The 60948-nt window shown below is 45.9% G+C and overlaps 1 protein-coding gene across 1 annotated transcript; it reads right to left on the bottom strand.

Annotated features, from left to right (window-relative positions):
* Window positions 1–2497: 2497 nt before the first annotated feature.
* On the bottom strand, window positions 2498–30926 carry LOC137535515 (zinc finger protein 432-like). The gene is made up of 7 exons (XM_068257356.1): window positions 30898–30926; window positions 10601–10720; window positions 9922–10107; window positions 9633–9836; window positions 9373–9507; window positions 9164–9287; window positions 2498–6149 (listed from the first exon to the last, which is right to left on the bottom strand). Exons 2-7 carry the CDS (start codon window positions 10694–10696, stop codon window positions 4642–4644), a joined length of 2253 nt encoding a protein of 750 aa, XP_068113457.1. The 5' UTR covers window positions 10697–10720; window positions 30898–30926; the 3' UTR covers window positions 2498–4641.
* Window positions 30927–60948: the final 30022 nt, after the last annotated feature.

The raw sequence follows: 60948 nt of genomic DNA, 5'->3' as shown, positions 1-60948 counted from the left end.
GTGGGTTAATGCGGGTGAGTGCTGATCTGGTGGCAATATCATGGGGGGGGGGGGGTGTTTTTTAAGGATGTGTGTATGTGTTTGGAAAATGTATAATTAATAAAGTTTTTTACTTTTATAAATAATTCCTTTTTTTTTTTTCTGTGGTAATTCTCTGCACATGCCTTTCAAGCCCCTATTCCCTTGAATTTTACGCTATTAGTTTTTTTACCACATGCTTTTGCGTCTGGTATCCTTAAAGAAAGTAATTTCCATAATTAGGAGAATAAATATAATTGTTTATCTCAGTTTATTTTCATCTGGGGTTCACTTTAAGCCAGTTTATCTGCAGCTTCTAAGAAAACTACTGTATACACTCGCTTATAAGCCTAATCTTTCAGCATAAAAATTGTGCTAAAAAGTTACCTCCGTGGCTTATGTGCGAGTCAGCAGAGCTGAACAGATGGTGGAGCAGGCTTTGATAATGGCAGAGAAGTGTAAGGACCTTGCACTAGTGATCCTGTTCTTGCCAGCAGGCTCCCTGCTGTGTCCCCCCCATCCCTGCAACATGGTGTGCACAGTGCGCTGCTCAGGACTACTTGTGTCCCCTGGCTTGTGGAGCGGAGCGTGCAAGCAACATGTCACCGGTGCAATGATTGGGGATTCTTCCTGTGTGGAAATCACTGTGTCTCATATCTATGACGCCATCTAGTGGCATCTTGAGACACAGCTGTATGATCCTGGATCACATCTGGCTATGGAGAGGGGGCTGACTTGTATTGGGGGAACATCTGGCTACTGTGGAGTGGGCTATATTGGAGAGGGGGCTTGAATGCGAGTCAATCACTTTTTCCTGGTTTCTGATGGAAAAGTGGGTACCTCAGCTTATACATGGGTATATACGGGTAAATCTAAATCTAGTAGTCGACAACCTTTGCATCTGGTGTAGATACAGAGAGATCTTTCATCTTAGCTCTCCCAATCTTTTCATTATAGGCCAACTGGAGTAAAACCCCCCCCCCCACCCCGCGTTTTTGGACAATAGGCAATTTCAACAGTGGAAGTCTTAGGTTATTAACACCTCTAACCACTTTTGGATGGCAGAAAAAATGTATCCCTCATTCTCTTTTCCAATTGAATGGGCAGCTCCTGGCTTCAGAGAAGTGCCGATATTACCAACTCAAACCTTTATGAAACACTCTAGTCATGATGGCTTGTCTAACGTTCTATGAAAGCCTAGATCTGTCTTTCACCCCCATCACCGGCATGATTTTATTGCTCTATTCCCATATGACAGAAATAATGAATGAGGATAGGGACACAGATCTTCAGCTCTCAATTGATGGAACGGAACTGAATGGCAAAAAATGGGGCAGAATATGCTTCAAGTCACAAAAACCCCTCTGACTAGGGATACTGCCTTGAAAATTGAAACTGGGTGGTAAGGAAGCCCAGTTAGAGGACACAGAATATTACCGGAGATATCACCCTGTTGTTTCAGGGGCAGCACACAGAATGTCTCCTTATTTCAAGGGTCAGGAAACTTTTTGGCTGAGAGAGCCATAAACGCCACATATTTTAAAATGTAATTCTGTGAGAGCCATACAATATGTTTTAAACTGGGACAGTAGGGCTCACATCCCTGTTGCCATTGTGATGTGGATACAGTTGATCCGCCGGGCAGTGGAAATGTCAGACATGTCTTCAGCTTCTCTTGGGTTTCAGCAACATCAGCCATTTCCCCCGAGAGCCAGACAGGAGAAATACCGACTAATAGCTTGTACAATTAGCTAGCTGGCTTGGGGGTTGATTCACTTTGTAGGACGAGATCCCCACACTTTTGGCCCAATAGGCTGTCTGTCAAGTGACAGGCAGCCTATTGGGCCAATCAAAGTGCGGGGGTCTTGGCCTACAAAGTCACTGGACGTGACAGGGTCCAGAGTGGGATAATAGGAGCAGCTGTTCGTTTTGGGGTAGCGCAAGTTAGTAGTGCATGTTACAGCAGTAGTGTGCCTACTTTGATAATTGTATTTGCGCTGCCACACTAAGCTGCGCTGCTTGAGCCGTGTAACTTAGTGAATCAACCCCTACTGATTTGTCTGTGAGCCAGATGCAGCCATCAAAAGAGTCACATCTAGCTCCCGAGCCATAGGTTCCCTACCCCTGCCTTACTTGATATATTGGGACTGCCTAGACAAGGCTCAGAAAATATAAAACCAGATGAAAGCACTTTTATGTCGGCCATCTTCCTCAGCTTAAGACGCAACGGTATGGCACACCCTATTATTAGCACCCAATTCAACAACACCAAAGAACTGGAAAAGGGTATATTTTACATGTATCTGTTCCATCCTTTGGGTAATAGCAAAACATTGGAAGACACCTATTCTCCAGTTCAATCAAGACAAAAGAAGAAGTCAGGTTAATAGATAATTTGCATCATATTATGACTATGTCCCCAAATGTCAAGCAAACTGGGATGCTTGTTCCTAATCAAATGTAGCCAATACACCATGAATCATCAGAGCAATCGGTATCAGTATTTATTGTTGTTTTACGCATAGACCATAGGGTATGACTGCATTTCCATTACAAGTTATTTAGATTCAGGTTTATGTTGGATTATGTGAAGCAACGATCATATACATAAAGCGAGATCATATTTCTCTGTAATGTTGTTCCTTGTTGTTTGGCATTTGTTGATGCTTTTTGGACTAATCATAATTGTATTCCTAGTGTTTTTCTTCTTCTGATTTACCTCAATAAATGTAGTTAAAGGAACAGCAGGGCTCACAGTCTCTCTGTATATTAGCAGGGGTTACAGTCTCTCTATATAATAGCAAGCATTACAGTCTCTATGCATAATATAGCAGGGGTCACATTCTCTCTGTATAATAGCAGGGCTCACAGTCTCTCTATATAATAGCAAGGATTACAGTCTCTATGCATAATATAGCAGGGGTCACAGTCTCTCTATATAATAGCAAGCATTACAGTCTCTATGCATAATATAGCAGGGCTCACAGTCTCTCTATATAATAGCAGGGGTCACAGTCTCTCTGTATATTATCAGGGGTCACATTCTATCTGTATAATAGCAGGGGTCACAGTCTCTCTATATAATAGCAAGCATTACAGTCTCTATGCATAATATAGCAGGGGTCACATTCTCTCTGTATAATAGCAGGGGTCACATTCTCTCTGTATAATAGCAGGGCTCACAGTCTCTCTGTATAATAGCAAGGATTACAGTCTCTATGCATAATATAGCAGGGCTCACAGTCTCTCTATATAATAGCAAGCATTACAGTCTCTATGCATAATATAGCAGGGCTCACAGTCTCTCTATATAATAGCAAGCATTACAGTCTCTATGCATAATATAGCAGGGGTCACATTCTCTCTGTATAATAGCAGGGCTCACAGTCTCTCTGTATAATAGCAGGGGTCACAGTCTCTCTGTATAATAGCAGGGGTCACAGTCTCTATGCATAATATAGCAGGGGTCACAGTCTCTCTATATAATAGCAGGGCTCACAGTCTCTCTGTATATTATCAGGGGTCACAGTCTCTCTATATAATAGCAGGGGTCACAGTCTCTCTATATAATAGCAAGGATTACAGTCTCTATGCATAATATAGCAGGGGTCACAGTCTCTCTCTGTATATTAGCAGGGGTTACAGTCTCTCTGTATATTAGCAGGGGTCACAGTCTCTCTGTATAATAGCAGGGGTCACAGTCTCTCTGTATAATAGCAGGGGTTACAGTCTCTCTGTATATTAGCAGGGGTTACAGTCTCTCTGTATAATAGCAGGGGTCACAGTCTCTCTGTATATTAGCAGGGGTCACAGTCTCTCTGTATATTAGCAGGGGTCACAGTCTCTCTGTATATTAGCAGGGGTCACAGTCTCTCTGTATATTAGCAGGGGTCACAGTCTCTCTGTATATTAGCAGGGGTCACAGTCTCTCTGTATATTAGCAGGGGTCACAGTCTCTCTGTATATTAGCAGGGGTCACAGTCTCTCTGTATAATAGCAGGGGTCACAGTCTCTCTGTATATTATCAGGGGTCACAGTCTCTCTATATAATAGCAAGGATTACAGTCTCTATGCATAATATAGCAGGGCTCACAGTCTCTCTATATAATAGCAAGCATTACAGTCTCTATGCATAATATAGCAGGGGTCACAGTCTCTCTGTATATTAGCAGGGGTTACAGTCTCTCTGTATAATAGCAGGGGTCACAGTCTCTCTGTATATTATCAGGGGTCACAGTCTCTCTATATAATAGCAGGGGTCACAGTCTCTCTATATAATAGCAAGGATTACAGTCTCTATGTATAATATAGCAGGGGTTACAGTCTCTCTGTATAATAGCAGGGGTCACAGTCTCTCTGTATAATAGCAGGGGTCACAGTCTCTCTGTATAATAGCAAGGATTACAGTCTCCATGTATAATATAGCAGGGTTCACATTCTCGGTGTAATAGCCGGGGTTTAGTCTCTGTATTATAGCAGGGGTCACAGTCTCTCTGTATAATAGCAGGGGTCACAGTCTCTCTGTATATTAGCAGGGGTCACAGTCTCTCTGTATAATAGCAGGGGTACCCGGGGTTGCAGTCTCTGTATTATAGCAGGGGTCATGGTCTCAGCACCAGGAGATCAATGTTTGCTTTTCTGATGTCTCACAAGTTCTGATTTAGCTGTAAATAATTTCCCACACTCATGGCAGGAATATGGCTTCTCTCCGGTATGATATTTGCGACGATGTACAACCAGCTCTGGATGTTGACTAAAACATTTCCCACACTCAGCACAGGAATATGGCTTCTCGCCTGTATGAATTCTCTGATGTGTTGTAAGATAAGTTTTATTTGCAAATCGATTCCCGCACTCCAGACAAGCGTATGGCTTCTCGCCTGTGTGACACCTCTGATGTACCCGAAGGTGTGTTTTCTGTGAAAAACATTTCCCACACTCTGGACACGCATATGGCTTCTCACCGGTGTGAGATCTCAGATGCACAACGAGGTGTGGTTTCTGCTTAAAACATTTACCACATTCAGAACATGAAAATGGTCTTTCATCAGTGTGGTTTCTCATATGAGTGGTTAGATTTGCAGTATTTATAAAGCCTTTCCCACACTCAGGACAAGTATAGGACTTTTCCCCAGTGTGATACGTCAGATGTCTAGTAAGTTCTCCTGAGTACATAAAAGATTGCCCACACTCAGAACATGCATACGGTGTCTCTCCAGTGTGTGTTCTCTTATGCACAGTGAGTTGTGCTTTATATTTAAAATATTTCCCACACTCAGAGCACAGAAATGTCTTTTCTTCAGTATGAGATTTCTTATGTTGACACAACACTGATTTACAAGTGAAACTTTTCCCACACTCAGAACAAGAAAATCTCTTCTTTCCACTGTGAGATGCCTGATGTGAGGTGAGCTGTCCTTTTTCTACAAAATGTTTCCCACACTCAGAACAGGAAAAAGGACCATACGCCACGTGTGACTTCTGATGTAACACAAGATGTGATTTCTGTCCATAGCATTTCCCACACTCAGAACAGGCATAAGGCTTTTCTCTTGTATGAGACCTCAGATGCATGGCAAGGTGAGCTTTCTGCTCAAAAGATTTCCCACACTCGGAACAGGAATAGGGCTTCTTACTATTGTGACATCTTTGGTGTGAAGAGAGGTTACATTCATTCTCAAACCATTTCCCACACTCAGGACAAGTATAGGGCTTCTTGGCTGCTCGGGTTTTCTGATGTTCAACAAGCTGATCTTTATTTTGGAACTGTTTTCCACACTCAGGACAATAATGGTACTTATCGGCCTTGTAAGATATTTCACGCCTGTGTGGGGTAACAGTTGTCTCAGACTCAGCAGCTGAAAATGGCCTCTCTCCAGCGTGAGTTCTTGCGTGTCTCTGAAGAAAAGTTTTGTACATGTAGCATTTCCCACACTCAGAGCAGATAAATCCCTCCCCCCCTGGTTTTCCAGAATGGGCCCCTCCAGAGCCGGGGGGATGGGCAGATCTTGGGAAGGTATTTGGGGTGATGGGGTTCTCTTCTGGACAATCTGGTGTGACATCATCCGTTGTACAGTCTGTGGATACAGAGAGACGAGTCTCTGAGAGGTTCCTGATGCTGGGACTCCGTGCTGCAAATAGAGAAACATTATCACTTCCTGTTAGAGGACTATAAAGCTGCACATACATTTGTCAATTTTACCTGGCAGATCTGATCAATGCGATCGAATCTGCCGGAGATCAATGCTGCAATATGGCTGCAAGATCAAAACTACTGATCACTCCAGACAGGAAGCTCTCACTTGAGGGCAGTCAGGTGTGTGGCGGTTGAGTGACAGATCTCCCACTATCTATAGTGTGCTCTTCTGGGGCCTGTGCAGAGTGTTGGCAGCAGAGCACACACTCACTTGTCCTCCCCATCAGCGCCAGAGTACCAGCTCCCCGTTACCTGGTGGCACGTATATATTAATGTAATGTATATGCTGTGGGGTCACTGGGTACAGGTGCACTGTTGGGGACAGAGTAGGGAGATGTGAGGAGTGAGCAGGCGGACAGGGGAGTGCGCTGGGGTCCAGAGCGGACAGGGGAGTGTGCTGGGGTCCTGAGCGGACAGGGGAGTGCGCTGACAGGGAAGTGCTCTGGGGTCCGGAGCGGACAGGGGAGTGTGCTGGGGTCCTGAGCAGACAGGGGAGTGTGCCGGGGTCCTGAGCGGACAGGGGAGTGCGCTGACAGGGAAGTGCTCTGGGGTCCGGAGCGGACAGGGGAGTGTGCTGGGGTCCTGAGCAGACAGGGGAGTGCGCTGTGGTCCTGAGCAGACAGGGGAGTGGGCTGGGGTCCTGAGCAGACAGGGGAGTGGGCTGGGGTCCTGAGCGGACAGGGGAGTGCGCTGGGGTCCTGAGCGGACAGGGGAGTGCGCTGGGGTCCTGAGCGGACAGGGGAGTGCGCTGGCCACCGTTTGGCACCAGCAGTCTGATGACTGCACCTAGAAGCTTGACATTCTCCCAGCTGTAGCAGATATTGATGTGGATCACAGACATTCTCAAGCAGTTAGGGAAATGTATCGGCTTCAGTCAGAAATACAAGGGGCATAGCAGCATTCTTCATCACATCAGAAAAGCAAGAATATGGATATCATTGCAGAACATGGGCGTTACTTTGCAGTCATAAGTCAGCACTATGAAACTGACCCAGGTTCGGCCTCAGGAAACTTAGTCTAGGCTGTGTGAAGTAAGTTAAGTCAGGGTAGGAACACACAAGGCAGAATTGCATTTCCCACTATATGCTATGGAGAAAACTCATGCGATTCTGCCTAGTGTGTTCCTTCCCCTAAGATGGAAAGAAAGAGAACGCCCCAGGAAACAAGAAGTTTCTCTTATATACAGAAAAACCTCCTGTTTACCAAGGATTACATTGTGACATTCCCATGTGGGCGTGGCCAGCTGTCCCTCACATTAGGAGCTTTCTATTGGCTTCCATGAACAAGTGATGTACTGCAAACCCACTACACAGCTCAGGGTGCTCTGAGCCATAACTGGAACGTCCGGACTTCAGAGAAACTGTGTCTTGTTTCCAGAAATATAAAAAAAAGACACAACACTGTTTACCCCGCTAGTGCCTGGCAGTCTGGGACATCAGTGAGATACCACTAACTTACCTCGCTTCCCTGCCAAGCACAGATGTACCACTAAAAATCCTCAGAATTATGTTTATCTAGAATGTGTCTTATGGGAGAACTCTGAATATAGTCTTCTTGCTTAAACAGTGGTTCCTGGAAGTAAATGAGGAATATACATTGCAAGAACCTGGAAGCTTCTAACACCTCCCAGTTGCTCCACCTTCCCTTTCCTCTCAGCTGCTGGTCTCGCCTCTTGGCTGCTCCACCTCCCCTCCCAGCTGCTCCTCCTCCCCTCCAGGCTACTCAACCTCCCTTCTCCTCCAGGCCGCTCCACCTCCTCTCCAGGCTGCACCACCACTCCTCTCCTCTAGGCTGCTCCACCTTCCCTTTCCTCCCAGCTGCCGGTCTCTCCTCCTGGCTGCTCCACTTCCCCTCCCAGCTGCTCCGCCACTTCTCTCCTCCCAGCTGCTCCACCTCCCCTCCTAGCTGCTCTGCCTCCCCTCCAGGCTGCTCCACCTCCCTTTTCTTCCAGGCTTCTCCACCTTCCCTTTCCTCTCAGCTGCCGTTCTCTCCTCTTGGCTGCTCCACCTCCTCTCCAGGCTGCAGTACCACTCCTCTCTTCCAGGCTACTCAACCTCCCTTCTCCTCCAGGCCGCTCCACCTCCTCTCCAGGCTGCACCACCACTCCTCTCCTCTAGGCTGCTCCACCTTCTCTTTCCTCCCAGCTGCCGGTCTCTCCTCCTGGCTGCTCCACCTCCCCTCCCAGCTCCTCCGCCACTCCTCTCTTCCAGGCTGCTCCACCTTCCCTTTCCTCTCAGCTGCCGTTCTCTCCTCTTGGCTGCTCCACCTCCTCTCCAGGCTGCAGCACCACTCCTCTCCTCCAGGCTGCCGCACCTTCCCTTTCCTCTGCCCTTCTCTCCTCTTGGCTGCTCCACCTCCCATCCAGGCTGCTCCGCCACTCCTCTCCTCCAGGATGCTCCACCTCCCTTCTCCTCCAGGCTGCTTCACCTTCCCTTTCATCTCAGCTGCCAGTCTATCCTCTTGCCTGCTCCACCTCCCCTCCAGGCTGCACCACCTCCCCTCCCAGATGCTCCACCTCCCCTCCAGGCTGCAACAGCACTCCTCTCCACCAGGCTGCTACACCTTCCCTTTCCTCTTAGCTGCCGGTCTCTCCTCTTGGCTGCTCCACCTCCCCTCCAGGCTGCACCACCACTTCTCTCCTCTAGGCTGCTCCACCTTCCCTTTCCTCTCAACTGCCAGTCTCTCCTCTTGGCTGCTCCACCTACCCTCCCAGCTGCTCCACCTCCCCTCCAGGCTGCAACACCACTCCTCTCCTCCAGGCTGCTCTACCTTCCCTTTCCTCCAGGGTACTCGGTCTGCCTTTTTCTACCAGCTGCTCCGCCTCCCCTCTCGGCTGCTTGTTCTACCCTTTCCTCCCATTGTCTGTATGTGTTTATCAGATGATGAGAGGATGTAGGTGTACCCTCCATACTGCCCTCTCCTTTACAAGACCTGAAAGCCTCCTCTTACCCGGTGATGTGAGGGGTGGCTGATTCTCCATCATGGCGTCCTTGTAGAGGTCCTGATGTCCTTCTATACACTGCCACTCCTCCATGGAGAAATAGATGCTGACATCCTGACACCTTACAGGAACCTGAAACACACAATAATAGTGTCACCATCCAGACGCACCCCTTGCGGTTACTGGATAATGTCCCATAATTCCCAGCACCGCTCACCTCTCCTGTCAGCAGCTCCATCATCTTTCTGATGACTTCCAGAATCTTTTGCTTGTTGAGTGCCTCAGATACCGGGGAGTGAGGTGGGGGCACCGTGATGGTCACATGATCACCAGACTTTACTGGAGGAAAACTCTGTATAGAAAGATTAACAACAATGTCACATGACCATCCCAGAATCCCCCTTTCCTCTTCAGTCAGATGTGTATTTATTAATAGTAAAATAATAAGGTCATGTGACCTCCCAGAATCCTCCTCACCTCTCCGGTCAACAGGCTGATGATCTGCAGGGTGATGTCCAAAATTGTCTCATTCAAGTGATTTTTCTTCTCCTCCATTGTGACATTACTGAAGTTCTGGTGATTCTCCATCATGGCGTCCTTGTAGAGGTCCTGATGTTCTTCTATATACTGCCACTCCTCCATGGAGAAATAGACGGAGACACCCTGACACCTTATAGAAACCTGACACACAGAATAATAGTGTTACCACCCAGACACACCCCTTACTGTTACTGGATAATGTCCCATAATTCCCAGCACTGCTCACCTCTCCCATCAGCAGCTCTACCATCTTCCTGGTGACTTTCAGGATCTTCTTCTTCTTCCTTCTCTCTGGTCTCATGGAAAATGGCATCAGGCAGTAATGAGGGGACACCGGGATGAGTGTCGGTCTATGTAGAGAGCTGCTGGCTGGTAATGACTCACCAGATGCATTTCGAGACATTAAATATTCCTGGTAAAACGGGATTATCACCATACAGAATTCTACAGCAACAACATACAGTATTCAGGAACACAAAGAAGTAAGAAAATACCACTTTAATAGATAAATTTGACAACCTGTAATCCTCCTCACCTGTCTGGTCTGGTGTGTGTTTTATCAACAGAGATAAGAGTGATGTCATGTTCTCACCACTCCGGTCACCTGTGTGTTTTATTAATAGAGATAAGAGTGATGTCATGTGCCCTCCCAGAATCCTCCTCACCACTCCGGTCAGCTGTGTGTTTTATCAATACAGATAAGAGTGATGTCATGTGCCCTCCCAGAATCCTCCTCACCTCTCCTATCAGGGGTGTGTTTTAATTAATAGTTAATAGTTTTTATTAATAGAAATAAGCGTGACATCATGTGACCTCCCAGAATCCTCCTCAACTCTCCAGTCAGCTGTGTGTTTTATTAATAAAGATTAGAGTGATGTCATGTGACCTCCCAGAATCCCCCTCACCTCTCCAGTCAGCAGAGTATAGACCTCCAGGATGAGGTTCAGTAACCTCTTGGTCATGTGACTCCAGTCCTCCTCCATGCTTGCGGATGTGGTCATGTGATCTGTACAGGATGCGCCTCTCTAGAGATGGATAAAAGTGATCATTATCTGGGAGTGCGGAGTATGGCCAGGCTGGATGCTGCACACCTTGCCTCAGACTTTGTTATAGTCAAATACATTTGTGGATGGACAGGACACAGACTACACAGGGGTCCCCAATCACTTGTTTCTTGGGAGATAACATCAGCCAATCAGAACGCTCAGTATAGCCAGAGGTTACTAAATCAGGATTGGTCATACATTGTAAAGCAGCAATAAAACGTCTGTGAACCCTTTAGAATTATATGGATTTCTGCACAAATTGGTCATAAAATGTGATCTGATCTTCATCGAAGTCACAACAATAGACAATCACAGTCTGCTTATACTAATACCACACAAATAATTCAATGTTTCCATGTTTTATTGAACACACCATGTAAACATTCACAGTGCAGGTGAAAAATGTATGTGAACCCCTAGACTAATGACATCTCCAAGAGCTAATTGCAGTGAGGTGTCAGCCAGCTGGAGTCCAACCAATGAGATGAGGTGTTGGTTACAGCTGCCCTGCCCAGTATAATACACACATCAGTGTTGGGTTTGCGTTTCTCAAGAAGCATTGCCTGATGTGAATGATGCCTCGCACAAAAGAGCTCTCAGAAGACCTACGATTATGAATTGTTGAGTTGCATAAAGCTGGAAAGGGTTATAAAAGTATCTCCAAAAGCCTTGCTGTTCATCAGTCAACAGTAAAACAAATTGTCTATAAATGGAGAAAGTTCAGCACTGCTGCTACTCTCCCTAGAAGTGGCCATCTTGTAAAGATGACTGCAAGAGCACAGCGCAGAATGCTCAATGAGGTGAAGAAGAATCCTAGAGTGTCAGCCAAAGACTTACAAAAGTCTCTGGCATATGCTAACATCCCTGTTAGCAAATGTACGATACATAAAACACTAAACAAGAATGGAGTTCATGGGAGGATACCACAGAGGAAGCCACTGCTGTCCAAAAACAAACAAAAAACATTGCTGCACGTTTAAAGTTTGCAAAAGAGCACCTGGATGTTGCACAGCAGTATTGGCAAACTATTCTGTGGACAAATGAAACCAAAGTTGAGTTGTTCAGAAGAAACACAACCCTGTGTGGAGAAAACGAGGCATAGCACACCAACATCAAAACCTCATCCCAATTGTGAAGTATGGTGGTGGGGGCATCACGGGTTGGGGCTGCTTTTTTGTGTCAGGATCTGGATGGATTGCTATCATCGAAGGAAACATGAATTGCTAAGTTTATCAAGACATTTTGTAGGATAACTTAAGGCCATCTGTCCACCAGCTGAAGCTCAGCAGAAGATGGGTGTTGCAACAGGACAACAACCCAAAGCATAGAAGTAAATAAAGAACAGAATGGCTTAAACAAATGAAAATACACCTTCTGGAGTGGCCCAGTCAGAGTCCTGACCTCAACCCGATTGAGATGCAATGGCATGACCTCAAGAAAGCAATTTACACCAGACATCTCAAGAATAGTGCTGAACTGAAACAGTTCTGTAAAGAGGTATGGTCAAAATTTACTCCTGACGGTTGTGCACGTTTGATCTGCAACTACAGGAAATGTTTGGTTTAAGTTGTTGCAGTCAAAGAAGGTTCAACCAGTTATTAAATCCAAGGGTTCACATACCTTTTCCACCTGCATTGTGAATGTTTACATGGTGTGTTCAATAAAAACATGGAAACATTGAATTATTTGTGTGGTATTAGTATAAGCAGACTGTGATTGTCTATTGTTGTGACTTAGATGAAGAGCAGATCACATTTTATGACCAATTTATGCAAAAATCCATATAAATCCAAAGGGTTCACATCATACTTTTTATTGCTACTGTATATACTTACAGGCACATTGCCGGGAACTTTACTATAGCCAGAGGTTACTATATCAGGATTGGTCATTCATTGTATAGTCATACAGGCACATAGCTGGGAACTTTACTATAGCCAGAGGTTACTATATCAGGATTGGTCATACATTGTATAGTCCTACAGGCACATTGCTGGGACTGAGATTACTATAGCCAGAGGTTACTATATCAGGATTGGCCATACATTGTATAGTCATACAGGCATATTGCTGGGACTGAGATTACTATAGCCAGAGGTTACTATATCAGGATTGGTCATACATTGCATAGTCATACAGGCACATTGCTGGGACCTGAGATTACCATAGCCAGAGGTTACTATATCAGGATTGGACATACATTGTATAGTCATACAGGCACATGGCCGGGACTGAGGTTACTATAGCCAGAGGTTACTATATCAGGATTGGCCATACATTGTATAGTCATACAGGCACATTGCTGGGACCTGAGATTACTATAGCCAGAGGTTACTATATCAGGATTGGACATACATTGTATAGTCATACAGGCACATTGCTGGGACTGAGATTACTATAGCCAGAGGTTACTATATCAGGATTGGTCATACATTGTATAGTCATACAGGCACATTGCTGGGACCTGAGATTACTATAGCCAGAGGTTACAATATCAGGATTGGCCATACATTGTATAGTCATACAGGCACATTGCTGGGACCTGAGATTACTATAGCCAGAGGTTACTATATCAGGATTGGCCATACATCGTATAGTCATACAGGCACATTGCTGGGACTGAGATTACTATAGCCAGAGGTTACTATATCAGGAGTGGTCATACATTGTATAGTCATACAGGCACATTGCTGGGGACTGAGATTACTATAGCCAGATGTTACGATATCAGGATTGGCCATACATTGTATATTCATACAGGCACATTGCTGGGACCTGAGATTACTATAGCCAAAGGTTACTATATATGGATTGGCCATACATTGTATAGTCATACAGGCATATTGCTGGGACTGAGATTACTATAGCCAGAGGTTACAATATCAGGATTGGCCATACATTGTATAGTCATACAGGCATATTGCTGGGACCTGAGATTACTATAGCAAGAGGTTACTATATCAGGATTGGTCATACATTGTATAGTCATACAGGCACATTGCTGGGAGCTGAGATTACTATAGACAGAGGTTACTATATCAGGATTGGCCATACATTGTATAGTCATACAGGCACATGGCTGGGACTGAGGTTACTATAGCCAGAGGTTACTATATCAGGATTGACCATACATTGTATAGTCATACAGGCACATTGCTGGGGGCTGAGATTACTTTAGCCAGAGGTTACTATATCAGGATTGGCCATACATTGTATAGTCATACAGGCACATTGCTGGGACCTGAGATTACTATAGCCAGAGGTTACTATATCAGGATTGGCCATACAGTGTATAGGCATACAGGCACATTGCTGGGACCTGATATTACTATAGCCAGAGGTTACTATATCAGGATTGGACATACATTGTATAGTCATACAGGCACATTGCTGGGGACTGAGATTACTATAGCCAGAGGTTACTATATCAGGATTGGCCATACATTGTATAGTCATACAGGCACATTGCTGGGACCCGAGATTACTATAGCCAGAGGTTACTATATCAGGATTGGTCATACATTGTATAGTCATACAGGCACATTGCTGGGACCTGAGATTACTATAGCCAGAGGTTACTATATCAGGATTGGCCATACACTGTATAGTCATACAGGCACATTGCTGGGGGCTGCGATTACTATAGCCAGAGGTTACTATATCAGGATTGGCCATACATTGTATAGTCATACCGTCACATTGCTGGGACTGAGATTACTATAGCCAGAGGTTACTATATCAGGATTGGTCATACATTGTATAGTCATACAGGCACATTGCTGGGACTGAGATTACTATAGCCAGAGGTTACTATATCAGGATTGGACATACATTGTATAGTCATACAGGCACATTGCAGGGACCTGAGATTACGATAGCCAGAGGTTACTATATCAGGATTGGACATACATTGCATAGTCATACAGGCACATTGCTGGGACTGAGGTTACTATAGCCAGAGGTTACTATATCAGGATTGGCCATACATTGTATAGTCATACAGGCACATTGCAGGGACCTGAGATTACGATAGCCAGAGGTTACTATATCAGGATTGGCCATACATTGTATAGTCATACAGGCACATTGCTGGGACTGAGATTACTATAGCCAGAGGTTACTATATCAGGATTGGACATACATTGCATAGTCATACAGGCACATTGCTGGGACTGAGGTTACTATAGCCAGAGGTTACTATATCAGGATTGGCCATACATTGTATAATCATACAGGCACATTGCTGGGACTGAGGTTACTATAGCCAGAGGTTACTATATCAGGATTGACCATACATTGTATAGTCATACAGGCACATTGCTGGGGGCTGAGATTACTTTAGCCAGAGGTTACTATATCAGGATTGGCCATACATTGTATAGTCATACAGGCACATTGCTGGGACCTGAGATTACTATAGCCAGAGGTTACTATATCAGGATTGGCCATACATTGTATAGGCATACAGGCACATTGCTGGGACCTGATATTACTATAGCCAGAGGTTACTATATCAGGATTGGACATACATTGTATAGTCATACAGGCACATTGCTGGGGACTGAGATTACTATAGCCAGAGATTACTATATCAGGATTGGCCATACATCGTATAGTCATACAGGCACATTGCTGGGACTGAGATTACTATAGCCAGAGGTTACTATATCAGGAGTGGTCATACATTGTATAGTCATACAGGCACATTGCTGGGGACTGAGATTACTATAGCCAGATGTTACTATATCAGGATTGGCCATACATTGTATATTCATACAGGCACATTGCTGGGACCTGAGATTACTATAGCCAAAGGTTACTATATATGGATTGGCCATACATTGTATAGTCATACAGGCACATTGCTGGGACTGAGATTACCATAGCCAGAGGTTACTATATCAGGATTGGATATACATTGTATAGTCATACAGGCACATTGCTGGGGACTGAGATTACTATAGCCAGAGGTTACTATATCAGGATTGGATATACATTGTATAGTCATACAGGCATATTGCTGGGACTGAGATTACTATAGCCAGAGGTTACAATATCAGGATTGGCCATACATTGTATAGTCATACAGGCATATTGCTGGGACCTGAGATTACTATAGCAAGAGGTTACTATATCAGGATTGGTCATACATTGTATAGTCATACAGGCACATTGCTGGGAGCTGAGATTACTATAGACAGAGGTTACTATATCAGGATTGGCCATACATTGTATAGTCATACAGGCACATGGCTGGGACTGAGGTTACTATAGCCAGAGGTTACTATATCAGGATTGGTCATACATTGTATAGTCATACAGGCACATTGCTGGGGGCTGAGATTACTTTAGCCAGAGGTTACTATATCAGGATTGGCCATACATTGTATAGTCATACAGGCACATTGCTGGGACCTGAGATTACTATAGCCAGAGGTTACTATATCAGGATTGGCCATACATTGTATAGGCATACAGGCACATTGCTGGGACCTGATATTACTATAGCCAGAGGTTACTATATCAGGATTGGACATACATTGTATAGTCATACAGGCACATTGCTGGGGACTGAGATTACTATAGCCAGAGGTTACTATATCAGGATTGGCCATACATTGTATAGTCATACAGGCACATTGCTGGGACCCGAGATTACTATAGCCAGAGGTTACTATATCAGGATTGGTCATACATTGTATAGTCATACAGGCACATTGCTGGGACCTGAGATTACTATAGCCAGAGGTTACTATATCAGGATTGGCCATACACTGTATAGTCATACAGGCACATTGCTGGGGGCTGCGATTACTATAGCCAGAGGTTACTATATCAGGATTGGCCATACATTGTATAGTCATACCGTCACATTGCTGGGACTGAGATTACTATAGCCAGAGGTTACTATATCAGGATTGGTCATACATTGTATAGTCATACAGGCACATTGCTGGGACTGAGATTACTATAGCCAGAGGTTACTATATCAGGATTGGACATACATTGTATAGTCATACAGGCACATTGCAGGGACCTGAGATTACGATAGCCAGAGGTTACTATATCAGGATTGGACATACATTGTATAGTCATACAGGCACATTGCTAGGACCTGAGATTACTATAGCCAGAGGTTACTATATCAGGATTGGCCATACATTGTATAATCATACAGGCACATTGCTGGGACTGAGATTACTATAGCCAGAGGTTACTATATCAGGATTGGACATACATTGTATAGTCATACAGGCACATTGCTGGGGACTGGCATTACTATAGCCAGAGGTTACTATATCAGGATTGGCCATACATTGTATAGTCATACAGGCACATTGCAGGGACTGAGATTACTATAGCCAGAGGTTACTAAATCAGGATTGGTCATACATTGTATAGTCATACAGGCACATTACTGGGGACTGAGATTACTATAGCCAGAGGTTACTATATCAGGATTGGATATACATTGTATAGTCATACAGGTACATTGCTGGGAGGTTACTATATCAGGATTGGCCATACATTGTATAGTCATACAGGCACATTGCTGGGGACTGAGATTACTATAGCCAGAGGTTACTATATCAGGATTGGCCATACATTGTATAGTCATACAGGCACATTGCTGGGGACTGAGATTACTATAGCCAGAGGTTACTATATCAGGATTGGACATACATTGTATAGTCATACAGGCACATTGCTGGGACTGAGATTACTATAGCCAGAGGTTACTATATCAGGATTGGCCATACATTGTATAGTCATACAGGCACATTGCTGGGGACTGAGATTACTATAGCCAGAGGTTACTATATCAGGATTGGACATACATTGTATAGTCATACAGGCACATTGCTGGGACCTGAGATTACTATAGCCAGAGGTTACTATATCAGGATTGGCCATACATTGTATAGTCATACAGGCACATTGCTGGGGACTGCGATTACTATAGCCAGAGGTTACTATATCAGGATTGGACATACATTGTATAGTCATCCAGGCACATTGCTGGGGCTGAGATTACTATAGCCAGAGGTTACTATATCAGGATTGGACATACATTGTATAGTCATACAGGCACATTGCTGGGACCTGAGATTACTATAGCCAGAGGTTACTATATCAGGATTGGTCATACATTGTATAGTCATACAGGCACATTGCTGGGACTGAGATTACTATAGCCAGAGGTTACTATATCAGGATTGGCCATACATTGTATAGTCATACAGGCACATTGCTGGGACTGAGATTACTATAGCCAGAGGTTACTATATCAGGAGTGGTCATACATTGTATAGTCATACAGGCACATTGCTGGGGACTGAGATTACTATAGCCAGATGTTACTATATCAGGATTGGACATACATTGTATAGTCATACAGGCACATTGCTGGGACTGAGATTACTATAGCCAGAGGTTACTATATATGGATTGGCCATACATTGTATAGTCATACAGGCACATTGCTGGGGGCTGAGATGGCTATAGCCAGAGGTTACTATATTAGGATTGATCATACATTGTATAGTCATACAGGCACATTGCTGGGGGCTGAGATTACTATAGCCAGAGGTTACTAAATCAGGATTGCCCATACATTGTATAGTCATACAGGCACATTGCTGGGTTGAGATTACCATAGCCAGAGGTTACTATATCAGGATTGGACATACATTGTATAGTCATACAGGTACATTGCTGGGACTGAGATTACTATAGCAAGAGGTTACTATATCAGGATTGGTCATACATTGTATAGTCATACAGGCACATTGCTGGGACCTGAGATTACTATAGCCAGAGGTTACTATATCAGGATTGGCCATACACTGTATAGTCATACAGGCACATTGCTGGGGGCTGCGATTACTATAGCCAGAGGTTACTATATCAGGATTGGCCATACATTGTATAGTCATACCGTCACATTGCTGGGACTGAGATTACTATAGCCAGAGGTTACTATATCAGGATTGGTCATACATTGTATAGTCATACAGGCACATTGCTGGGACTGAGATTACTATAGCCAGAGGTTACTATATCAGGATTGGACATACATTGTATAGTCATACAGGCACATTGCAGGGACCTGAGATTACGATAGCCAGAGGTTACTATATCAGGATTGGACATACATTGTATAGTCATACAGGCACATTGCTAGGACCTGAGATTACTATAGCCAGAGGTTACTATATCAGGATTGGCCATACATTGTATAATCATACAGGCACATTGCTGGGACTGAGATTACTATAGCCAGAGGTTACTATATCAGGATTGGACATACATTGTATAGTCATACAGGCACATTGCTGGGGACTGGCATTACTATAGCCAGAGGTTACTATATCAGGATTGGCCATACATTGTATAGTCATACAGGCACATTGCAGGGACTGAGATTACTATAGCCAGAGGTTACTATATCAGGATAGGTCATACATTGTATAGTCATACAGGCACATTGCTGGGACTGAGATTACTATAGCCAGAGGTTACTATATCAGGATTGGACATACATTGTATAGTCATACAGGCACATTGCTGGGACCTGAGATTACTATAGCCAGAGGTTACTATATCAGGATTGGTCATACATTGTATAGTCATACAGGCACATTGCTGGGGGCTGAGATTACTATAGCCAGAGGTTACTATATCAGGATTGGCCATACATTGTATAGTCATACAGGCACATTGCTGGGACTGAGATTACTATAGCCAGAGGTTACTATATCAGGAGTGGTCATACATTGTATAGTCATACAGGCACATTGCTGGGGACTGAGATTACTATAGCCAGATGTTACTATATCAGGATTGGCCATACATTGTATATTCATACAGGCACATTGCTGGGACTGAGATTACTATAGCCAGAGGTTACTATATATGGATTGGCCATACATTGTATAGTCATACAGGCACATTGCTGGGGGCTGAGATTACTATAGCCAGAGGTTACTATATCAGGATTGATCATACATTGTATAGTCATACAGGCACATTGCTGGGACTGAGATTACTATAGCCAGAGGTTACTATATCAGGATTGGTCATACATTGTATAGTCATACAGGCACATTGCTGGGGGCTGAGATGGCTATAGCCAGAGGTTACTATATTAGGATTGATCATACATTGTATAGTCATACAGGCACATTGCTGGGGGCTGAGATTACTATAGCCAGAGGTTACTAAATCAGGATTGGCCATACATTGTATAGTCATACAGGCACATTGCTGGGTTGAGATTACCATAGCCAGAGGTTACTATATCAGGATTGGACATACATTGTATAGTCATACAGGTACATTGCTGGGACTGAGATTACTATAGCAAGAGGTTACTATATCAGGATTGGTCATACATTGTATAGTCATACAGGCACATTGCTGGGGGCTGAGATTACTTTAGCCAGAGGTTACTATATCAGGATTGGCCATACATTGTATAGTCATACAGGCACATTGCTGGGGACTGAGATTACTATAGCCAGAGGTTACTATATCAGGATTGACCATACATTGTATAGTCATACAGGCACATTGCTGGGGGCTGAGATTACTTTAGCCAGAGGTTACTATATCAGGATTAGACATACATTGTATAGCCATACAGGCACATTGCTGGGACTGAGATTACTATAGCCTGAGGTTACTATATCAGGATTGGCCATATATTGTATAGTCATACAGGCACATTGCTGGGACCCGGGGACTGAGATTACTATAGCCAGAGGTTACTATATCAGGATTGGCCACACATTGTATAGTCATACAGGCACATTGCTGGGACTGAGATTACTATAGCCAGAGGTTACTATATATGGATTGGCCATACATTGTATAGTCATACAGGCACATTGCTGGGGGGTGAGATTACTATAGCCAGAGGTTACTATATCAGGATTGGCCATACATTGTATAGTCATACAGGCACATTGCTGGGGGCTGAGGTTACTATAGCTAGAGGTTACTATATCAGGATTGGCCATACATTGTATAGTCATACAGGCACATTGCTGGGGACAGAGGTTACTATAGCCAGAGGTTACTATATCAGGATTGGCCATACATTGTATAGTCATACAGGCACATTGCTGGGGACTGAGATTACTATAGCCAGAGGTTACTATATCAGGATTGGTCATACATTGTATAGTCATACAGGCACATTGCTGGGACTGAGATTACTATAGCCAGAGGTTACTATATCAGGATTGGTCATACATTGTATAGTCATACAGGCACATTAGTGGGGACTGAGATTACTATAGCCAGAGGTTACTATATCAGGATTGGTCATACATTGTATAGTCATACAGGCACATGGCTGGGACTGAGGTTACTATAGCCAGAGGTTACTATATCAGGATTGGTCATACATTGTATAGTCATACAGCCACATGGCTGGGACTGAGGTTACTATAGCCAGAGGTTACTATATCAGGATTGGCCATACATTGTATAGTCATACAGGCACATTGCTGAGGGCTGAGATTACTATAGCCAGAGGTTACTATATCAGGATAGGCCATACATTGTATAGTCATACAGGCACATTGCTGGGGACTGAGATTACTATAGCCAGAGGTTACTATATCAGGATTGGCCATACATTGTACAGTCATACAGGCACATTGCTGGGACTCAGGTTACTATAGCCAGAGGTTACTATATCAGGATTGGTCATACATTGTATAGTCATACAGGCACATGGCTGGGACTGAGATTACTATAGCCAGAGGTTCCTATATCAGGACTGGCCATACATTGTATAGTCATACAGGCACATTGCTGGGGACTGAGGTTACTATAGCCAGAGGTTACTATATCAGGATTGGCCATACATTGTATAGTCATACAGGCACATTGCTGGGGACTGAGATTACTATAGCCAGAGGTTACTATATCAGGATTGGTCATACATTGTATAGTCATACAGGCACATTGCTGGGACTGAGATTACTATAGCCAGAGGTTACTATATCAGGATTGGTCATACATTGTATAGTCATACAGGCACATTAGTGGGGACTGAGATTACTATAGCCAGAGGTTACTATATCAGGATTGGTCATACATTGTATAGTCATACAGGCACATTGCTGGGACTGAGATTACTATAGCCAGAGGTTACTATATCAGGATTGGTCATACATTGTATAGTCATACAGGCACATTGCTGGGACCTGAGATTACGATAGCCAGAGGTTACTATATCAGGATTGGACATACATTGTATAGTCATACAGGCACATTGCTGGGACCTGAGATTACGATAGCCAGAGGTTACTATATCAGGATTGGACATACATTGTATAGTCATACAGGTACATTGCTGGGACCTGAGATTACTATAGCCAGGGGTTACTATATCAGGATTGGTCATACATTGTATAGTCATACAGGCACATTGCTGGGGGCTGAGATTACTATAGCCAGAGGTTACTATATCAGGATTGGCCATACATTGTATAGTCATACCGTCACATTGCTGGGACTGAGATTACTATAGCCAGAGGTTACTATATCAGGATTGGACATACATTGTATAGTCATACAGGCACATTGCAGGGACTGAGATTACTATAGCCAGAGGTTACTATATCAGGATTGGACATACATTGAATAGTCATACAGGCACATTGCTGGGACCTGAGATTACTATAGCCAGAGGTTACTATATCAGGATTGGTCATACATTGTATAGTCATACAGGCACATTGCTGGGACTGAGATTACTATAGCCAGAGGTTACTATATCAGGATTGGACATACATTGTATAGTCATATAGGCACATTGCTGGGACTGAGATTACTATAGCCAGAGGTTACTATATCAGGATTGGATATACATTGTATAGTCATACAGGCACATTGCTGGGGACTGATATTACTATAGCCAGAGGCTACTATATCAGGATTGGACATACATTGTATAATCATACAGGCACATTGCTGGGACTGAGATTACTATAGCCAGAGGTTACTATATCAGGATTGGACATACATTGTATAGTCATACAGGCACATTGCTGGGGCTGAGATTACTATAGCCAGAGGTTACTATGTCAGGATTGGCCATACATTGTATAGTCATACAGGCACATTGCTGGGATTGAGATTACTATAGCCAGAGGTTACTATATCAGGATTGGACATACATTGTATAGTCATACAGGCACATTGCTGGGGCTGAGATTACTATAGCCAGAGGTTACTATATCAGGATTGGTCATACATTGTATAGTCATACAGGTACATTGCTGGGGACTGAGATTACTATAGCCAGAGGTTACTATATCAGGATTGGCCATACATTGTATAGTCATACAGGCACATTGCTGGGACTGAGATTACTATAGCCAGAGGTTACTATATCAGGATTGGTCATACATTGTATAGTCATACAGGCACATTGCTGGGACCTGAGATTACTATAGCCAGAGGTTACTATATCAGGATTGGACATACATTGTATAGTCATACAGGCACATGGCTGGGACTGAGGTTACTATAGCCAGAGGTTACTATATCAGGATTGGTCATACATTGTATAGTCATACAGCCACATGGCTGGGACTGAGGTTACTATAGCCAGAGGTTACTATATCAGGATTGGCCATACATTGTATAGTCATACAGGCACATTGCTGAGGGCTGAGATTACTATAGCCAGAGGTTACTATATCAGGATAGGCCATACATTGTATAGTCATACAGGCACATTGCTGGGGACTGAGATTACTATAGCCAGAGGTTACTATATCAGGATTGGCCATACATTGTACAGTCATACAGGCACATTGCTGGGACTCAGGTTACTATAGCCAGAGGTTACTATATCAGGATTGGTCATACATTGTATAGTCATACAGGCACATGGCTGGGACTGAGATTACTATAGCCAGAGGTTCCTATATCAGGACTGGCCATACATTGTATAGTCATACAGGCACATTGCTGGGGACTGAGATTACTATAGCCAGAGGTTACTATATCAGGATTGGCCATACATTGTATAGTCATACAGGCACATTGCTGGGGGCTGAGGTTACTATAGACAGAGATTACTATATCAGGATTGGACATACATTGTATAGTCATACAGGCACATTGCTGGGGACTGAGATTACTATAGCCAGAGGTTACTATATCAGGATTGGCCATACATTGTATAGTCATACAGGCACATTGCTGGGACTGAGATTACTATAGCCAGAGGTTACTATATCAGGATTGGCCATACATTGTATAGTCATACAGGCACATTGCTGGGACTGAGATTACTATAGCCAGAGGTTACTATATCAGGATTGGTCATACATTGTATAGTCATACAGGCACATTGCTGGGACTGAGATTACTATAGCCAGAGGTTACTATATCAGGATTGGTCATACATTGTATAGTCATACACGCACATTGCAGGGACCTGAGATTACTATAGCCAAAGGTTACTATATCAGGATTGGCCATATATTGTATAGTCATACAGGCACATTGCTGGGAGCTGAGATTACTATAGCCAGAGGTTACTATATCAGGATTGGTCATACATTGTATAGTCATACAGGCACATTGCTGGGACTGAGATTACTATAGCCAGAGGTTACTATATCAGGATTGGTCATACATTGTATAGTCATACAGGCACATTGCAGGGACCTGAGATTACTATAGCCAAAGGTTACTATATCAGGATTGGCCATATATTGTATAGTCATACAGGCACATTGCTGGGGACTGAGATTACTATAGCCAGAGGTTACTATATCAGGATTGGTCATACATTGTATAGTCATACAGGCACATTGCTGGGACTGAGATTACTATAGCCAGAGGTTACTATATCAGGATTGGCCATACATTGTATAGTCATACAGGCACATTGCTGGGACTGAGATTACTATAGCCAGAGGTTACTATATCAGGATTGGCCATATATTGTATAGTCATACAGGCACATTGCTGGGACTGAGATTACTATAGCCAGAGGTTACTATATCAGGATTGGCCATACATTGTATAGTCATACAGGCACATTGCTGGGACCTGAGATTACTATAGCCAAAGGTTACTATATATGGATTGGCCATACATTGTATAGTCATACAGGCATATTGCTGGGACTGAGATTACTATAGCCAGAGGTTACAATATCAGGATTGGCCATACATTGTATAGTCATACAGGCATATTGCTGGGACCTGAGATTACTATAGCAAGAGGTTACTATATCAGGATTGGTCATACATTGTATAGTCATACAGGCACATTGCTGGGAGCTGAGATTACTATAGACAGAGGTTACTATATCAGGATTGGCCATACATTGTATAGTCATACAGGCACATGGCTGGGACTGAGGTTACTATAGCCAGAGGTTACTATATCAGGATTGACCATACATTGTATAGTCATACAGGCACATTGCTGGGGGCTGAGATTACTTTAGCCAGAGGTTACTATATCAGGATTGGCCATACATTGTATAGTCATACAGGCACATTGCTGGGACCTGAGATTACTATAGCCAGAGGTTACTATATCAGGATTGGCCATACATTGTATAGGCATACAGGCACATTGCTGGGACCTGATATTACTATAGCCAGAGGTTACTATATCAGGATTGGACATACATTGTATAGTCATACAGGCACATTGCTGGGGACTGAGATTACTATAGCCAGAGGTTACTATATCAGGATTGGCCATACATTGTATAGTCATACAGGCACATTGCTGGGACCCGAGATTACTATAGCCAGAGGTTACTATATCAGGATTGGTCATACATTGTATAGTCATACAGGCACATTGCTGGGACCTGAGATTACTATAGCCAGAGGTTACTATATCAGGATTGGCCATACACTGTATAGTCATACAGGCACATTGCTGGGGGCTGCGATTACTATAGCCAGAGGTTACTATATCAGGATTGGCCATACATTGTATAGTCATACCGTCACATTGCTGGGACTGAGATTACTATAGCCAGAGGTTACTATATCAGGATTGGTCATACATTGTATAGTCATACAGGCACATTGCTGGGACTGAGATTACTATAGCCAGAGGTTACTATATCAGGATTGGACATACATTGTATAGTCATACAGGCACATTGCAGGGACCTGAGATTACGATAGCCAGAGGTTACTATATCAGGATTGGACATACATTGTATAGTCATACAGGCACATTGCTAGGACCTGAGATTACTATAGCCAGAGGTTACTATATCAGGATTGGCCATACATTGTATAATCATACAGGCACATTGCTGGGACTGAGATTACTATAGCCAGAGGTTACTATATCAGGATTGGACATACATTGTATAGTCATACAGGCACATTGCTGGGGACTGGCATTACTATAGCCAGAGGTTACTATATCAGGATTGGCCATACATTGTATAGTCATACAGGCACATTGCAGGGACTGAGATTACTATAGCCAGAGGTTACTATATCAGGATTGGACATACATTGTATAGTCATACAGGCACATTGCTGGGACCTGAGATTACTATAGCCAGAGGTTACTATATCAGGATTGGTCATACATTGTATAGTCATACAGGCACATTGCTGGGACTGAGATTACTATAGCCAGAGGTTACTATATCAGGATTGGCCATACATTGTATAGTCATACAGGCACATTGCTGGGACTGAGATTACTATAGCCAGAGGTTACTATATCAGGAGTGGTCATACATTGTATAGTCATACAGGCACATTGCTGGGACTGAGATTACTATAGCCAGAGGTTACTATATATGGATTGGCCATACATTGTATAGTCATACAGGCACATTGCTGGGGGCTGAGATGGCTATAGCCAGAGGTTACTATATCAGGATTGATCATACATTGTATAGTCATACAGGCACATTGCTGGGGGCTGAGATTACTATAGCCAGAGGTTACTAAATCAGGATTGGCCATACATTGTATAGTCATACAGGCACATTGCTGGGGCTGAGATTACTATAGCCAGAGGTTTCTATATCAGGACTGGCCATACATTGTATAGTCATACAGGCACATTGCTGGGGCTGAGATTACTATAGCCAGAGGTTACTATATCAGGATTGGACATACATTGTATAGTCATACAGGTACATTGCTGGGGACTGAGATTACTATAGCCAGAGGTTACTATATCAGGATTGGACATACATTGTATAGTCATACAGGCACATTGCTGGGACTGAGATTACTATAGCCAGAGGTTACTATATCAGGATTGGTCATACATTGTATAGTCATACAGGCACATTGCTGGGACATGAGATTACTATAGCAAGAGGTTACTATATCAGGATTGGTCATACATTGTATAGTCATACAGGCACATTGCTGGGAGCTGAGATTACTATAGCCAGAGGTTACTATATCAGGATTGACCATACATTGTATAGTCATACAGGCACATTGCTGGGGACTGAGATTACTATAGCCAGAGGTTCCTATATCAGGATTGGTCATACATTGTATAGTCATACAGGCACATTGCTGGGGGCTGAGATTACTTTAGCCAGAGGTTACTATATCAGGATTGACCATACATTGTATAGTCATACAGGCACATTGCTGGGGACTGAGATTACTATAGCCAGAGGTTACTATATCAGGATTGGCCATACATTGTATAGTCATACAGGCACATTGCTGGGGACTGAGATTACTATAGCCAGAGGTTACTATATCAGGATTGGTCATACATTGTATAGTCATACAGGCACATTGCTGGGACTGAGATTACTATAGCCAGAGGTTACTATATCAGGATTGGTCATACATTGTATAGTCATACAGGCACATTGCTGGGGACTGAGATTACTATAGCCAGAGGTTACTATATCAGGATTGGTCATACATTGTATAGTCATACAGGCACATTGCTGGGACTGAGATTACTATAGCCAGAGGTTACTATATCAGGATTGGTCATACATTGTATAGTCATACAGGCACATTGCTGGGGACTGAGATTACTATAGCCAGAGGTTACTATATCAGGATTGGTCATACATTGTATAGTCATACAGGCACATTGCTGGGACTGAGATTACTATAGCCAGAGGTTACTATATCAGGATTGGTCATACATTGTATAGTCATACAGGCACATTGCTGGGACCTGAGATTACGATAGCCAGAGGTTACTATATCAGGATTGGACATACATTGTATAGTCATACAGGCACATTGCTGGGACCTGAGATTACGATAGCCAGAGGTTACTATATCAGGATTGGACATACATTGTATAGTCATACAGGTACATTGCTGGGACCTGAGATTACTATAGCCAGGGGTTACTATATCAGGATTGGTCATACATTGTATAGTCATACAGGCACATTGCTGGGGGCTGAGATTACTATAGCCAGAGGTTACTATATCAGGATTGGCCATACATTGTATAGTCATACCGTCACATTGCTGGGACTGAGATTACTATAGCCAGAGGTTACTATATCAGGATTGGACATACATTGTATAGTCATACAGGCACATTGCAGGGACTGAGATTACTATAGCCAGAGGTTACTATATCAGGATTGGACATACATTGTATAGTCATATAGGCACATTGCTGGGACTGAGATTACTATAGCCAGAGGTTACTATATCAGGATTGGATATACATTGTATAGTCATACAGGCACATTGCTGGGGACTGATATTACTATAGCCAGAGGCTACTATATCAGGATTGGACATACATTGTATAGTCATACAGGCACATTGCTGGGACTGAGATTACTATAGCCAGAGGTTACTATATCAGGATTGGTCATACATTGTATAGTCATACAGGCACATGGCTGGGACTGAGGTTACTATAGCCAGAGGTTACTATATCAGGATTGGTCATACATTATTATTATTATTATTTATTATTATTTAGTATTTATATAGCGCTGACATATTACGCAGCGCTGTACAGTGTGTATATATATATATATATTGTCTTGTCACTAACTGTCCCTCAAAGGAGCTCACAATCTAATCCCTACCATTGCCATATGTCTATATTATGTAGTGTAAGTACTGTAGTCTATGGCCAATTTTTTAGGGGGGAGCCAATTAACTTATCCGTATGTTTTTGGAATGTGGGAGGAAACCGGAGTGCCCGGAGGAAACCCACGCAGACACGGTGAGAACATACAAACTCTTTGCAGATAGTGCCCTGGCTGGGATTCGAACCAGGGACCCAGCGCTGCAAGGCGAGAGAGCTAACCACTACGCCACCGTGCTGCCCATTGCTATACATTGTATAGTCATACAGCCACATGGCTGGGACTGAGGTTACTATAGCCAGAGGTTACTATATCAGGATTGGCCATACATTGTATAGTCATACAGGCACATTGCTGAGGGCTGAGATTACTATAGCCAGAGGTTACTATATCAGGATAGGCCATACATTGTATAGTCATACAGGCACATTGCTGGGGACTGAGATTACTATAGCCAGAGGTTACTATATCAGGATTGGCCATACATTGTACAGTCATACAGGCACATTGCTGGGACTCAGGTTACTATAGCCAGAGGTTACTATATCAGGATTGGTCATACATTGTATAGTCATACAGGCACATGGCTGGGACTGAGATTACTATAGCCAGAGGTTACTATATCAGGACTGGCCATACATTGTATAGTCATACAGGCACATTGCTGGGGACTGAGATTACTATAGCCAGAGGTTACTATATCAGGATTGGCCATACATTGTATAGTCATACAGGCACATTGCTGGGGGCTGAGGTTACTATAGACAGAGATTACTATATCAGGATTGGACATACATTGTATAGTCATACAGGCACATTGCTGGGGACTGAGATTACTATAGCCAGAGGTTACTATATCAGGATTGGCCATACATTGTATAGTCATACAGGCACATTGCAGGGACCTGAGATTACGATAGCCAGAGGTTACTATATCAGGATTGGCCATACATTGTATAGTCATACAGGCACATTGCTGGGACTGAGATTACTATAGCCAGAGGTTACTATATCAGGATTGGCCATACATTGTATAGTCATACAGGCACATTGCTGGGACTGAGATTACTATAGCCAGAGGTTACTATATCAGGATTGGTCATACATTGTATAGTCATACAGGCACATTAATACTGACAAATAAAAAGAAGTAATGTGGTTCCACCCCTATTAGTTATGTTCAACAGTTCAATGTACACACGCAGGCGGGGTTTTTTATGAACCCAAAAGTTCTCTTTTATTCTTCAATTTTTCTCTTCAGAACGTAGGTGATACGTGCAGATACAACATCAGACCTTCACATACAATTGCCTGACACGTGTTTCGCAGCCATAAGCCGCTTCCTCAGAGGCACATTGCAAAGACACATCCAAAGTCTAGGATATCAAACACACCAGATCGATCTGAAGATGTGTGCAGAGAAGTATCCTCCAAAAACGTCTCCCCAAATGAGCAGGCCGTGGAGATTTGGGGAGACGTTTTTGGAGGATACTTCTCTGCACACATCTTCAGATCGATCTAGTGTGTTTGATATCCTAGACTTTGGATGTGTCTTTGCAATGTGCCTCTGAGGAAGCGGCTTATGGCTGCGAAACACGTGTCAGGCAATTGTATGTGAAGGTCTGATGTTGTATCTGCACGTATCACCTACGTTCTGAAGAGAAAAATTGAAGAATAAAAGAGAACTTTTGGGTTCATAAAAAACCCCGCCTGCGTGTGTACATTGAACTGTTGAACATACAGGCACATTGCTGGGGACTGAGATTACTATAGCCAGAGGTTACTATATCAGGATTGGTCATACATTGCATAGTCATACAGGCACATTGCTGGGGACTGAGATTACTATAGCCAGAGGTTACTATATCAGGATTGGTCATACATTGTATAGTCATACAGGCACATTGCTGGGACTGAGATTACTATATTAGGATTTACACTAATGAGATTCTGCTGTATTACTGCTCTTATACCCGCCTATACTCAATGTCTTTACTAATCTCCCCACCCTATCCTACAGACCTGTACATTGTCCAACGGGCATAGATGTCCTAATATACAACAAGAATCTCACAATTACCTCTTCCAACGTTGTATCTTCTCCACCTCCCTGCTGTTACATCATTTCCTGTCTTTGGCTTCATTTCCTCCCTTCTATGCGTTCCACCTGAGAGATGTGATGTCGACATCTTGTGGTGAATAGGCTAACTGCAGCCTCTTTCAGTGCAATTATCTGTACTCAGCCATCTATTATTATTATAATTACTACTGACCTAAGCCCGTTTTAAAACGGGCTGTAGGTCTGTCACCACCGTGCGCTCCGCATGCGTGCACACCTGCCTGCCGCATGCACACTTGCCCTCCCACTCGGCCGGCCGGCCCTATGTCCTGTCCCAACGGCTGTCAGTGACACACGGACAGGACGCAGGGACATTTGTGTATTATTAGGTAGGATTATTTTTTAGCATTTATATAACATTGACATCTTCCACAGCACTGTAGATAGTGTATTGTCTTGTCACTAACTGTCCCTCAGAGGGGCTCACAATATAATCCCTACCTGGAGTGTACAATCAAGTATGACACAAGGAGAGAGGGCCTTGCCAAAGGCCTACAATCTAGAGGAGGGAGTGGTGACACGAAAGGAGGGGGGCAGCATTGAGAAGTTCTCAGCAGCGAGAGTTAGGGCAGCGTTGAAGTGGGGTAGGCCTCTTTAAAGAGGTGACTTTTGAGGGCTTGTTGGAGATGTTGGAGGCGGGGGCACGACTTATCAGCAGTGGGAGAGAATTCCACATTATGGGGGCAGCTCTAGTGAAGTCTTGTATTCAAGCATGGGAGTTTGAGATGCGTGGAGTGGTTAGGAGGAGGTTGTTGGAGGTGAAAAGGGGATGGCCAGGTGTGTTTCTGCTGACCAGGTAAGAGATGTAGGTCAGGTAGGGCCAATTTAGGGGGAAGATGTGATATATGGTAAATGTTATGAGTGTAATGGGTTCACCTGGGGGTCCAGGAATGTATGGGGGGAAGAATGTGATATATGGTATATGTTATAATGTATTTTTACAAATTGTATTTTATTCCTGCATTGTTTGTTTGCTGTGATTAGGCTATAGGCCCATACACACGTCGGATTTTTCTGAACGATGGGTCGTTTGATTGTCCCGTCGTTCACACGCGGAATCCGACGTGTGTACAGACTATCGTTCGGGTGATAAGACTGGTTTCCAGCGATCCGCTGGGAAACCATCCACCACCTGATGAGTGCTAATGACTAAATAGAGTGCACCTGTGTGTAATCTAATGTCAGTACAAATACAGCTGCTCTGTGAGGGCCTCAGAGGTTGTCTAAGAGAATATTGGGAGCAACAACACCGTGAAGTCGAAAGAACACACAAGACAGGTCAGGGATCAAGTTATTGAGAAATTTAAAACAGGCTTAGGCTACAAAAAGATTTCCAAAGCCTTGAACATCCTACGGAGCACTGTTCAAGCGATCATTCAGAAATGGAAGGAGTATGGCACAACTGTACACCTACCAAGACAAGGCCATCCACCTAAACTCACAGGCCGAACAAGGAGAGCGCTGATCAGAAATGCAGTCAAGAGGCCCATGGTGACTCTGGAAGAGCTGCAGAGATCTACAGATCAGGTGGGAGACTCTGTCCATAGGACAACTATTAGTCATGCACTGTACAAAGTTGGCCTTTATGGAAGAGTGGCAAGAAGAAAGGCATTGTTAACAGAAAGCATAAGAAGTCCCATTTGCAGTTTGCCACAAGCCATGTGGGGGACACAGCAACCATGTGGAAGAAGGTGCTCTGGTCAGATGAGACCAAAATGGAACTTTTTGGCCAAAATGCAAAACGCTATGTGTGGCAGAAAACTAACACTGTACATCACTCAGAACACAACATCCCCACTGTCAAATATGGTGGTGGCAGCATCATGCTCGGGGGGTGCATCTCTTCAGCAGGGACAGGGAAGCTGGGCAGAGTTGATGGGAAGATGGGTGGAGCCAAATACAGGGCAAACTTGCAAGAAAACCTCTTGGAGACTGCAAAAGACTTGAGACTGGGGCAGAGGTACACCTTCCAGCAGGACAACGACCCTAAACATAAAGCCAGGGCAACAATGGAATGGTTTAAAACAAAACATATCCATGTGTTAGAATGGCCCATCCAATCGAGAATCTGTGGCAAGATCTGAAAACTGCTGTTCACAAACGCTGTCCATCTAATCTGACTGAGCTGGAACTGTTTTGCAAAGAAGAATGGACAAGGATTTCAGTCTCTAGATGTGCAAAGCTGGTAGAGACATACCCTAAAAGACTGGCAGCTGTAATTGCAGCAAAAGGTGGTTCTACAAAGTATTGACTCAGGGGGCCGAATAATTATGCACACCCCACTTTGCAGTTATTTATTTGTAAAAAATGTTTGGAATCATGTATGATTTTCATTCCACTTCTCACGTGTACACCACTTTGTATTGGTCTTTCACGTGGAATTCCAATAAAATTGATGCATGTTTGTGGCAGTAATGTGACAAAATGTGGAAAACTTCAAGGGGGCCGAATACTTTTGAAACCCGCTGTAATACACTCAGACCAGTTGCTGTTAAAATTTGATTTTTATGGTGACAATACTGCTTTACAAGCTTGATATACTGCCTGGTAGAGAGAGAGAGGGGGAGTCAGTTTGGTGCGAGACAGCTAGGTGAAAGCTGTATGCTCCTCTATTGATGGAAGTTCTCTGATGTATGGATCAGAATAAAGTGTTCGTCATTGGATTTCATGTTTGCTCACTGTTTATGGACAATCCTCCTGTCATATCATGACGGAAGGCAATTAACTTATCTGTATTGTCTTTTTGTATGTTGGAGGAAACCAGATTGCCTGGAATAAACCCATGCAGACATGGGGAGAAAAAAAGGAGAAGATATGAAATCTTGCGCTACTGCAGGCGAAAGGTCAACGTAAACCAACAGGGATCACACGATAGCAGCTCCTTTAACGCTCGGCTGTGAGCGGACTACTAAGAGATAAAAAGAAACAGAACAGGAGGAGTGCTCTGTAGTGTGATACCTTTTAATCAATAAAAACTGTGCAAATCCAAATTTGCACTTACTAGATATATGAAACAGACAGGCATTCAGTGAGGCTTATAGCCTTGAAAAGAATCGTCCCCTCATAAGAGTAGAGCCTGGGGCTGCAGTGGCCAGCGGCAGCATGGGTCCAGATGATGAGTGGACGTCAGGTCTCTCTCTGGGGTGACAGTGTGCAGGTATCGTCAAGACGCGTTTTGGCGTATCCACGCCTTCGTCAGTTAACGACGAAGGCGTGGATACGCCGAAACGCGTCTTGACGAATGCCTGTCTGTTTCATATATCTAGTAGTGCAAATTTGGATTTGGGCAATTTTTATTGATTAAAAGGTATCACACTACGGAGCGCTCCTCCTGTTCTGTTTCTAGACATGGGGAGAACCTACAAACTCCATGCAGATAGTGCCCTGGCTGGGATTTGAACCTGGCACCCAGCATTGCAAGGCAAGAGTGCTAACCACTACACCAAATACAATAGGGGTTGTTTTCAGAATTTATTTTGGCTCATAAAGGTTTGGCGATCGTACAATGTAAACATACAAGGTCAAGTACAGATATAAATATACACATTGAGTAGACCAGGGGTACCATAGCTTCCAACTGTCCCTTTTCTGGAAGGACAGTCCCTCTTTGAGAACCAAATCCCTGGACTGATGTACAGAATTTTGTTAATAAAAGTATATTTCTACTGAAAAATGTGTTTAACTGACTAAACTTTATTCCCATCAATTAAATCGATATATTCCTTATTTTCAGATGTAAAAATGAATAGAATCTAATGATGATAGAAAGGCCCGGTGTACTATCAGCTGGCACTGCCCCAGAGGTTCTGCTGCTGCGTGTGCATGTACAGCGTCTACTCTACGTCACTATACAGCTGCACATTTTACAGTCTGCAATCATTCATCGCCAAAGCATTGCGCATCACTGCGCAGGTCTCTATTTATACTGTTCCACCATGCCTGTGTCTGCCTCAGCCCCACCCCCCCAAGCGACATCACAGACCACGCCCCTCACCACCACTAGGCTCCGCCCCCACTGCTCTCATTCAATGGGCTTTCTCTTTGCCAAGTGTTGAAATATACTGTATTTAAAATGTCATGGTTATTTTACTGGCAGTGGCGGAGAATGCGGGGACGGCAGTGGGCGGATTTTATGATGTCGCTGGCAGGGGAGCGGAGGCAGGCAGAGAGAATATTGTGCAGCAGCAGTAAATCAGGCATGCTCAGTAGTCTGTCCACTGATGATGACGTGGCTGACGGAGGCTCGACAAGCATACAGGCAGCACAAACTAATATTACATCGGTGTGATTTGAATGATAAAACTACATCTTTTGATTCTGAATTCTTTGTGATATGCATGGTGAGGGGTGTGTTGGGGACGTGGTTAGAGGCGTGTCTTACAGTGACCCTCTTTCTTATCTCAGGCATGGTGGTACAATACAAATACAGTACAAATAATACAGCATTAGTAGTGACAGTAGTGCCACAAATAATACAATAAGGGCCGGTTCACACTTGAGCAGATGCAGAATAGAAATGCTTACTGTATTCTCACCCGTTCATTCCGCATCTGCCTCGCGTCGATCACCCCCGCCATGCGCTTTGCCGCTCACCTGTCCTGACGCTCAGTCCCTTCTAAACAGCCCAGAGGCCAGCAGATGGAAGGGGCTCTCCCTACACTGCAGCAGGCCAATTCTCCCTAGCAACAGGGAGAATTTACATTGGTCCAACATGAACCAATGAAAATTCTCCCTGTTGCAAGAGGGCAGGGTCTGCCCAGCCTACCCCCTCTATCTGTCTTCTAGCCCATTCCCCCCATCCAACCCCCCCCCCCCCCCCCGGCTGCAGAGTATGAAAAAAAAAACCCTGTCCCATAATTCACTGCTTTTGAGTGTGGAGTCGCACTTGCTTGGCTTCCATCAATTTCAGATGGTCAGGTGTGCAGATCCAATAGTCCCAGACACCATGGGACTCAAACTGTAGCAAATGAAGAGAAAGAAAAGCTTAGTCTGTTTTATTGGAAAAAGACATACAAATGTAAAAAGAACTTTAAAGGGGAACTGAAAAGAGAGGTTTATGGAGGCTGTCATGTTTATTTCCTTTTAGACAATACCAGTTGCCTGGCAGCCCTGCTGATCCTCTGCCTCTAATACTATTAGCCATAGCCCCTGAACAAGCATGCAGCAGATCAGGTGTTTCAGTGGTTCAGACTTATAAGTCTGATCTGACATGACTAGCTGCATGCTTGTTTCTGGTTTTAATCAGATACTACTGCAGAGAAATAGTCCAGCAGGGCTGCCAGGCAACTGGTATTGATTAAAAGGAAATAAACATGACAGCCTCCATATACCTCTCTCTTCAGTTCCCCTTTAAGGCAGGACAGTCCACTGTTTCGGGCTCCTGCCCATCTTCATGCTGCCTAGTTCTGAAGTAACATACAAAAACACCAACATATATACAGAGAAACAACCAATCACTGAGTATATACTAATTAGAGGACCTGATGGGAAACAGCCTATTTACATATCTGGTCACACCTCCAACTCCCCCATTGGTGGATCTGAGCAAGATCCAAACATTCAAAAAATAACAACGATAAATAACGGCTGAATAAAAGATCAGGCATACCTCTATGATGTATTGGCAGAATATCAGTCAGAACGCCATGGTGGAATGTGCTGATTAGCAGAAAAAAGAAAAAATCCAAAAAGTAACATTTTATTAAAGAAAACAAAACATCAAAATCCGCATGGAAATGACGCATAGACGCGTCAATAAGACGCAACGCCATATCCGCATACGCGTACAGATGACGCAATAATGCATATCCTCTATCTAAACTACTGATGACCAAAAATACGCATCTATGCCGGACGTATATACGCATGAGACAAGCGCTCAAAAAATGACGCATGCACACCTCCATCCCACACGATGGGGGTGTAGAGGCTGTCGAGCATTATTTGTTCACATCGTCTGATTTTGACGACTCTCAAAGGGCCTTCCTGCTGGCGCTCCTGAATATTATTTTGAGAGAAAATTATTTATTTTCTTTTTGATGGGTCTTTTTATCTTCAATGCAGGGGAACGGCGATGGGGTCGAGTGTGGCCCCTGTCTATGCTAACCTTTTTATGGGTCTTTATGAAGAAGCCTTTGTCTACACCAATTCTTTTTTTTTCAGAAATATGCCAGATGTTGGCTTCGTTACATAGACGATGTTTTTTGTCTGTGGGTGGGGCCACACTCGACCCTAGTTGATTTTGTCAGTTCCCTGCATTTGAAGTGTCCCTTCATTAAATTGACCATCAATTATCATCAGTTGATGATTTCTTATTTAGACACCATGGTTATCAAGGAAGATGGACACTTGGTGACCGATCTTTTTTCGTAAAGAGACCGACAGGAATGCTATTTTACATTTCAGGAGTTTTCACCCGCAGCACATGATCCATAATATCCCTGATGGACAGTTCCAACGGGTTGACAGAATTGTCAGCCAGGAGGGCAAACAAGACTTGAGGTTGTCTGAAACGGTGGTACGCTTTAAGCAAAAGGGATACCCTACCAAATTACTTCCTAACCAACTTGATAATAGACCAGGTGGGGGTAGGAGAAGGAGAGGCTCTGGTAGACAAGACAAACAAGATAGGGTTGCATTTGTCTCCACTTATAGTGTAGTCAGTAGTCAAGTGGAACGTTGTATTAGACGACATTGGAATATTCTTAGGGATTCATTACCATATATTAAGGAATTTAATCGCCCCCCTATGTTCTGTTACAAAAGAGCACCCTCCCTTAGGAGTAAATTGGTACATTCTGATATCAGTATTAATAAACAACCAAAGCAATGTGGCACTTTTCCCTGTTTACAATGTCATATTTGTAATAGCCTCATTAACCACTTGCCGACCGCGCACTCATACCGCGCGTCGGCAAAGTGGCAGCTGCAGGACCAGCGACGACCAGTTCTGCGTCGCCGGCTGCAGGCTAATTAATCAGAAAGCAGCCGCTCGCGCGAGCGGCTGCTTCCGGTCAATTCACGGCGGGGGGCTCCGTGAATAGCCTGCGGGCCGCCGATCGCGGCTCGCAGGCTAAATGTAAACACAAGCGGAAATAATCCGCTTTGTTTACATTGTACGGCGCTGCTGCGCAGCAGTGCCGTAAGGCAGATCGGCGATCCCCGGACAATCAGCGGCCGGGGATCGACGCCATGTGACAGGGGACAGCCTGTCACTGGCTGCACAGGACGGATAGCGTCCTGTGCAGCCCAGATTGCCGGGGGGACAGGGATGAGAGGGAGGGGGGAATTTCGCCGCGGAGGGGGGCTTTGAGGTGCCCCCCCCGCAACACCCAGGCAGGCAGGAGCGATCAGACCCCCCCAGCACATCATCCCCCTAGTGGGGAAAAAAGGGGGGCGATCTGGTCGCTCTGCCTGCACCCTGATCTGTGCTGGGGGCTGCACAGCCCACCCAGCACAGATCAGCTAAAACAGCGCTGGTCCTTAAGGGGGGGTAAAGGGTGGGTCCTCAAGTGGTTAAGGGTGATACCTTTTTTCACCCTATGAGTGGTAAACGATATGCCATACGAGATAGGTACACTTGTGATTCTCGTTGGGTGGTTTATATGCTTAAATGCCCATGTGACAAGTGCTATGTTGGCCAAACGACACAAAGATTGAAAGATCGTTTGGCCTCGCACAAATCTACCATTCGCAAAAAGAATATGGATCAGGCCGTTTCAGAGCATTTTACTACCTTTGGGCACAATGTTAGTCAGCTTAGGGTTTGTGTCATCGATGGGGTTAAACAGGATAATAAAGGGGGTGATAGATTGTCTAGATTATTGAAGTTAGAATCTAAATGGATCAGAGAACTTCACACTGTGAATAGTGGGTTAAATAAAGAGTATGATTTGAGACTAGATTGGTGATACTGATAAACTCATAGATATATATTTATAGGCCTTATTAGCTTTCTTTTATTGGATATTTTTTTATTATATTTTTTATTATACTACCAATCATCTGATTTTGCATACCATTGGTGGAAATTGCTGAATTGACTTTTTCACATATGGCATTTTTATTGCATTTTTTTGAATTTTTTTTTAAATTTTTTTGGCATTTTTTTGAATTTTTTTTTGACATTTTTTGGCATTTGGTTAATTTTGACACGTATTTTTAGTCGCAAAGATTGCGTATAGTTAGGACGCGTTCATGTGGCACTTTCCAGGCGGCTGTCTTATTGATGCGTATTTTTTGATGCGTTCATGCGTCATTTTTGGAGCGCTTGTCTCATGCGTATATACGTCCGGCATAGATGCGTATTTTTGGTCATCAGTAGTTTAGATCAGCGTTTTTCAACCACTGGAACGTTGCCTGGTGTGCCGTGCTCTTATCCCCCCTCCCGCTCGTCCCCGCGGCTGCCGCTGTTATTACCTTAGCAGCGGCCGCTCTCCCCTCTCCAGCGCATGTATATTCTAGCAGCGTATCTCCGGCTGCTCTGTGTGATGCACTGATGCGCAGGAGGCAGGGCTCGGTTACCATAGTAACGGCGATACATATCGCCGTTACAGGAAGCCGCTGCCCTCCTTCCTTCCGCATCACACAGAGCAGCCGGAGATACGCTGCTTGAATATACACGCGCCGGAGAGGGGAGAGCGGCAGCTGTTAAGGTAATAACTGCGGCGGCCGCGGGGACGGGCGGGAGGCACTAAACTGGCTATACTGGGGCACTATTCTGGGGTACTATACTGGCTATCCTGGGGCACTAAACTGGCTATACTGGCTATCCTGGGGCACTAAACTGGCTATACTGGCTATCCTGGGGCACTAAACTGGCTATACTGGGGCACTATTCTAGCTATACTGGGGCACTATTCTAGCTATACTGGGGCACTATACTGGCTATACTGGGGCACTATACTGGCTATACTGGGGCACTATACTAGCTATACTGGGGCACTATACTGGCTATACTGGGGCACTATACTGGGGCGCTATACTGGGGCACTAAACTGGCTATACTGGGGCACTATTCTGGGGTACTATACTGGCTATCCTGGGGCACTAAACTGGCTATACTGGCTATCCTGGGGCACTAAACTGGCTATACTGGCTATCCTGGGGCACTAAACTGGCTATACTGGCTATCCTGGGGCACTAAACTGGCTATACTGGGGCACTATTCTGGGGTACTATACTGGCTATCCTGGGGCACTAAACTGGCTATACTGGCTATCCTGGGGCACTAAACTGGCTATACTGGCTATCCTGGGGCACTAAACTGGCTATACTGGGGCACTATTCTGGGGTACTATACTGGCTATCCTGGGGCACTAAACTGGCTATACTGGCTATCCTGGGGCACTAAACTGGCTATACTGGGGCACTATTCTAGCTATACTGGGGCACTATTCTAGCTATACTGGGGCACTATACTGGCTATACTGGGGCACTATACTGGCTATACTGGGGCACTATACTAGCTATACTGGGGCACTATACTGGCTATACTGGGGCACTATACTGGGGCGCTATACTGGGGCACTAAACTGGCTATACTGGGGCACTATTCTGGGGTACTATACTGGCTATCCTGGGGCACTAAACTGGCTATACTGGCTATCCTGGGGCACTAAACTGGCTATACTGGCTATCCTGGGGCACTAAAGTGGCTATACTGGGGCACTATTCTAGCTATACTGGGGCACTATTCTAGCTATACTGGGGCACTATACTGGCTATACTGGGGCACTATACTGGCTATACTGGGGCACTATACTAGCTATACTGGGGCACTATACTGGCTATACTGGGGCACTATACTGGGGCGCTATACTGGGGCACTAAACTGGCTATACTGGGGCACTATTCTGGGGTACTATACTGGCTATCCTGGGGCACTAAACTGGCTATACTGGCTATCCTGGGGCACTAAACTGGCTATACTGGCTATCCTGGGGCACTAAACTGGCTATACTGGGGCACTATTCTGGGGTACTATACTGGCTATCCTGGGGCACTAAACTGGCTATACTGGCTATCCTGGGGCACTAAACTGGCTATCCTGGGGCACTAAACTGGCTATACTGGGGCACTAAACTGGCTATACTGGGGCACTATTCTGGGGTACTATACTGGCTATCCTGGGGCACTAAACTGGCTATACTGGCTATCCTGGGGCACTAAACTGGCTATACTGGGGCACTATTCTAGCTATACTGGGGCACTATTCTAGCTATACTGGGGCACTATACTGGCTATACTGGGGCACTATACTGGCTATACTGGGGCACTATACTAGCTATACTGGGGCACTATACTGGCTATACTGGGGCACTATACTGGGGCACTAAACTGGCTATACTGGGGCACTATTCTGGGGCACTATACTAGCTATACTGGGGCACAATACTGGCTATCCTGGGGCACTATACTGGCTATACTGGGGGGCTATACTGGGGTACTATACTGGCTATACTGGGGCACTATACTGGCTATGCTGGGGCACTATACTGGCTATGCTGAGGCATTATACTGGGGCACTATACTGGCTATACTGGGGCACTGTACTAGCTATACTGGGGCACTATTCTGGCTATACTGGGGCACTATTCTGGCTATACTGGGGCACTATACTGGCTATGCTGGGGCACTATACTGGGGCACTATACTGGCTATACTGGGGCACTATACTGGCTATGCTGAGGCACTATACTGGCTATACTGGGGCACTATACTAGCTATACTGGGGCACTATTCTGGCTATACTGGGGCACTATACTGGCTATACTGGGGCACTATACTGGCTATACTGGGGCACTATTCTGGTTATACTGGGGCACTGGGGCACTATGCTGGCTATACTGGGGCACTATTCTGGTTATACTGGGGCACTATTCTGGCTATACTGGGGCACTATACTGGGGCACTATTCTGGCTATACTGGGGCACTATACTGGCTATACTGGGGCACTATACTAGCTATACTGAGGCAACTAAACTCCCTACACTGGGGCAACTATGCCAGCTATGCAGCCGCACCCCAGCCCCCCCCCCCCCCCATAGCCTGCTGCGCACGGCACTGTCCACTAGGTCGTGCAAACAACCGGGGGCCGCCCCCCCCCCCCCCCCCCGCGCGCACCCCGTTGCCCAGAGAAAAAATTGGTCAGACAGTGTTCCCCGGGCCGGAAAAGGTTGGGAAACACTGGTTTAGATAGAGATTATTGCGTCATCTGTACGCGTATGCGGATATGGCGTTGTGTCTTATTGACGCGTCTATGCGTCATTTCCATGCGGATTTTGAGGTTTTGTTTTCTTTAATAAAATGTTACTTTTTGGATTTTTTCTTTTTTCTGCTAATTCAGCACATTCCACCATGGCGTTCTGACTGATATTCTGTCAATACATCATAGAGGTATACAGTACTATAAGAAATTTTTGGCTAGGGTTCAGGATGTGTAAATCAAATAGTAGAAAATTTATTGATAATACAAAAAGACACAATTACATAGCTTGATTGCATGCAAAAATCAGCTTCATAAAAATACCCAATAAAAACTTGCGGAGCAACTAGGCAACCACTGAGAGATGCTCTGCCTTGACTGCAACTAGCCTAATCTAAGCCGGCATCATACGTCCATTCATACAACCAAGCAAATGGCGCCCACTCACTCCTAAGCGTTGCTAAACTCCATTGCTGTGCGTACTGCTTGGAGGGCTGCTCCCATAGGGGCTATAAGAGTCCACCTGCACTGCAGCGATATTCAATGAGATAAACAATATTCTCCACAGGGATATAAGATAATTGGCAACTTGAGAGTCACTCTTACCACCTCCGTGATAACTGGCCGTGTGGGTACCCACTTGGTGGTGCTTCACAAAGTCCCATATGGTAACGGACAAGTCAGCTCTTCCATCTGTACAAAGTGTGCGCTTGAGCAATGCTTCTTGGAGCGGTTGGCCGTGATGGAATCTGCTCCGTCAAAGCAGCGTCCTGATACTGTGCTCGGCGTCAGCATCAGCTGTTAACTGTCGGCTATACCGCTGCTACAAGCCGCAATCAGCAATGGCGGCACGCATGGAGGAGTAAGTGACGGCTCCAGAGTGAATAACATCCGCTGGTGTGGATATGACGTGCATGTGATGCACTAGGCTCCGCTACCTACTGGTAGGCGTACTCCTTCCTTCCTTTATGTCATGCACAGTCCCTTGCTCCGCCTCCCATCCAGCAACTGTTGCTAGTCAACAGGCAGCTCCGTAGCTCCATGGAAGTAGTGAGACTTCTAAGTGATCGCCACACTCTCACAATTTATCCTTCACAGACACAGAGTATTCCACTTTACCCTGTGATAGTGACTATATAGTATCATGATTCTTCTTAATCGAATTGTCCAATAGTCCACTTACAATATCTATAGTGGCATTTCACTTAAACAAAGCAAGGGGGAAGGCAGGGAGGGACAGGGAGAGAAAAAATCATCACGGTGGGTTGAATTCTCAGCATATATATACTTCAACTCCACTCGCGCAATGGCATGTCACTCTCATCTGCCATACCACCATTCACTCATAGGTTTGAGCAATCACTCACCTACTACTAACTACAGGTGGGAGATTTCAGTTGCATTTTTGTCTCCTTCCAGTATATATCTGCTTTTTCAGATATGACCTTAAATTAAAGTCATTGTTCAAACCGTAGGGACTAAGTGTCTGGAGTCGAAAGATCCACATCCCCTCTTTGCACAATAATTCATTGGTGGTATCACCTCTCCGCCTCGACATGTTTAGTTTGTAAATACCCTTGAATAGTGTGCCCTGCAGTCTACTCCCATGTTTAATGGCATAATGTCTGCCCAGGGTCGTATCCATATCCCCATTCACAATATTGCACATATGTTCAAGGATGCGGGCTTTTAAGGGCCTCTCAGTCATCCCTATGTACATAAGGCCACATGGGCAGGATATCATATAGACAACATTTTCAGTATCACAATTTATGAAAGATCTTATTTGGAATTCATTAGTGCCTCCACTGTCCCAAAATGTTTTGGCCTTATGTACATAGGGACATGCCTTGCATTTTCCACACCTATGCATCCCCAAGATTGGGGTCCTATTAACCAGCTGAGCGGTCTGGACGAGCTCAGCTCGTCCAACACCGCCAGCGGCTGCCGCTCAGGCCCTGCTGGGCCGATTTTAACGAAATAAAAAGCAGAACACGCAGCCGGCACTTTGCCAGCCGCGTGTGCTGCCTGATCGCCGCCGCTCTGCGGCGATTCGCCACGAGCAGCGGCGAAAGAGGGCCCCCCTAGCCGCCTGAGCCCAGCGTAGCCGGAACAAAAAGTTCCGGCCAGCGCTAAGGGCTGGATCGGAGGCGGCTGACGTCAGGACGTCGGCTGACGTCGATGACGTCACTCCGCTCGTCGCTATGGCGACGATATAAGCGAAACAAGGAAGGCCGCTCATTGCGGCCTTCCTTGTTTATTCTGGGCGCCGGAGGCGATCGGAAGATCGCCTCCGGAGCGCCCTCTAGTGGGCTTTCATGCAGCCAACTTTCAGTTGGCTGCATGAAATAGTTTTTTTTTTATTTAAAAAAAACCCTCCCGCAGCCACCCTGGCGATTTAATCAGAACGCCAGGGTGGTTAAGCCAGGTTTTCGGGGGTGGGCTACTCCTGTATTCACTGCTGACTAGCATATCCTTCAAATTGTTAGCCCTTCTGGCCACTATCTTAGGGGTAGGATCAATTATTCTTGCAATCTCAGCTGAGCCTGTCAGCAGATACCAGTGTCGTTCCATCAATTGGTGTAGTTTGTCCCAGTGCGCCCCAAATGTAGTGATAACTTTGATCTTATCCTCGGGCGGGCCACTATCCTTCCCACCCGATATATCATGGCCTGACGCATCTCGCTCGGCTCGTCCCTCTACATCATAGAGGTATGCCTGATCTTTTATTCAGCCGTTATTTATTGTTGTTATTTTTTGAATGTTTGGATCTTGCTCAGATCCACCAATGGGGGAGTTGGAGGTGTGACCCGATATGTAAATAGGCTGTTTCCCATCAGGTCCTCTAATTAGTATACACTCAGTGATTGGTTGTTTCTCTGTATATAGGTTGGTGTTTTTGTATGTTACTTCAGAACTAGGCAGCATGAAGATGGGCAGGAGCCCGAAACAGTGGACTGTCCTGCCTTAAAGTTCTTTTTAAATTTGTATGTCTTTTTCCAATAAAACAGACTAAGCTTTTCTGAAGGTGGTGCGGATCTTTCTCTTCATTTGCCATACTTCACTGCTTCTCCTAAATGGCTTTATCAGTAGAGATAATGAGCTAGAACAAAGGCTAAAATCCTGCTTTATTTAGCCTGTAAAATGGATTAGGCATATTGTAAAGGGCACCTTTTTTATTTTACTATGATTTTTTTATTTTAGGTTTAATCCCACTTCAAGTCAATAGCTACAGATTTACAGACTTCATATGGCTTTCAGATGGTGGAGTAACTACAATTCATGGGGGCTCCTAATGCTCACGCCCCTCCCCTTGCCTCCCCTTGGTGCCCTTCATGGCCAGGGGGCCCACCTCACACGGGTCATAAAACAAGTGTGCCCATCATGATCTTCCCACCCATAACCAGTGTAGCCACAAACACCCCTGATGTGAAGTATAGCCCCCTGTATCGGAGGAATGGAAGGGTAGTAGTTGGGCCCCTCTGTGATTGCAGCGGCTGCTCCCCTGCCTTCAGAGTAACTCATAAACAAAGCATAGAGAATTTCATGGAATAGATATCCACGGCCAGGCAAGCAGCTGCATCCAAGCCTTACATCACCAGGTGCAATGCAAAGCATCGGATGCAGTGGTGTAAAACACACCGCCACTGGACTCCAGAGCGCTGGGGGTGTGTTCTCTTCACTGACATCACACTTGTCTGGCAATCTGAAGGACAAGTCTGGGAGGTACATGCATTGTTGTGCCAAGTGTGAAGCCTGGCGGAGGGAATAATGGTGTGGAGCAGTATTTCAGGGGTTGGGCTCGGCCTCTTTCAGTTCCAGTGAAAGGAACCCTGAATGCTTCACGATAGTAGACATTTGGGACAATTTCATGTTCCCAGCTTTGTGGGAACAGTTTGAAAGGAGGTGCTATACATATTCCAACAAGACCAGAGGGGGTTGCGATACTGCTAAAAAATACCGTAATGTTTCCTTTGAAGCAAGAAGGTCCTATAAAGATCCCAATAGCAGATATCTGATTTTGCAAGGGAGTCAATGCAGGAAAGAAATTATGCAATGTCTAGTCCAATCTTTTGCTAAACTTTTTTAAATGCTTAGAAGGGTATCTGTTGGCCCACCTGATTTTAGCGGGTGATTTTAATTGTGTGAGTAATCTAGCCATTGAAAGGAGAAGGGCTTCAGCACATGCTAGATTTTTCCCTAAGCTGTCTGACCTGTGGCAGACTTATAATGTCGGGGACAGGAGTTACACCCACTACTTCACCCTCATGACACTTACGCCAGGCTCCATTATGTTTTTGTATCACCTATACTACTAATCAGCGCTGCCTAGTGTCGATATACATGCTTGTGTCTGGTCAGACCACCAAATAGTGTCAGGCCTCCTACATAATCTAGGCTTAACATTCCCCCCAGATAACTGGAAATTAAATGATTTATTATTGCAAGGCTATAGTAAATTAGCTCTATGGAGGATTTTTTTTTTATCTTTAACTAGCCGAAGACCCAGCATTGCCCAGGAATGTGTTTGGTTGTTGTTGGGTCTGACCACTTTTTCTAACCTTGACACACAGTAACTCAATGACCAAGTTTGTGGCAGTAGCAAGGGCTCAGGGGAGCTCAGTCTGGGCAGGAGGAGGGGGAGGTATTACTAGCCAGAGATTTCAGAGGCAAAGGGGAGGGAGGGAGGAGGAGGGGGGGGATTAGGTTTTTTTGCTCAAGATGCAGATCAGCCTGCCTCTGTGTAATGTTTACAAACAACATGGCTGCTGTCGTATCACAGGAAGAAATAATCATATTCTATTAAAGCTGTTTGCAGCTAGATTTGCTGTGTAAACTATCTAAACTTTAGATAAGATATATAGAGAAGTTACTTGTTATAGTTAGTTTTTCATCTCGGATCCGCTTTAAGAATCCTGCCATTAACAGTATAAGAATGGCTGCAGTTTACATTTTCCCATTTAAAGGGGAACTGAAGAGAGAGGTATATGGAGGCTGTCATGTTTATTTACTTTTGATCAATACCAGTTGCCTGGCAGCCCTGCTGGTCTATTTCTCTGCAGTAGTATCTGATTAAAACCAGAAACAAGCATGCAGCTAGTCTTGTCAGATCAGACTTATAAGTCTGAACCACTGAAACACCTGATCTGCTGCATGCTTGTTCAGGGGCTAGGGCTAATAGTATTAGAGGCAGAGGATCAGCAGGGCTGCCAGGCAACTGGTATTGTCTAAAAGGAAATAAGCATGACAGCCTCCATATACCTCTCTCTTCAGTTCCCCTTTAAAATGAACGGCTGAAATTTGATTGTGCCAAGTGGCAGCCTTTTACATGTTTTCCATTTAAATAAATGGGTGAAATCTGATTGGCTGTTTGTAGCTCCGCCCAGGTGTGTAGGGGGACGCGAGACCCCCAGAACATATCATCCCAGGTAGTAAGGGATCTGTATACCAAGTTTCATTGAAATCGGTCAAACTGCGAGTGATCACAGGACATACACACACACACAAATATTCATATATATCTTAATAATACTATGAATGAGAAAGGGTGGATGTTACTCAATCACGCAACAATGGCTGAACGGATTTGAATGACATTTTTTTATCACAATAACCAAAAAGTGGGTGGAGTCAAAACCACATTTCACTGGGAAAATGTAAACTGCAGCCATTCTTACACTGTTTATGGTATTGTTCTCAAACTTTGCACAGTTGGTCACTGGGTGACTGGGATTAATATTCAGAAAACTAGGTGGAGCCTGCAAAAGTCAATCAAAATTCACCTATTGATTTTCAAGAGGAATATTTACATTGCTGCCATTCTTGCACTGTTAATTGCATAAGCCTCAAACAGGGCTGTGGAGTCGGAGTCGGGGCAATTTTGGGTGCCTGGAGTCGGAGTCGGGAAAAAATGCACCGACTCCTAATGAATTTGTAACTGTAATTAAAATAGAAAATATGATAAAATTTTCTATTTCTCAGATAATAGTCATTAAAAATAATGTAAATAATGTATATATACAGTATATATACAGTAATAGCTGTGCTTAGTCCACAAAAATGAAATAAACCAATCAAAATTAGTTACTTGTGCTGCTTCAATAAAGCAGTCCCCGTATTTTTAAGGTCAGATATACATATCTGATTGTGACTGTATATATGATGTGTACACAGGAATCTCATATATATTAAATAACATCTATGCTGTAAGAATAAAGCCTGATGTGTAGCCGTATCACTAATAGAGATAGTCAATGAGATGGAAATAATTCTACATTGATGCTGATTTATGCAAATGTAAGCACTCTCTTTGCTCATGAAATCAAATAATTTGATATGTTGTTAAAATTTGGTTTGGTGACTGCGAATTAAAGGGTACCTGAGACGGATGAAAAGTAAAGTTTTATACATACCTGGGGCTTCTTCCAGCCCCCTTCAGGCCAATCAGTCCCTTGCGGTCCTCCACCACCTGGATCTTCTGCTATGAGTCCTGGTAATTCAGCCAGTCAGCGCAGTCCAGCCACATGCCGCTCCCACAACCAGGAACATTCTGCACCTGCGCAATAGGTGTAGTATGCTCCTGGCGGCGGAGTGTGTGCATGCGCACTACGCCAGACTGGCTCAAGTACCTGGACTCATAGCAGAAGATCCAGGTGGTGGAGGAGGACAACGAGGGACTGATTATCCTGAAGGCGGCTGGCGGAAGCCCCAGGTATGTATAAAACTTTAATTTCATCTGTCTCAGGTTTACTTTGTTACACAGTAGTACTATACTCTACCTATGCACTCCCCACAGAGCTGCAGGGAATCCACTGAGAATGTTGTGCACATCGAACACAGAGGTGTTGTCTGTCACCCATAAACCTTGTTCAGATTGTGCATGAAGAATGTGTAATAGAGGAAGAATCTCCTCATTCCCCTGCAGAGTACCTGCACATCATTCTTACATGCACCCACACTTACATTGCCTAGGGCCTGATAGATGTTCTTTGTTCCGGTCTGTACCTTTTACAAGTACTCTTACCAAGGACTAGTTTTAGTCTAAAGGGAATAAATATAGTAGTCTACATATCCTTCTCACTTCAGTTGTCTTGTAAAATTCCTAAGCATTGGCAGTTAAGAGACGAATTTCACGTTACATACTTTTAATCAACAAAATTGTAATATGCAAATTAGAGGAGTCGGAGTCGAGGAGTCGGTGAAATCCTAAACTGAGGAGTCGGAGTCGGTGGATGTTTGGACCGACTCCACAGCCCTGGCCTCAAACCAGGTACAGTTGGTCATTGGGTGACTGGGGTTCAAATTCAGAAAACAGCCAATCAGATTTGTTTCATTTCAATGCAAATCATTGATGTGAAAGACCGCAAAGCTCACAAACTTGGTCATTGAGTAATTGTGTGTTAGGGTTAGAAAAAGTGGGTGGAGCCAACACCAGCCAAATACATACCTGGGCACAAGCAGTGCTTTTCGGCGATGCTAGATTTGGGCGCAGCCAGCGCCGCCATAGACTATAATGGGAATCAGTCTATAGCGTCGCTCAGTGAGTAACGTCGGCGCCGTCAGAAGTCGGAGCCGAGGTTGCTTAAAAATCACAATAATTCAGCCTCCAGCAATCGCTGGAAGCCGAATTATTTCATTCCCTACCATCCATGGCGGCCTGGAGGGGGAATAGTAATTACCACGGCCCAGACTTGTGCAGAAGCAGGACCAGCCATATACCGGCTGTATTCTGTGCCCAAGTCTACCGGCGCCGATTTCAAATGTACTCACCCGGGCAACGCCGGGCCATCAGCTAGTATATAATAATTGTGAGGTCACATGTGGCACTTTGTGGGCCTCCCATAAGGCACTCATAAGGGGGGGGGGGGGGGGGAAGTCCATACAGCTGGCCTCTAGGAAGAAAAAAAGAGAAGCTGGCTAGAGTTGTGTGGCTAACTTCTGAACTTGAGGCTCTATACAAGAGACATAGTTCTTCCATGGAATAAACCACCTTACATTTAGGCCGTTTCTACTCCTATTTTTTGGGGTTGCTGTAGAATGGGATGCTGCTGCCACATCCCACAGCAATGCAAAACATGGCAAACATATGACCTTGCAGCAGAGTGCGCCAACATTATCATATGCAAATCGCCACCCCTTGCTCAGTGACGTACTCCCTGCTGGGCAGGATCATATGCATGGCACCGCCCCCAGCTCAGTGACATACTCCCTGCTGGGCAGAATCATATGCATAGCGCTGCCCCTGCTCAGTGACATACTCCCTGCTGGGCAGGATCATATGCATATCGCTGCCCCCCGCTCAGTGACATACTCCCTGCTGAGCAGGGTCACGTGCATAGTGCCGTCCCCGCTCAGTGATGTACTCCCTGCTGGGCAGGGTCATGTGCATAGCACTGCCCCCAGCTCAGTGACGTACTCCCTGCTGGGGCAGGATCATATGTATAGCACCACCCCTGCTCAGTGACGTACTCCCTGCTGGGCAGGATCATATGCATGGCACCGCCTCCAGCTCAGTGACATACTCCCTGCTGGGCAGAATCATATGCATAGCGCTGCCCCTGCTCAGTGACATACTCCCTGCTGGGCAGGATCATATGCATATCGCTGCCCCCCGCTCAGTGACGTACTCCCTGCTGTGCAGGGTCACGTGCATAGTGCCGTTCCCGCTCAGTGATGTACTCCCTGCTGGGCAGGGTCATGTGCATAGCACTGCCCCCAGCTCAGTGACGTACTCCATTCTGGGGCCGGATCATATGTATAGCACCCACCCCCGCTCAGTGACGTACTCCCTGCTGGGCAGGATCATATGCATGGCACCGCCCCCAGCTCAGTGACATACTCCCTGCTGGGCAGAAACATATTCATAGCGCTGCCCCCGCTCAGTGACATACTCCCTGCTGGGCAGGATCATATGTATATCGCTGCCCCCCGCTCAGTGACGTACTCCCAGCTGTGCAGGGTCACGTGCATAGTGCCGTCCCCGCTCAGTGATGTACTCCCTGCTGGGCAGGGTCATGTGCATAGTACTGCCCCCCGCTCAGTGACGTACTCCCTGCTGGGGCAGGATCATATGTATAGCACCACCCCCGCTCAGTGACGTACTCCCTGCTGGGCAGGATCATATGCATGGCACCGCCCCCAGCTCAGTGACATACTCCCTGCTGGGCAGAAACATATGCATAGCGCTGCCCCCGCTCAGTGACATACTCCCTGCTGGGCAGGATCATATGCATATCGCTGCCCCCCGCTCAGTGACGTACTCCCTGCTGTGCAGGGTCACGTGCATAGTGCCGTCCCCGCTCAGTGATGTACTCCCCGCTGGGCAGGGTCATGTGCATAGTACTGCCCCCCGCTCAGTGACGTACTCCCTGCTGGGGCAGGATCATATGTATAGCACCACCCCCGCTCAGTGACGTACTCCCTGCTGGGCAGGATCATATGCATGGCACCGCCCCCAGCTCAGTGACATACTCCCTGCTGGGCAGAAACATATGCATAGCGCTGCCCCCGCTCAGTGACATACTCCCTGCTGGGCAGGATCATATGCATATCGCTGCCCCCCGCTCAGTGACGTACTCCCTGCTGTGCAGGGTCACGTGCATAGCGCCGTCCCCGCTCAGTGATTTACTTCCTGCTGGGCAGGGTCATGTGCATAGCACTGCCCCCCACTCAGTGACGTACTCCCTGCTGGGCAGGATCATATGTATAGCTCCACCCCCGCTCAGTGACGTACTCCCTGCTGGGCAGGATCATATGCATATCGCTGCCCCCCACTCAGTGACGTACTCCCTGCTGGGCAGGATCATATGCATATCGCTGCCCCCCGCTCAGTGACGTACTCCCTGCTGAGCAGGGTCACGTGCATAGTGCCGTCCCCGCTCAGTGATGTACTCCCTGCTGGGCAGGGTCATGTGCATAGCACTGCCCCCAGCTCAGTGACGTACTCCCTGCTGGGGCAGGATCATATGTATAGCACCACCCCTGCTCAGTGACGTACTCCCTGCTGGGCAGGATCATATGCATGGCACCGCCTCCAGCTCAGTGACATACTCCCTGCTGGGCAGAATCATATGCATAGCGCTGCCCCTGCTCAGTGACATACTCCCTGCTGGGCAGGATCATATGCATATCGCTGCCCCCCGCTCAGTGACGTACTCCCTGCTGTGCAGGGTCACGTGCATAGTGCCGTTCCCGCTCAGTGATGTACTCCCTGCTGGGCAGGGTCATGTGCATAGCACTGCCCCCAGCTCAGTGACGTACTCCATTCTGGGGCCGGATCATATGTATAGCACCACCCCCGCTCAGTGACGTACTCCCTGCTGGGCAGGATCATATGCATGGCACCGCCCCCAGCTCAGTGACATACTCCCTGCTGGGCAGAAACATATTCATAGCGCTGCCCCCGCTCAGTGACATACTCCCTGCTGGGCAGGATCATATGTATATCGCTGCCCCCCGCTCAGTGACGTACTCCCAGCTGTGCAGGGTCACGTGCATAGTGCCGTCCCCGCTCAGTGATGTACTCCCTGCTGGGCAGGGTCATGTGCATAGTACTGCCCCCCGCTCAGTGACGTACTCCCTGCTGGGGCAGGATCATATGTATAGCACCACCCCCGCTCAGTGACGTACTCCCTGCTGGGCAGGATCATATGCATGGCACCGCCCCCAGCTCAGTGACATACTCCCTGCTGGGCAGAAACATATGCATAGCGCTGCCCCCGCTCAGTGACATACTCCCTGCTGGGCAGGATCATATGCATATCGCTGCCCCCCGCTCAGTGACGTACTCCCTGCTGTGCAGGGTCACGTGCATAGTGCCGTCCCCGCTCAGTGATGTACTCCCTGCTGGGCAGGGTCATGTGCATAGTACTGCCCCCCGCTCAGTGACGTACTCCCTGCTGGGGCAGGATCATATGTATAGCACCACCCCCGCTCAGTGACGTACTCCCTGCTGGGCAGGATCATATGCATGGCACCGCCCCCAGCTCAGTGACATACTCCCTGCTGGGCAGAAACATATGCATAGCGCTGCCCCCGCTCAGTGACATACTCCCTGCTGGGCAGGATCATATGCATATCGCTGCCCCCCGCTCAGTGACGTACTCCCTGCTGTGCAGGGTCACGTGCATAGTGCCGTCCCCGCTCAGTGATGTACTCCCTGCTGGGCAGGGTCATGTGCATAGTACTGCCCCCCGCTCAGTGACGTACTCCCTGCTGGGGCAGGATCATATGTATAGCACCACCCCCGCTCAGTGACGTACTCCCTGCTGGGCAGGATCATATGCATGGCACCGCCCCCAGCTCAGTGACATACTCCCTGCTGGGCAGAAACATATGCATAGCGCTGCCCCCGCTCAGTGACATACTCCCTGCTGGGCAGGATCATATGCATATCGCTGCCCCCCGCTCAGTGACGTACTCCCTGCTGTGCAGGGTCACGTGCATAGCGCCGTCCCCGCTCAGTGATTTACTTCCTGCTGGGCAGGGTCATGTGCATAGCACTGCCCCCCACTCAGTGACGTACTCCCTGCTGGGGCAGGATCATATGTATAGCTCCACCCCCGCTCAGTGACGTACTCCCTGCTGGGCAGGATCATATGCATATCGCTGCCCCCCACTCAGTGACGTACTCCCTGCTGGGCAGGATCATATGCATATCGCTGCCCCCCGCTCAGTGACGTACTCCCTGCTGAGCAGGGTCACGTGCATAGTGCCGTCCCCGCTCAGTGATGTACTCCCTGCTGGGCAGGGTCATGTGCATAGCACTGCCCCCAGCTCAGTGACGTACTCCCTGCTGGGGCAGGATCATATGTATAGCACCACCCCTGCTCAGTGACGTACTCCCTGCTGGGCAGGATCATATGCATGGCACCGCCTCCAGCTCAGTGACATACTCCCTGCTGGGCAGAATCATATGCATAGCGCTGCCCCTGCTCAGTGACATACTCCCTGCTGGGCAGGATCATATGCATATCGCTGCCCCCCGCTCAGTGACGTACTCCCTGCTGTGCAGGGTCACGTGCATAGTGCCGTTCCCGCTCAGTGATGTACTCCCTGCTGGGCAGGGTCATGTGCATAGCACTGCCCCCAGCTCAGTGACGTACTCCATTCTGGGGCCGGATCATATGTATAGCACCACCCCCGCTCAGTGACGTACTCCCTGCTGGGCAGGATCATATGCATGGCACCGCCCCCAGCTCAGTGACATACTCCCTGCTGGGCAGAAACATATTCATAGCGCTGCCCCCGCTCAGTGACATACTCCCTGCTGGGCAGGATCATATGTATATCGCTGCCCCCCGCTCAGTGACGTACTCCCAGCTGTGCAGGGTCACGTGCATAGTGCCGTCCCCGCTCAGTGATGTACTCCCTGCTGGGCAGGGTCATGTGCATAGTACTGCCCCCCGCTCAGTGACGTACTCCCTGCTGGGGCAGGATCATATGTATAGCACCACCCCCGCTCAGTGACGTACTCCCTGCTGGGCAGGATCATATGCATGTCACCGCCCCCAGCTCAGTGACATACTCCCTGCTGGGCAGAAACATATGCATAGCGCTGCCCCCGCTCAGTGACATACTCCCTGCTGGGCAGGATCATATGCATATCGCTGCCCCCCGCTCAGTGACGTACTCCCTGCTGTGCAGGGTCACGTGCATAGTGCCGTCCCCGCTCAGTGATGTACTCCCTGCTGGGCAGGGTCATGTGCATAGTACTGCCCCCCGCTCAGTGACGTACTCCCTGCTGGGGCAGGATCATATGTATAGCACCACCCCCGCTCAGTGACGTACTCCCTGCTGGGCAGGATCATATGCATGGCACCGCCCCCAGCTCAGTGACATACTCCCTGCTGGGCAGAAACATATGCATAGCGCTGCCCCCGCTCAGTGACATACTCCCTGCTGGGCAGGATCATATGCATATCGCTGCCCCCCGCTCAGTGACGTACTCCCTGCTGTGCAGGGTCACGTGCATAGCGCCGTCCCCGCTCAGTGATTTACTTCCTGCTGGGCAGGGTCATGTGCATAGCACTGCCCCCCACTCAGTGACGTACTCCCTGCTGGGGCAGGATCATATGTATAGCTCCACCCCCGCTCAGTGACGTACTCCCTGCTGGGCAGGATCATATGCATATCGCTGCCCCCCACTCAGTGACGTACTCCCTGCTGGGCAGGATCGCATGCATAGTGCCATCCCCCGCTCAGTGACGTACTCCCTGCTGGGCAGGATCATATGCATATCGCTGCCCCCCACTCAGTGACGTACTCCCTGCTGGGCAGGATCGCATGCATAGTGCCATCCCCCGCTCAGTGACATACTCCCTGCTGGGCAGAAACATATGCATAGCGCTGCCCCCGCTCAGTGACATACTCCCTGCTGGGCAGGATCATATGCATATCGCTGCCCCCCGCTCAGTGACGTACTCCCTGCTGTGCAGGGTCACGTGCATAGTGCTGTCCCCGCTCAGTGATGTACTCCCTGCTGGGCAGGGTCATGTGCATAGTACTGCCCCCCGCTCAGTGACGTACTCCCTGCTGGGGCAGGATCATATGTATAGCTCCACCCCCGCTCAGTGACGTACTCCCTGCTGGGCAGGATCATATGCATATCGCTGCCCCCCGCTCAGTGACGTACTCCCTGCTGGGCAGGATCGCATGCATAGTGCCATCCCCCGCTCAGTGACATACTCCCTGCTGGGCAGGATCATATGCATATCGCTGCCCCCCACTCAGTGACGTACTCCCTGCTGGGCAGGATCATATGCATATCGCTGCCCCCCACTCAGTGACGTACTCCCTGCTGGGCAGGATCGCATGCATAGTGCCATCCCCCGCTCAGTGACATACTCCGTGCCTGGCAGGATGATATACAAGTGTGCCGCACTGCGCTCCGTCATTTAAACATAGTGCGTCACCCATCAATTACCTCAAGCACCGTGCTGTCGCCTTTGCATTGGCGCAGATACACTTGCATTGCTCTTGTGGCCTCTTGTGGTAAAACAGGGTAGCACAACGCCTGCAAGTGTAAAAGGAACCTTCCTTAGAGAGAAGTGGAAGGCACTGCATATATCCTTTCTGAGAAAAACTCATGCCAAGTGTGGTTTGTCTTCTTAAAACAGAAGACATTTGCGATAATTCAGTTTGAAGAGAACATCTGTTGTTACCCACAATGCACCACTACTGAATATGCAAATTATCTCTTTATGACCCAGAAACCAGGCTGGCAACCGCTGGTGTATAGCACGCCTATAGCTTTACATTTTACAGAGCCATACCAACCCCACATGCAGAAAGCCTGTTTGGACTCTTAATCCTCTTCAGTTGAAGGCAGGGATTGATATGGCTCTATGGGTTATGGCTTGCCTTGGACCAGTACAACAGAGTAACCAAGAAGCTCGGGGTGACCCAAGACCACAAGGAAGATACAGGGGACTTCCAGAGACCTAAAACCCTCCTTCTAAAAAGCATTCATATTCTCTAGAACTTGATTTCTATTGCATGGGAACTCGGCTAGCACTATGTTTGCTTGAAAGCTGGCTGAGTTTTATAATTCTCCTCACACATAAGCTACAAAAATAAACAGTGTGGTGGAATCATTACCATCTAAAGTGATGGAGGTTTTTGAGCAGTTTTATAGCAGGCTTTTTGCAGCCCTTTCTACTTAAAGCGGATCCGAAATGAAAAACTAACTATAACAAGTAACTTGTCTATATATCTTATCTAAAGTTTAGATAGTTTACACAGCATATCTGGCTGCAAACAGCTTCAACAGTTTATGATTATTTATTCCTGTGATACAATGAGGGCAGCCATGTTCTGTTTGTCACATTGTCACAGACTTAGGGCTGGAGATGCTATCAGCTTGCCTGTGTGTAAATTTAGTCCCCTCTCCTCCTCCCTCCTCCCCTCTACCTCTGAAATCTCTGGCTAGTAACCTCCTCCTCCTGCCCAGACTGAGCTCCCATAAGCCCTTGCTACAGTGCCAAGGCACAAAAGGAGCTGAGGGAGAGGCTTGTTTAGTTTATAGGGAATTAGAATATTAAAACAAAATAAAACAAATTTGGCTTGAGGAATGCCCTATAAACTATATGAAAGGAACACAATTATGCAATGAGTAAAAGTTTATCTCAGATCCACTTTAAGCAGTATCTGACATTGATGACTGGCTGAATACCATTTTCCTTCCTTTAAAGGACAACTGAAGCGAGAGGGATATGAAGGCTGCCATGTTTATTTCCTTTTAAGCAATCCTGGCAGCCCTGCTGATCCTCTGCCTCTAATACTTTTAGCCATAGACCCTGAACAAGCATGCAGCAGATCAGAGATTTCTGGCATTATTGTCAGATCTGACTAGATTAGATGCATGCTTGTTTCAGGTGTGTGATTCAGATGCTACTGCAGCCAAATAGATCAGCAGGGCTGCCAGGCAACTGGTATTGCTTAAAAGGAAAAAAATATGGCAGCCTCCATATCCCTCTAATTTCAGTTGTCCTTTAAACATGTAAAAGCTCCCAGCCCAGATGACTTTTCAGGACAATACTTTGAGAAATTTGCATGGATGTTAATTCCACAGCTAAAGGTACTATATAACGAAATCTTACAAGGGAACAAGTATCCTCCTAAACTTCCCAAAACGTATGTCCCTTTACTCCCCAAACCACAACAAGATCACACTTTACTAAAAATGTACAATGATATGAAGATTATTTCTAAAATCTTAGCTACTACTCTGATCTCACCTGCACAATCTGGCTTTACTCCCCAAACACAGATACCATTGGTCTGGCCTGTAATATTTTGCAAGATGTTATATTACACCACCGTTTGCTTATGCTGAGATTTTTTTCAGGCTTTTGCTTCAGTGGCCAGACCAAATAAGGATATCTCTGGGGCATTAATACAAGGAATTTATGCTTTATAGGATAGTCCATCAACTACGATCAGACTGCCGGGTTTATGGTTGAATCCCATTAATCTCAGCCGTGGGACGCAACTAGGGTTACTCTTACTGAGTAGCTTCAAGTACACAGCTGCTCAGAATCAACATTTGAATTAGCCATCGCTGCCCACGGGAGGCGGATCGTCTAACAGAGGCGGTGTGGGTAAGTTAACCCCGCCTCCTGCAGGCAGCACTGGCTAATTTACATTTCGATTCCAAATAGCTATGAGTAAGAGCAACCCTAGACACGACAAGGTTGCCAGCTGTTATTCTCTATGGCTATTGAACAACTTCTGTAAGCTATTCAGAATAATCCTGTTATTAAAAGATATTTACAAATAGATTAGGAGTTTAAAGTGAGTTTTTATGCTGATGACGCGCTTATCTCACCCAACCACTAACATCACTACCTATACTTTGGCAATTATTTGATTGGTTCAGAAAGATTTCAGTCAATATGGGTAAATCTCTGGCCCGGCCACTTAGCCTCCCACCTCACCTTAACCTAGTTCGTTAAACTGTATAAGGAAAATTTTGATTCAAAGTGGAGGGAAAAGGATGCCTCCTTTGGTGAGGATACTGCCTAAAATATTATTTTAGGGCCATTCCCATTAACCCAAGCCGTCAACTTGTTCCCAAGTTTCAAAAGCTCTCCAACAAATTTATTTCGGGAAACAAAACGGCTTGCTTTAAATGTTATTTGTACAGAATAAACATTGGGACACTCTGAAAGAAGACCATTTACTTAACTCAATACTACCAGAAAATCCAGGTGTGATTTTTAAAAAAATCTAAGAATTTGGGTAATATTATAGCTCCAACTGTAAGAGATAAGAGGGTCCCAATCACTCAAGGTTACTTTAAGAATTGTGGTTTGTGTAAGGTGTGTAGGGAGACCAGAATGCCAGTGGGAAGAGTGAGATCACATCCACTGTAGAAGGTAACAGTTTTGTGATTAGAGATGTCATGACCTGTGACAGTAAGGGGGTTATTTATGTTATTACACGCCCCTGCTCCAAACAGTATGTAGGGAGAACAAAACGCCCCCTAAAAGAGCGTTTGGGGGAACATTGTGCAAACATAAAGTAGGGCAACAAAAAAATCCCCTCTCAGAGCATTTTAATATACATCATAATTGCTCAATGTGAGAAAACGCGGAAAGGCCGCCGCGTGTGTCAAGAGCAAGGCGGCTGACACCGCGTCCAACGCGGCGGTTTGCACGCATAGACACGCGTCTAGTAGTATGGTGGAATGCGGAAAGGCCGCCGCATGTCCTGACAGCAATGTGGCTGTTTCCGCGTCTAACGCGGCGGTTTGCATGCAGCAGCGTGCGCTTGGTGTGGCTGGGTCTGTTAGTGCACATAGGCAGATGAAGAGCTACGCGAGCGCGGTCCTGAACTCAGGACCTTTATACCAGCAGGGGAAGTGTCAGCTGATCAGGAAGATCAGCTGATTCCTGCAGGACTCATGATTGGCTGAGTGGCTCGGGCGGGGCGGCAGAGTCCAGCTACTATATATTCTGCTGCTTGTCAGTTGCTGGTTGTCTGCCATTGCTAACACTTGCATGAAGGCACTCAGACCTTAGTCAGATCCCACAGTGTGTTAGAACCGGGTGGACCTGGGAATTCACACTGAGCCAGATTATTTTGCATACTGTATATCATCTGTGTTATTCTCTAGCATAGTTCCAGGGTGTTGATGACTACGGACCTCACACCCAGATTAGGAAACTTGTATGATCTTTGTGTTATATGTTTCAGACTAGTTCCAGGGTGTTGAAGACTACGGACCTCACACCCAGACTAGGGAACTTGTATGATCTTTGTGTTATATGTTTCAGACTAGTTCCAGGGTGTTGACGACTACGGACCTCACACCCAGACTAGGGAACCTGTATGATCTTTGTGTTATATTCCAGACTAGTTCCAGGGTGCTGAGACTATGGACCTCGCACTCAAGACTAGGGAATTGTATTTGTGTTACGTTAGCCCAGTTCAGGGCAAGACCTTTTCATATTAGCAGCAGGGCTTCCTGCAACCCAGCCTGGGTCCCTCTCCTAGGGGTCCACAGGCTACAGGAATATCACCCACAGTTAGGGGTGAATTCCTCAAGTGTCTTAGGCTGCCAGCTACTCTGGTGGTCTCTACTCGAGGTTATTACTGTTGCACCAAACACTCACACACTCAGGTGTCTAGGTTAGACATATCTGATTATTGGCGATTCCGCAGATCCTCAATAATCGGGTATATCTGTATTCTTGGGGATACTGCGGATCGCCAAGGATCAGATTCTCTCTGGTTGCTGACACCGATCTTTACAGAATGGCAGACCCAACCCAAATGGACGCACTGTATAGCCATGTTGAAATCCTGACCACCGCGGTAAACCAACTTTCCGCGGCAGTTTTGAACCAACAGACCCAGATATGTCAGATATTTGGGGCTATTCAGGAACCTCAATCGGCTATGAACTCAGTGCGATCTCCTCTAGTTACGGACATCCGTATGTCTGTGCCTGAAAAATTTTCTGGTGACAGATCTCACTTTCGGAACTTTAGAAATAGAGTGTTATCATACTTTGAGTTAAGGCCTAACACGTCTGGAACTGAGGCACAGAGAATCGCATTCATTAAGACTCTGTTGTCAGGGGATTCCCAGACCTGGGCATATGGCCTTCCTATTGGGCATCAGGCCCTGACCTCGGTCGATGAATTTTTTATGGCTATGGCTATGATTTACAATGACCCAGACATCGCCTCGACTTCTGAACGGAAGCTCAGGCTTCTGCATCAGGGCAAAGGTCCGGTAGAGAATTATGCTGCGGAATTTAGGAGGTGGACGGTCTCAGCTAGATGGGACGAATTCGCCC

This window comes from Hyperolius riggenbachi, chromosome 10 (assembly GCF_040937935.1).
Source record: "Hyperolius riggenbachi isolate aHypRig1 chromosome 10, aHypRig1.pri, whole genome shotgun sequence".
Lineage (NCBI taxonomy): Eukaryota > Metazoa > Chordata > Amphibia > Anura > Hyperoliidae > Hyperolius > Hyperolius riggenbachi.
Note: the sequence above shows the minus strand (reverse complement) of the source record. Positions and strands in the feature narration are given on the sequence as shown.

Bases quoted from the DNA above. Each gene is read 5' to 3' on its own strand.
- LOC137535515 (XM_068257356.1), bottom strand. From the start codon at position 10,696: ATGACCACATCCGCAAGCATGGAGGAGGACTGGAGTCACATGACCAAG. The intron at 10,108-10,600 runs GTGAGGGGGATT...CCGTTTTACCAG, and splicing joins ATACTCTGCTGACTGGAGAG to GAATATTTAATGTCTCGAAA. The intron at 6,150-9,163 runs GTAAGAGGAGGC...CTCTATTTGCAG, and splicing joins GCCACCCCTCACATCACCGG to CACGGAGTCCCAGCATCAGG.